Below are 72089 nucleotides of genomic sequence, written 5' to 3'. Positions count from 1 at the left end.
GGGGGATATGATAGAGGTCTTTAAGATCATGAGAGGTCTAAAACGGGTAGATGTGAATTGGTTATTTACTCTTTCGAATAATAAAAAGACTAGGGGGCACTCCATAGGGTTAGCATGTGGCACATTTAAAACTAATCGGAGAAAGTTCTTTTTCACTCAATGCACAATTAAGCTCTGGAATTTGTTGCCAGAGGATGTGGTTAGTGCAGTTAGTGTAGCTGGGTTTAAAAAAGGATTGGATAAGTTCTTGGAGGAGAAGTCCATTACCTGCTGTTAATTAAGTTGTCTTAGAAAATAGCCACTGCTATTACTAGCAACAGTAACATGGAATAGACTTAGTTTTTGGGTACTTGCCAGGTTCTTATGGCCTAGATTGGCCTCTGTTGGAAACAGGATGCTGGGCTTGATGGACCCTTGGTCTAACCCAGTATGGCATGTTCTTATGTTCTTAAGTTGTTTATCAATTTAACAAAAAAGCCATGGTCATATTCATTGGGTGCATATAAATTACATATGTTAACTTCTTTCCCATTTATTCTTCCAATAATTATTATAAACCTATTCTATGGATCTTGTATTTCTTTTGCCACTTGAAGATTTACACTTTTATTAGTAAGAATAGCTACTCCTGCTTTTTTTCCCTTTTTGGTGCTGAGAAATGATAGGAACTCACTCCCTTTTCAATTTTTTACTTTCTAATTCCAAAAGACGGGTTTCTTGTAAGCAGGCAACTGAAAATTTGTTCTTTTCAGATTTTAGAGAACCTGTTTCCTTCTGATTCTGGTGTTGTCTCAGTAACAGCAACACAAACTCCCTCTACCACCAGGCGCACTGTAAAATGCAAAACATGAAAAAAGAACACACAGCACTTGTGTAGCCAACCTGCCATACCAAAGCAGCAGTAACTCAGAGGACTCAAACAGCAATAGCCCTTCCTATGAAAAGGCAGCAGTGCACCACCAATGCATGTCCTATTGAGAAAACACAACAAATAAGACTGATACAAACGCCTACATGCTAGTAAAATACCTCAGCTGGGTCACACACACACAGAACCGACCTTCATCAAATGCAGAATGAAACATAAATTACAAATGTAGAGACAAAAACTGGAATGGAAACCCCAAGAAGTCACTCTGCCTGCAGTGCGAAACTAGAAAACTAGAAATAGAAATACATTTCCTCCTACACTAAGCAAATACAAAGACAGAAGAAATTTGCATTCCCAAAATTGACATATTATGGCTCTTTCACCCCATCACTCCCCCTCCCTCCTCCTCCATGTTCCCATCATTCCTCGCTTCTCACAATTATTCCCTTTCAATCATACCCTCACATTCACATCCCTACCCAGCATGCCCGACCCTCCCCCCATATCTTCCCTGTGTTCCCTTTCTCCCCTGCTTGATTCTTTGTTCCCTTCCCCCCTCTCCTCCTCCCTGCCCAGCTACCCACAAACCCCTCTTTCCTACCCCTTCCTGCTCAGCAGCCCCCAAACCCCCTCTCTTTTCCACCTCTCCCTGCCCAGCATCAACCTCCTTTCCCCCACCCTGCCAAAAAAAAAAAAAAAGTGAGGAGAGCATCAACAGCCTCACTTCCAGGCCCAGTGGAGGAAGGTAAAGTTTGGTTTCCTTTCAGGCCCAGAAGAGCAAGAGTTGGCAATATCTCTCTCTTGTTGCGTTCAGTGGTCTGTGAGCTTAACCCCACGAACCTCCACCCTCATCTTCCAGGCTGGGCCTCGATCGCAGCATGCTATCCTCGTGACAGGATGCCGCACCCTTCCATGTGAGGCCCCGCTCGTCTTAGCGGCAAAATGGTGCCGTCTTGTTTCGCAGCTGGACACAACTGACTCCCTGCCACCGCGTCTCCCCCTAGGTGGGCATGGCCAACGTTAACGCATTTAAAGAGCCCACGGTGAGAAAAGCCCCATAGCATGGCCTGATGCCCTCACACAAGCTGGCACATAAAAGGCTCTCCAAAACTCCACTTCTTTGCCTCGTCAACAAGTCTCCCTATGTTCCAGTAGTGTGTGTTGCTCTAGCATTCTTCATCTTCAGTTGCAGTGGTTCCTTGTCCTCAGCTTCAGTTCTTCAGCTTCAGTTCTTCAGTACATTTCTGCCTTCTTGTTTTTCTCCATGCCTTCCTGCCCTGTTCATCCACCCCACCTTTCCTTTTGGACAAATGCCTGGTATTGACTTCAGCCTGACTCCTGGATGTTCTTGATTGCCACTTGCTACTGACCTCAGCCTGACTCCTGGATATTCTTGATTGCTGCCTGCCTCGGACCTCTGCCTGTCTCCAGACACACCTAACCTATGCCTACTCCAACCCAGCCACCTCAACGGACCTCCCCACCATCAGCAGAGGCCCCCACCTTAGACCTGCCGGCCCTGGCACCCAAAGGCTCAACCCAAGGGTAACACAGGCTGGTACAGGCGAAGCTCCAGTTGGGCCTCTGCCTCTTTCGGGTCCACCTGCCAATGGAGGGGACCTGCAGGGCTCCTCCCTGCAGGTTGCGTCAACCCCACCTTGGCCTATGATCTGGATGAAGAATGAAACAGCCTCCCACTGCACTGATGAGGAGAAAGAAGCCTCCGGCAGGCCCTACAACACACCTGTTGAGTACCACTGGACTATGGCAACATTTCCCAACCAATGTACTGTGGCTAAAGTCTTCATTTTTTCTTTTCCTCCTGGTCTGCAGGATGTTTTCCTGCCAGCAGAGGGGGTGGGAGAGCAGCAGATCATCATGTCTCCTCCCCAGGTGTTTACATTTTGCTTAAGGGCCTCTATCTTTTGACATGTGACTGTCAGAGTCCTCGAGTTCACTCACCCGAGTTTCTATATCTTCAGTCCAATTATCCTGATCTTTAACTGCTGATATTAATTGAGCAACATTCTCTAAAGTAGTCTGCAGTCTGATGTCCACACTAGCCGATATTTTCATAGCAAGCCCTTCCATAACTGATTAGATCATTTCTGCTGCATCAAAAGAAATTGGGGCTTCAGCCCACTCTGTTGTGGATAAGCTGTTTTAGTGGACCCTTGGGCCGGCCTGCGGGAGACTGGAGAGAGATGGACTATAGTCTCGGCTTGAGGGCAGGCCGGGAGGCCGATACCAGGCAGGCGATGGACGGTGAGCTTCAACCAGGAAGCTGGTACTCCCCCGGGAGGAGCCCGTAGGAGCCCGGCCGCTGGGACTTAGAGGATTCACCCTGGAAGCCTGAGCTCCCCCGGGAGGAGCCCGGCCGCTGGGACTTAGGAGATCACAGAAGCTGGAGCTGAAGCGGGACAGGTTACTGGAACCAAATTGGAACTGAAGCAGGACAGGTACGGGAACCAAGCTGGAACTGAGGCAGGACAAGTTACTGGAACCAGGCAAGCACTGAAGCAGGGCAGGTACTGGATCCAAGCTGGAACTGAAGCAGGACAGGTACTGGAACCAAGAAAAAGCAAAGACAGGACTTGGACACAAAAGCGTAGCAAGTCTTAGGCAGGAACGGAGCTGCTAACGCAATAGCAAGCTCCGGGGCTCGTAGCAACTGGGAACCGCAAGGAACCCCCGTTGCAAGGCAAAGACTTGGGCTCCGCGGCGGCCTTACATAGGCCGCAGCGTCTGACGTCGGGGTAAGGTGGAGCCTTCAGTGGCGGGAAAAGGCCTTCATAAGCGCGCCTGCGCGCCTAAGGAGACGGCGTCCAGGAAGGGTTTCTCGGCGGCATCCCCCCCCCTTGGGGACGCCGCAAAACAGGCCGCAGGCTCTCGGAGACGGAACGGGACCAAGGAGGTAAGGGCCAGGTAGTGACCGTCACTACCGGGACCATAACACACTCATCATCTCCTGACACATGGTTTTCCCATGAGGCAGGTTTCTCAACTGAGGATTTCTTCCCTGATCTCTTTGGTTTAGCCGATTGCTCTGCCCTCGTAGCTGGCAGGGATCTTTTTCCAGTGTCTTCAGCCATCCCGAAGCAGAAATGAACACTTAAAAGATAAAAGAACCGAGGCCCATGGGAGCTACATGAACACGCGTCTGCTCAACTTATTTCATAATCGGAAATCCGTTTACAAGTTAACTTTCTCATGACCTAAATCACATACTTCTGGTGAGTCAAATTCAAAGAGCCAGGGATACTGACAGAGGTTCAGGCAGGGATGGATTTAGGACTTTGCCGCCTCTAGGCACTTTTTGGTGGTCTCGCTCCTGCTCCTCCTATAAGGGTCTGTTACAGGTTAGCAGTGGGCTATTCTCTGCTGAATGAGATTCAGCAGAGCTGAAAGGCAGCAAATCTTAGCCAAACGATTGCCGCCCTAGGCGCAGACATAATGTGTTCCTGTTTACAAATCCAGGGCTGGGTTCAGTAGCAGGCCCCCTCATAAGCCAATCATTTTCCCTTACCCTCACCTTGGTTCATCTCACCTCCTATTCTCTACTCATTTTTCTTTTCTTCTGCTTTTGTGGTGGAAGTTTTTATTCTCCTTCCTATGTAGTCTCCTGAGATTAATTTGTTCTGCATCCTTTGCAAGTAGAAGTGCATCATCAGAGAAGAAGCATGAATGTAGTGAAGACTTGTACAGTGTTTGGCCCTGAAGTGTTTTTGGTGGTGTCATTGCCAATGATTCTTGTTTTGTCTGGATAACTTCGCTGCAATTTTATGAGTGGGATGTCTGTTTGAGAACTCTCTTGAAATGTGGATGGTGTGCACATAGGCCAAGGAAATATTTATGTATTTATTCATTTATTCCATTTTCTAGTTCACTTTTCCATAAAATGCCCAAGGTGGGGTACAACTGTTGGAAAACAACAGTAATACTTAAAGTGAAAAAAAAAATAATTCAGCGTTCCAAGAATGTGTAGAAATTAGGGTTATGATTATTGTATCATATACAATAAAGAAACTTGAATTGAGAGATTAGGATTACCACCTCACCCCAGGTCAGCTGAACAGGCTGATCTAGTCCCGGTTTCTTCCTCTAAGGCATGCATGGGAGCTGCAGTTCTGATTTTCTTAGGGAAATCAGTAGCAAAATCAGAACTACAAATCCATGCAGGCACTGCAGAACAGCAAAATCACAATAATATAGGGCCTCATTTTCCACCCGGATCGCACGTGATAAGGGACGTTTCGCACGCGAAATGTCCCTTATCGCGTGTGATACCAAAATGGGGGCGGAGTCGGCCCCGGAAGAGGAGGAGTCGGGGCGTCACCGGAGCCGACTGCGAAGACGCCGCGGACGACGAAAAGGTAAGGCCCTTTTCGCGTCCGAGTTCGTGCCCAATAGCTACACCTTCTATGGTGGCGCTATTGGATGCGAAACTGGCAGTGATCGCAACGCGACGGTGCAATAGTTGCCGGCTAGCGCAGGCCCGCCCCCCGTTTTGGCCCCCCGCCCCTCATTCCCTAAAGTATCGCAGGCCTGCGATACTTTAGAAAATGAGGCCCATAGTAATTGACAGCAGATAAGGTCCATCAAGTCTGCCTAGCAAGTTGCATATGGAAGTAACTGCCACTCTGTGCACCTACCCCGCCCCCCCCCCCCCCCACCAATGCCATCTGTAAAGGGTAGTAAAGTTAATACAATTTCTTCATTCCTATCCTCTGTCCTATAAGTATTCGCAGTGTTTATCCCATGCCCTTTTGAATTCCATCACTGTTCTCGTCTTCACCACCTCTTCCGGGAGGGTGTTCCAGGCATCCACCACTCTCTCTGTGAAGAAATATTTTCTAATCTTGGTTCTCAGTTGACCCTCCCTGTTTGTTTGATCTGGAATAAGGTTAGCAACCCTAGTAAAGATGCAGGGTAGTTAGATATGCATTTAAGCCCTATCTGAATATTTTTAAATGTTCCTTTGTGTTTACAGGTGTAGTGGGCAAGATGGAGTATGATTCCCAGTTCTAAGGTCAGAAAGATGTTGGATTGGACTGTGGAGCTGTGTGCGGTCAAAATGGCCAGAGGACAGAGGCAGGCTGGGCTCTGGCTGGGTTTTCCATGCACTTTTATTAATGTACAATGAAAATGAAACTGATCTGCACACCTTCTCAGCTTATAAACAAAGAAGTGTTAGAGAACTCACAGTCTCTCGGTCTGGGCCTTCTCTGGGGCCTCCTGTTCCTTCCTGACCGCAGCTAGGTATAAACCTTCCCAGCAGGCTCCACCCAGCCTTTGGTTTCCTGTTGTCTGAGGCTTATGGTGGACTGTATCCGGTCCTTTAAGGTATTCTGGGGTTTTCTTGTGTATACTCCTTCAAATGGACACTAAAACCCTAAAGGAAAAAAAAATCATAATACTGGAAAAAGTAGCTAGGGAAAGAGATAATAAAATAGAGGACTTGGGAAAATTGATCCAGGTGCAACAATATGAGATTTGTGGGCATAACAGAAATCAAAGCTGACTATGAGCTTCTGAGTCTGTTGGAAAATTGGCTATTAAAGGAGCTGGGACTGACAGACACGATAGGGAAAATAGCCTTCAAGAGAGCGCATAGAATTGGTGCCAAAAATCTTGCACAAAACAGACCCAGAATGGTAATAACAGTCACTCAACTATGCACATAAACATGTAATTGTGCAAGCGTATCAGAAGAAAAGGGAACTAAAACATCAGGGGAACACTGTTAATTTTTCAAGAATTTTCCAGTGGTATTACGAGCAAAGGCAGGGAATTAACCCAGTTTGCACAGAATTGGTGAAACAGAAGGTGAAATCTGCACTGATCAGGGCCAGCGCGTCCTATTAGGTGAAGTAGGCGGGCGCCTATGGCGCCAATCATTAGGGGGTGCCGAAGACTGGAGCAGCCACATGGGGCCATGAGCGTCAGTAAAAAGAGATAGAGATTCCGCGGGCCGTGAGCAGCGACCAACCTGCTCACGGCCCAGAGAAGCACACACTTTGGGAATGAGGTAGGAGTAGGGGCCGAGACTCGGGGGGAGGGAGGCTGCACAACCGGGGGGGGGGGGGGGGGGGGTGGCGGGCGCAAGGCAGATGGCTCACCTAAGGTGCCTGATCCCTTTGCACCAGTCCTGGCACTGATGTATCCACACTAAAACTAAAAGTGTCGTACAGCACAAGAATATCAGTCTTACAAATGAATGAGTCTTTCCTGCGGCCAAACCTGAAATTTCCAGGTGAAGGAGGGTGAAGTGACTGGCCTATACAAAATGGGCAATTCAGTGAGTTGAATACCAAAATGTTGTTGCTGTGTTTTTCAGTTCTGTTACAGATATATATATATATATATATATATATATATATATTTTTTTTTTTTTTTTTTTTTTTTTTTTATCAAGGAGTAATAAGAGATCTTGCACCAGGAATAGATTAAGAAATAGATACAGGAATGTGACAACTACTAATTAAACTTTGGGTGCAGAACTTGTTAATGTTTCCACTTTATATTTACTTTTAACTCTGATGGAACTGAATAATATTATGCTCATGAGTTATAGCTGAGAAGTCCTAAATCATTGATGCAGAAAGATCCTTTGAGGGTGGCACCCACATGCTTTAACTTAAGATGAAGGTACGTGAGGGTTTTGTAACCTAATGAGTTTTATGGTTTGGCGGGTTGTAGATGGGAAAAGTGGCTAATAAAGAATGTAGGGAGTGGATGGGGTGAAATATGGAAGTGGACAAACCAATGGAGAACTTCTGTAATGCATGCAATAAGATACGATTTATCACACTGAGACTGTTGCTTGATCTGGGACACAGTAGACTTCCCAAGTATAGGTGAACAATTTCTTATTTATTCATTTCAATTTGATTATCTACTTTATAAAAAGCCACCCAAAACAGTTACATTAAAAGTCAAATACAAAACAAACCCCTGATCCAACCATAACCACCCCCCCAACTCCCTAATCAAACCTAGTGAACCCATGGTTAATTAGCTTGCAAATATTGCGAAATAGGAAACCAACTTGAATATATCGTATTGTTTATTTATTTAAAATCACTTCTATTCCACCACTTCCGAAATTCTGTTCAGCGCGGATTACAATAGAACGACCATAAATTAACATAACATAACATAATTAAAACACAAACAGTAAAACAAGGATTAAAACTTTGCATATACATTAAAACTTTCCATCCTTACATGAACAGTCAAGACTAGCATACATAAGGAGAAATACAAAACTGAGTCAATCTGCCTCACCCAAAAAGCTTCTTTGAAAAACACTGCCTTCAAAGCCTTTCTGAACCTCTTTAAATCCAGTTGCTGTCAGAGCTGAACCGGAACCTTGTTCCATTCAATAGCAGCAACAGAGGAAAAATCTCTAGCTATAGTTTGCACCCATCTATACTTTTTTACCGAAGGAATAGCCAACAAGTAAGCATTCTCCGATCTCAAAGATTGCCCAGGAATATACAAATCAATGGTGCCTCTTAAAACACAAGAGAAAGCATTCCTCAAAAGTCTGAATACAATAGTCACCAACCTGAATTTTACTCTCCATTTAACAGGAACCCAATGTAATTCCCTCAAAACTGGGCTTACATGGGCTCTTTTAGGTAACCCAGTTAGGACTCTAGCAGTTGCATTCTGTGCCAACTGCAGTGCATGCATCAATCTATCTGGGAGCCCAGTATACAACATCCCACAATAGTAAAAAATGTGGCATTTCAGTTGAAACTAGCAGATCCTGAAGGTAGATATATCATAATGGTTTGAAGTTATTTAGTTAACAGGTAACCAGCACATCTTTGTATGCCACCGATCAATATACACTAATTTTTTTTACGTCTGTGACATCTCAAATACTAACTATAGCTCAAGGTCCTACTATGATGTAACTTATATAGCGGATTCACAACTAAATAGAAACCTGAATAGTTTGCAAAAGCCTGTGAGTGAGTGTAAGGGAATAAATGCCCTGTGTAATAGCATGACATTACTGGATGTTTAGAGAGTATTAAATACTACAAGAAGCAGCTCAGTTTAAGGAATGTTTAGTAGATCAATGGAAACTATAAACATACACTAATGAACAACCCATGGACAAGTTGGCATTGTATTGGAAAACTGGAAAAATCCAGGAGAAAGAGTAAGTTATATAATAGCAAAGAAAAAGAAAGTGGATAAAGAAATTATTGAGCTGCAAAAATGTCTTAAAATATATGACAGACATGACATATCTGGGAATGGAGGGGAACAGAGAAAAGTGTATTCAAACACCACATCCCTTAAATAATTTTGCTACACTAAAGAACAAGTAACACCATACAATCAATAAAGCACACATTTTCTTTCTTTATGGAAACAAATCAAATAGAAATAACTTTACTTCTTCCCTTAAGCACAAAGCAAGGAAATATCTTAATTTGGCTGAGATAATCTGTTGGGATTTCAGAGAACTTAGCACAATGACAAAGGATAATTTGGAGAGTAGGGAGCAGTTTATGCATAAACTGGAAATGGCCTGTAGACTCTTAATGCTCCCTCATTACACAACTGTGGGATTAAAGAATGCTGGCCAGATGGGTTGGATGCAGTTTTTAATGTTTAAACTTGTTTATTAGTAAGATATCTTATATAGCTGTAATAGGATCATTTGGGTTTTAGTTAAATTAGGGGCCCTACTGGGTGAGGGTGAGAGAGAGAGAGAGAGAGAGAGAGAGAGAGAGAGAGAATCTACAAGGCCCTCATAGTAGTGAAGTATTTATACCTCTATAGGAGGGCCACCTGACAGGTTGAGGTGAGGTGTTAGTGGTGGTTTAGGGTTTAGTGGCCAATTTCGCATGTAGAGTGAGAAGTACGAACAGCACAGGACTCCTTACGATTCCTTCTATTGCTACTGGCAAACTTACTTCTGACAGGGAAAGGGCTGTTTCATTAGCTGGCCCAGGTTTATGGAACTCATTACCCACTGAATTAAGGCTCCAGAGAGATTTAAAAGAGTTTAAGAAAGCACTAAAAACATGGATGTATGTACAAGCATTTCAAGTAGAAGCCAGTTAGTATTTTTCTGTGTTATCATTATTTTATGCTAAAGACTTTTACTTTTATATTTAGTATTATAGTTTTTGTTATGTATTTTTATTTTTTAAGTATTTATATGATAGTTTGTTTTTTTTATGATTGGTTTAAATTTTATTGTATTTTATGTTTTATTTTGAAGCATTGTATTTTATGATTTATTTTAACTAAGAAATATTGTAAAACGGTGTGAAGGTATACACCAACATCGGTATAGAAAATTAAGTAAATAAAATAAAATAAATAAATAAGCACAGTATACCTTGGTAAAGATTTGACGTCATTTGGAGTGAGAAAAGTCTCACAAAGATGAAATTTCTAGGGTGAGAGAACATAGTAGAAATTTCATCTGTGTGAAATTTTCCTCTCTCCAAATGACATCAAATATTCACCAAGGTATACTGTGCTGTTCATATGTCTCACTCTAGATGCGAAACTGGCCCCTAGACCCTAAACCACTACTAACACCTCACCTCTACCTGTCAGGTGGCCCTCCTATAGAGATCTAAATACTTAACTACTATGAGAGCCTTGTAGATAGTCAGTCTCTCTCTCCCTCTCACGCTCGCTCCCCCTCCTTAGTGCAGAATGTGAAAAATAAGGATTCTTGCAATGTGCGCTAACCGTGTGGAGCAGTAACTTACAAATTTCCATAAACACACCCCTTTTTGATAACGCATGTGTTATTTACTTTTATTGATGAATGATGGGGTAAGTGACTTACAGCAGATTAAAAATAAATACATAGTAACAATCCAGCACTAAACAACAAAAGGTAAAGTACACTTGGTTTCTGAACTTTTCGGATGATCAAATCCAAGAAATCGCCATGTAGCCTGCCACCCCTCTTCTTAACCTTGTTCCATGTTATTTCAGTAGAATTTCAGTCTTCCTTACACAGTAGACGTAGCTTAACTACAATCATAGGTAAACTAAAATCTGTAAGAATTGTTCACTACGTGCCCTAAATGGAAGCATTTGTATGTATAAATCCCAAATTTCAAGGAAGGCCTTCATGCACTTAATGACTTGCTAGTTCCCATTTGATCCATCTGTATAACACTATGAAACATATTTCTCTACTGTTAGTAGGAATGGAGGGGGAGCAGAGATCCAACAAGTAAGAATCATTATTTTTGCAATTAAGAAAGCCTTTCTAAACAGACAGTTTCACATTTTTCCCTTTAATATTCATCAAAGACACATCAAACAACATTGCATCCACTGTCGACTTTATACGCTGATCTTTGATCACTCTCAGGTAACTTATGACCTTTAACCAGAAATTTTGCAAATGACAGCAGGACCAAAATGAATAGCCTAATATGCCTGTATTGCACGTTACACACTTATCTGACTGTGTCAGTTTGGCTCAATAGGTCCTGTTCTAAAATTGCAACTCTTTATAAAGACTTTCACCAGAACAGATGTGTGAGATATTAAGATCACTCTTTGAAGAGAAGGCAACCAGGGGATCTATGTCAGATAATCTAAAAAATTAAATAATCACATTCATACCTAAACTAGGAAGAGATCATGTAGATCTACTTCATTACTAAACCAGGACATTAAGATTTATACTAAGGTTCTGGTAAATAGGTGCACAATTCCTTTTTTTATATTCTTTGGGCAAGAGGGGACAGCATCAAGCAGCAAACAGATTCTAAAAGGAATGGAGAATAAAAGAGAGAACATTTTAATGCCTCTCTGTATAGGTCTATTGGGGGTAGATTTTAAAAGCAGCGCGTGCGGCGCACACACACGTACACCCAATTTTATAACTTGCGCGCGCCGGCGTGCGCAACTTATAAAATCACAGGTCGGCGCGCACAAGGGGGTGCACAATTGTGCAGCTTGCACACGCCGAGCTGCGCTGCCTTTCTCCATTCCCTCCCCCCTAGCCTGACCTTCCCACCCCTTCCCCTAACCTTTCCCCCCCAGCCCTACTCTAACCCCCCCTGACCTTTATTTTTACCTTTTGCGCCTGCCTCTGGGCAGGTGCAAGTTGTGCGCGCCGGCCAACTGCTGGCGTGCGATCCCCGGCACAGTGGCAAATATAGGAGCCTGACCCCCGCCCCACCCCGCCCCCTTTCCTCCCCTTTAGTAAAGCCCCGAGACTTACACGCGTCCCAGGGCTTTACACGTGTCGCCGGGCCTTTTGAAAATAGGCCCGGCGCGCGTAACCTTTTGAAAATCCAGCCCTTTGAGTACTGTGTGCAGTGGTCACCCCCATCTCAAAAGAGATATAGCGGCATTAGCAAAGGTTACAGAGAACAACGTAAATGGTGAGGGGAATGGGACGGCTCCCTTATGATGAAAGACTAAGCAGGGTAGGGTCTTCAGCCTGGAGGTTTATAAAATCATGAGCGAGTTGGAAAAGATAAATAGGAAACAGTTATTTACCCTTTCAATGAATACTAGCGGTAGAGAACACTCCTTACATAAGAACATAAGAATTGCCATACTGGATCGGACAGAGAGTCCATTAAGCCCAGCATCCTGGTTGCAACAGTGGCCAATCCAGATCAAAAGTACCTGGCAGGGTCCAAAACAGTAAATAGCTCCCATGCTGCTATAGCGCAGTGATAAGTAGTGGCTATTTCTTAAGTCTACTTTATTTATTTATTTGTTACGAGTATTTATGATTCGCCTGTGAGTACAAACTTGCTAGGCGAAGTACAAACAACAATAAAACATCTTCATACAGCATTAAATGACATCCTGTATAACAAAATAAGACTTTGACTAAAACTGAGTAGGAATCATGAAGCTCCAATGGATCAGATAAGTGCCATTAGGTCTCCTGAAAATGAAGAGCCTTCAAACCTTTACGGGACTGAATGATACCCCCCTCGGCCCCCCTCCCGCAGAGTATCTGGCAGGGGCAGGCACTCCACAAATTTGGGCCAATATGAAAGAATCCCTGCATCCTAGCTTCCATTACATGAACACGTTTCGCAGATGGTACAGCCAATAAAGATTTGTCTAGAGAGCCCAATGAACGGGAAGGCACATAACGATGCAGCAAATAGTCAGGTAAGAGGGCTCATCCTTGTTTTTAAAGCTTTAAATATTAAAACCAAAACTTTAAAACGTACACACAGATGGACCAGCAACCTGTTAGGATTCTGAGGTATCAGATGGTGTGTGAACCCTGGGCCGAAGTGAGAAGTGTTACCCACCCATGGGGAGGAGCCCCGTGAGCCTCACTGTCGGGAGGCGAGGTCTCAGCTAAGGAAGGCACAGAATGGATAGAGTCTTTGTTAAAGAGATGGAAGCACTACCCGTGGAGCAGGGGGTGCCAGAGAGAGATGGTCACACAGACCCTGAGACACAGGGTCGATGGGATAGGTAGTGCCCTGAGGGAATACCTCCGTAGCGCTGGTAGTAGTCTGTGAACGGGTACAACGCAGAGGTCTCTTGTGGAGATGGTAGTGGCCCGCAAAGCGGGGTACACCGGAGGCCTTGATAGAGAAGGTAGTGGCCCGCGGGGTACACCAATGATGTCCTCGGTAGAGATGGTTAAAGCCCGCTGTTGGCCCAGCTTTACATTAAAGTAGTTAGCAATAGCTAGGTTTAAAAAAAAGGTTTGGACAAGTTCCTGGAAGAGAAGTCAATAAACTGTTATTAACCAATTATTAAATAATTCTTAGTTATGCCAGAATCATTTTTTGCTAAACATATACAAAACTGAGGCAGTTTGCTTTGCAAAAAACGCTGACTACTAATCAGATTATTAGCTGTCTTTCCACTCTGGATACTTCCAATCCATTTAAGGATTCTTTTCAGAATCTGGGTTATTTGTTTAATTGTTGTCTCTCTCTCAAGCCCCAGATCCAACAGATTCTCCGTTCTGGCTAGTACAAATTACGACTGCGTCATCATCTGAACTTGATCTTGAGCCCCACTGATTTTCGTACTATTCTTCAAGCCTTTGCTTTGCTCAGTATAGATTATTGCAATTCCCTCTTTGCTAGGATACCTTGCTCTCGTTTAAGGCATTACAGGTCTTACAAAATCCTGCAGCCCACCTTATTTTAGGAGGCCTGCAGTTGGAGCTTGTGACCCTCCGCCCCCATTCCCCCTTTTCTGGGAATTGCATTGGTTGTGTCACGCCTGTCGGTCGCAGATGGCCAGTTCTTTAGCCTTTCCTCGTAGGGGAGCCGTTCCATCCCCTTTATCATTTTTGTCCCCTTTCTCTGTACCTTTTCCAATGCAACTATATCTTTTTTGTGATGTGGCAGCCAGAACTGCATATAATACTTTAAGGCGTGGCCTCACCATGGAGTGAAACAGAGGCATTATGACATTCGCAATTTTAGTTTCCATTCTTTTCCTAATAATTCCTAATATTCTGTTTGAGTTTTGGGCCATCGCCACACACTGAACTGAGGATTTTAAGGTATTGTCCACTATGATGCCTTGGTCCTTTTCCTGGGCAGTAACTCTTAATATGGAATCTAATATTGTGTAACTATAGTGTGGATTACTTTTCCCCATGTGCATCACTTTATACTTGTCCACATTAAATTTCATCTGCCATTTAAATGCCTAGTCTTCCAGTCTCTCAAGGTCCTCCTGCAATTTATCACAAACCGCTTGTGATTTAACAGCTCAGAATAATTTTAAGTCGTCTGCAAATTTATGACTTCACTCACTGTTTCCCTTTCCAGAACATTTATTAAGTATATTAAAAAGCACTGGCCCCAGTACAAATCCCTGAATCACTCCACTGTTTACCCTTCTCCATTGAGAAAACTGACCATTTAGTCCTATTCTGTTTCTTACCTCTAACCAGTTTGTAGTCCACAATAGCACATTGCCTTCTATCCCGTGTCTTTTTAATTTTTTTAGGAGTATCTCATGGGGAACATTGTTAAACGCCTTCTGAAAATCTAAATAAACCACATCCACTGTCTCACCATTATCCAAATGTTTATTAACCCCTTCAAAAAAAATGTAGCAGATTGGTGAGGTAAGATTTCCTTTGTGTAAATTCATACTGGCTGTGTTCCATTAAACCATGCTTTCTATATGTGATTTTGTCCTTCAGAATAGTTCCCACAATTTTTCCTGGCACTGAAGTCAGACTCACTGTTCTAGTTTTCCGGATCACCCCTGGAGCCCTTTTTAAAAATTGTGGTTACATTAGCCACCATCCAATCTTCAGGCATGGTAGATGATCCCGATAGGTTACAAATTTCTAGTAACAGATCTGCAATTTCATTTTTTAATTCTTTCAGCATTCTGGGGTGTATACCATCTGTTCCGGGTGATTTGCTACTTTTTAGTTTGCCAGTCTGCCTTATAAATCTTTCATCTTCATAATGATTTATGTCAATTCTTTTGAATCATCACCATTGAATTCAGTTTCCTTGCAACTCATAGGTAGCACATTTTAAAGAAATCAGGGAAAGTATTTTTTTTTCACTCAGCTGAGAGCACAATTAAACTGTGGAATTTGTTACTAGAGGATGTGGTCACAGCAACTAGTATAGTTGGGCTTAAAAAAGGTTTGAACAAGTTCCTGGAGGAAAAGTCCATAAACAGTTATTAACTAGGTGCCTCTGGGAAACCAAGTATTTGTTGCTGGGAGTGAGAAATGTGAAATTGGATCTACTTTGTTGGGATGAGCCACTGCTGAAGTCAGGATGTTGGGCTCCATGGACCCTGAAATGACTCAGCATGGCACTTCTTACACATCAGGAAATCAAGTATTAATGCATGCAAACTGATCTTGGCATCAAAGAAATATGAAGCTGTAAAGCACAAGAGTCTCTTGACGTTAGTTTGGATTAAGAAGAGGCCTTTGACAGGGTCTCTTGGCCATTTTTGGCCTATGTACTTTATAGATGTAGCATTAAAGGGCAATATTTACACTAACCCCACTGGCCATCAGAATCTCTCGGAAGCTTTTGAATTACAAAAGGGACCAGGAAAGGCTGTCTGCTTTCACCACTCCTGTCTCTCCTTGCTTTGGAGCCTCTTATATATGGAATGGAAACAGGAGGAGTGGGGATAATTCCAACTGTGGCTCCATTGTTTCTGCCCAAGGATTTTTTTTTTTCCATCTCCTCCAGATCTGATTATTTTAACTCCAATTTAAAGGAGGACAAGATGGCTGAGCTGGGCAAGGGCATGAATGCGGGGGGGAAGTGGCTAGCAGCATGCAGAAGAAGCTCACCTGGGCACAGGAGAAGGTGCTGCAAAAAAAAAACCTGGGGGAATCAGATGAAACAAAACAACAGTTTGAGGAGTGTGGTGCAGAATTGTAACAAACAGCCGACTGGGATGAAGGTATCCCTTGGGCGAGGGTAATGCTGAAGATTTATAACCCAAGTCAGAGAAGCCTACTAGATGTTTCTTCTATCAAGCATGCCTGTCTGGTTGACACAAGGGAAAGAGCTTTTTCGGTGGCAGGACCCATTGTTTTGGAACTCCCTCCCAATAGAAATATGACAAATGGATTGTGCAAAGACTTTTACAGCACTCTTGAAAAATTCTTATTTAGGCAGGCATACCTTTTACAATTTCTGTCTCGTATTGAGCTGTATTATTAGCTTGTTTTATTGTTTATTGAAGATGTACATTATGTTTTATATATATATATATATGTTCTATGAATGTTCTTATGTTCACGCCTAGTGCCTTGGTACAAGTGGTATACAAATAAAATCAGGAAGAAAAAATAACAGGTATTATAGGGAGAATCTCTCTCTGAAAACTGGTTTTTTTAAATGGACGATATTCTTTTAATCTTATCTGAGGCTCCGAAATACTGCCTTGTGGTTTTGGAGGCAATCACTGCCTATGATTGAACCTGGGGAAGTCAGCAGCATTGGACATTACTGGCCTATTAAAAGAGACATACGATAACTTTGTTAAAATGGGCCAGGCAATCTGCTCAAGTATCTAGGATTAAAAGCCCTTTAAGACCATTCGCTTACAGCAGTGTTTCCAACCTTTCCAAGTCCAAAGCACACCTACGTTAACAAAAACGTGTGGCACAACAACCTCCACAGAGCAGGCAGTGCAGGCATGGAGAGGGCGGACACGATCAAAAGGAAAGGTGGGGAAGCACTGAAAGCTCTACCAGCTTCTCTCTTCCAGATTTTAAAACAAAGGGCAGGGGGTAGACACACATGACCTGTCACAGTGTTCCAGCTCCCTCTATATATACAAGTGAAGGGGTAGGAAGTCATTGGTGCGATGCGGGCAGCTGGTGCATTTAAGTTCCCTTGGCTGCCACGTGTGGCTGCCAGAGCTCTTCTCCACTGCTGCTGCTGCTGCTCCCAGCACTCAAAGTAAGTGACGTCCAGTGCTCAGTGCACGCTCTCCCTATCTCACTCAGCCTGGGGATAAGTCAGAGGCTCAGGACCAGGAAGATGAGAATGGGTTGTGTGCGATGTGCGAGCTGCACAAGACAGGACCCAGCTGCTGTACCCTGCAGGCTGCCATTACCGCGGTGCAGGGCCTCATGCTGTAGTTAGGTAGAAGAGGCATGGCATGGTTACACAGGTTCTCAGAAAGGAGTTCCCACACATTTAAGAACCACCGCTGGGGTCTCTTGTTGCTGCAAGGTGTTAAGAGCAAAGCACAGGTGCTGGTCTGGATCTGAGCATCAGGCAGGGGTAACTTTTCCGTGGCACACCTGATCAGGTCTGATAGCAATGCAGTAAAACAGAAAACTATGAGGAAGCTAGATAGTAGGATGCACTTTCCACTGACACTGCAAGGAAGAATTGCACTAATTAAGATGATTATAGCCCCTAAGATATTAAATATTTTACAAATGATTCTGCGTTTCTTTCTAAAGAAGAATATCACAGTAATATACACGTTCTGCACTAACCTTTTGTGGAACGGTAAAAGGGCAAGATTATCAATCCAAAATTAAATCTTGCCCAAGGAGGAAGGGGGTAAGAATTTTCCTAACTGTAAGATTTATAACGTGGCCTGCCAGTTGAGATCTTTGGAGGACTGGCTTTTGGACATAGGGAACTATATCGATCTACCAAAGGAAATGTCTGTGCCACTAAATTTAAAATATATCCTACATACTGAAAGAGACAAATTGCCATTTATGCTGGCTAGAGTGGCCAACTTTTCCATGGAACATAACTGGACACCCCACTAAATCTAAAACTTTGGGACAGGAGGATGAGGGTGGGGGAGGGAGGTTATAGACTACTGGCAGTAGTCGTTCTACTCATATAAGTTTCAAGCATTAATCTCAATATACTTTGTTTTATAAAATGTTATTTCAACCATCCTCATAAAGACATAAACCACAGCATCTCTCATGCAGTTTTGCTCTCTATCACAACTAAAACCTAATACATATACTTACCTACCTTCATCGTCCCCCGTAAACACACAACCTCCTCTCATGCACACACAAACTCCCAAACACAGAACCTCCTCTCTCATACATACACCCTCCTAAACACACAATTTCCTCTTTCATACACACATGCACACTCTCGAAACACACAGCTTTCTAATATACACACACTCCCAAACACACAATTTCCTCTCTAATACATAGACAAACTCCCAAACACCACTTCCTCACACACACCTTCCCAAACCCACAACCTCCTCTCTCATACACAGGTGGTCTCTTTCCCTTTCCTTAAAACCTTCCCAGCCTTTCATCTCTGTCTCCCTTGTGCCACCTGTCTCTCAATATGCCCTCTCCCTCCTCTGGGCACCCCTGTCTTCTGCTGCCCTCCTATCTCTAGTTCCCTCCCTTGCAATGCTCTTGGCTTTCTCTCCCTCCTTACTCCCTCTCCTCCTCAGTGACTCCCTCTATCTCCTATCCTTCTGTGTCCCCCCTCTACTTTATGCCTCTTCTGTCTCTTCTTTTCCTTCTCCCCTCTATCTCTCCCTCATGTCCCCGCTCTGCCTCTCCCCTTCCCTGTGACCTTCTTTCGCTCCATGCCTCCTCTATGTTTCTCCCCTCCCTTGGTCCCCATGTATCTTCTTTTCCCTCCTCTTTTCTCTGTGTCCCCTCTGTCTCTCCCATTTCCCCATCCTATGCCTCTGTCAGTCTCTTTCCCCACTTCCCCTCCTCTGTGCCTGTATCGCTCGGCTGGCTCATTGCAGCCCCCTCTCTTGGGTCTGAACTGAGGGCTGTGCTGTGCCCCGCCTCCACTTCCCATGTCATCCAATCACAGCCTAGGAAAGGAGGCATGGGGGCAGAGACCCAGCGCAGCTCTCAGCTCTGTCCTTCCCTGTAAGCAGGAAGCTATGGGAGAGAGGAGGAGCCTCCTGCAAAATCCAGATTTTCAGCTTCCAGTCAGAACTTCTGCCCTGGATGGACGTTGCACAGCACATCGGAAAACCTGGCTGTCCAATCCAAAACTGGGCAACCTTAATGCTGGCTAACTAGGACAGGCCTGCCAAGCCTCCCGCATAGAGTGGGAGACTCCCATTTTTCATGGGTCATCTCCAGGCACAGAGGCAGAGCCCAGCACCTGCCCACATGTCCTGCTCTCTTCTTCCCGTGCATCCCTTTCTAGCCCATGGAGCAGCCTGTGGTTTGCTGCTCTGCTGCACAAGGCAAGCACCGTGCTGCTGGCAGCCTCGGCCAAACCTGAACAGCTGTTTGGGGTTGTTTTGTTTTTTTTATTTCTAGTTCCTGTTGCCCTGCATACGTGGACACCACTGCCTGCAGCCTTCCGGGCCCTTGGCTGTACCGGGGGTTGCAATGGGAGAGGAAGGCAAGAGTTCGAAAGAGCGCTGCGGTTCAGGCCGCAACGTGAGTTCCTTCGAGTTAGGGAGAGGTGGGAAGTGAAGGGGAAGGACTCCAGATAAGAGAGGGGGGGGATTGTTATTTTGAATAGAAGTGACTATGAAGCGGAGGTATTACGTCAGTTGAATGACTTATTCTATTTTCCTCTTTCTGAAGATCCTACAGATGGTTTGAAATCTTCCATTAAATCTTTAGTTCAGGATGCTTTAGAATGGAAGTTTATTACAACACGTGAAGCCACTTTTTTGACAGTAGACTTTCACATGGTCCCAGTATTTTATACCTCCCCAAAATCCCCAAAACTTTGAACAATCCGCCTGGCCGACCGATTGTGTCGGGAATCGGGTCAGTTCTTGAACCCTTGTCTAAGTTTGTGGACATTTTTCTCAAACCTTTTGTTCCCTTGAGCAAGTCTTATGTACGAGATTCCACACATTTGATTACAATATTAAATGATCTGACTATACCACCGGGCCCTTGTTACTTGGTGACATTGGATATAGTATCTCTTTATTCAAACATACCTCAGGATGAAGCACTAAGGGTAATTGAAGATACACTTAACTTATGCACTGGTCCCCATCAGGTCCCGACTTCATTTCTAATGGACAGGCCGATACAGTAAAGCGCGGCCGCGGTTACCCTGCTTCTAACCCGCTTTGTACCCATAATTTGGCCGCGTACGTCCAACCCGCGATTCACTATCCCTTTTAACCCATCCTTACCGCTTCTTGAAATCAACGGGTAACCCTTTCCGCCCGCGGCATGTATATGAGATGTAAACGATCGGATTAGCTATTCCCTCCCATACAGTAACGTGCGCCCCAATTATCGCTTTTTTAACCTGCAGTTTTGCCGCGTGTTTAACCTGCTAATTTACCGCCTACCCTTACCCCTGCGTTAGTGTGGAGCGTCAGGCAAGGCCCAGCAGAGAGAGACAAAATTTCACGGGCAAACTTTCCTGTGAGGCTTCAGCAGCCCGGGGCGGATCGGGCGCTCCCCTTGCGAGGCGGCTTCCAGCAGCCCCCGTCGGTGAAGGTGCATGAGCGCATGCAAATGATTGCTTCACTGCCTGACCCCCTCACCCCCCGGGACAAGACCTTTAGAGGAGCCAGGATCGGGCAAACTTTCCCGCAGCCCCGCTCACCTGCCCTGGCTGCGTCCATGGGTGCCGGTCTCCAGAGCAGCCCCAGTCCTCTCTCCCCTCCTCCCGGGGGCAGCCGGCGGCGAGAGCGGCTTCAGCAGCCCGGGGCGGATCGGGCTCTCCCCATGCGAGGCAGCTTCCAGCAGCCCTTGGCAGCGAAGGTGCATGAACGCACGCCGTGACCTGAGCGCCCGGCTCGACATCCGAGGTCACGACGTGCGCTCATGCACCTTCGCCGGCGGGGGCTGCTGGAAGCCGCCTCGCATGGGGAGCGCCCAATCCGCCCCGAGCTGCTGAAATGACATTTGAAATGACAGGTACCAGCGCACCCAGGATACTGTATAGGCACTGTATAGCGCTCTATACAGTAAAATGGATTGCGCTTCATGGATGCTTGATGGACGCGCTTTGGACGCGGCTTGCATTTGCATGCCATTTAAATACTGTATCGAGTGGTATGTGATCCGGACTCTGCGTGCGGCAAACGAGGGTGCGCCCGGCCCTACCGCACTCCTTCTTCTGTGTCCTTACTGTATCGGCCTGGGAGTTAACAAGACTGGCTTTGACACAAAATTATTTTCGTTTTGACACAAAGTATTATCAGCAGGTAAAAGGAACGGCTATGGGTCATAGTGGCTATGGGTGCCACTATGACCTATAGCCTGGTGTGCCTGTATGTGACAAATTTTGAAGAACCTTTTGTTTATCCTTCTGAATGGTCTTCATTTTTACATTTGTGGCTTAGATTATATTGACGATGTTTTTCTAATTTGGCTTGGTACGGACTTACAATTTTTTTTGTTTCTTGACTGGTTAAATAATTGCAATAGCAATTTACAATTTAACTTTAACATTCATTTATCTCAGATTTCTTTTTTGGACATTTTGATTTCTTTTGATAACACAAGTTTTTTTACCACAATTTTCTGGAAAGAGACTGACCGAAACACTCTGTTAACTTTTGACAGTTGTCAACCGAGGGTCCTTAAAAATAATATACCCACCGGTCAGTTCCTAAGACTGTGACGGCTGTGCTCCTCGAAGTTTGAATTTATATCTAAAGCTAAGGAGATGACAGTCCAGTTCAGTGAGAGGGGGTACCCGAATAAGATACTGAGAAAACCTTTTAAACGAGCACTGCCTGTCAATAGGGATTTATTATTTTTACCACAAGATCGGCCACGGTGAATTGCATATTACCTTTTTCTACTCTTAGTAAGTCCGTGACCAATATTATCTGTAAACATTGGAGCTCACTTTCCCTTTACAATGTTTTTCAAAGTCCATTACGGTTCACATACCGTAGAGGAAATAACCTGCGAGACATGCTAACACATTCAGATTTTTGTACAACAAACACGCACCCATTAACTAGTGGTCAGCACAAGCCCTGTGGACATTGTTCAGTGTGTCCCGTTACAGGTACTATATCCTCCTTTAAACATCCGACATCAAAGAAAACGTAAGCATTGTATGGGTTTTCAGACTGTAACTCCACAGGGGTTGTTTATATAATTCGATGCCCGTGTTTAAAATTTTATGTGGGTAAGACGACTAGAATGATAAAAACCAGGATTATAGAGCACCGATCCAACTTTAGGAACCTCCGTGACAACGCTCCATTGGTTGAGCATTGGAATGGATTCAGTTCTCGCATATACTCTCTGATTTATATTTCTTTGTACCTGAGGTAGTAACCCCCCCTATTCGTGGGGGAAACTATTTGGAATATTTAATTCGCAAAGAACAAAGGTGGATATATACTCTAGATACTGTTACACCCAATGGTTTGAACAAAGAATTAGAATGGAGCTTTTTCACTTAATTCTGATTGGTCCCAGCCTGCCTGTATTCTGATTGGTTCTCTGTTCCTGTAACGCTGATTGGTTCAGCTTTTCGTGCCTTTTTTTTGTTTTGTTTAAAACACAGTACACCTTACCTGTACGCGCTCCCTGTAAAATATTATCGATTACTACGGTATGTAATTTCAGATTTTTAACTTTGTGGTTAATCATTGTATGTCGGATCGTTTGCCCCTCTCTACATAGTCCATCCTTTGGTATGTTTATTTTTACAGACACAGCCTTGGTGAAACACGGGGTCCGTGTTGGGGGACCCTTTGAAAGAACGATTTGCTGAAACAGTGGAGTTGCCGTTATCGAATTAATAAAAATTTCTTTTCGAAGATCATATGGACTATGAAATATTTACTGCACTTGTCTTGATTGTGCTATAATTGTTGAGTGCAGTATTTGCTCTTGTGCTCTTTGGGTCAGCATAATGACATCTTGCCATACTGCCAAATAAATTCAAGTTGGAAACAATTCAACTGATGTGGACATTAGAGATGTGAATCGGAACTGATATCGGATCCGATTCTGGTTCCGATTCACATCTCTAGTGGACATTGCCTCTAAAGCAGCGTTTCCCAGCCCTCTCCTGGTGTTTCAGAATATTCTTAATGAATATGCATGGGATAATTAGCATACATTGGACTCAGTATATACAAATTTCTCATGCATATTCATTGTGGCAATCCTGAAAACCTGACCAGATAGGTGTGCCTCCAGAAAAGGGCTGGGAAACACTGCTCTGGAGCCCTTTTTGAAAAGAAATTATCATTGTAAACCCTGATATTTGAAGTGTTTGCAGTTTTGAAACATTTTATTGGTATTTGGGAAATTTAAAAAAATATTTATGTGCTTTAATTATTGGATTTATTCTATTCATCAGCTGCTTTGAAATATTTATTCTTTTTATTAGAATTTTACTATTATGATTGGTGTTTTATATTTCTGATTTTATTGTTTGATGTTTTATGAGGAATGGTAACGTTTCTGCTCTTTCATTATTGCAATGTATACAGAATTTGGCTTATTGTGATTTCCAGTTCAATTTTTGTCTGCACATTTCTATGTATACTTGATGGTCTCTTTTTATTCAGTATTTGGTGAGGGCCTATCTGTGTTCTGCATGTGTGACCAAGGTGAAGGATTCTGCTAGTGTGTAGTTTCTGTGTAAGGATCTATAGTGGCCTGGCTTCTTCTGTTTTCCTAATAGAGGTGTAGTGTTGTTTTAGGACCTGGTGTTGTCTTTTCAAAGATAAGGTTGTTACTGATTGAGTGCTGGGAATTAGTGTTGTTTTGGAACGGGAGGTTTACCATATTTAAGGACCTTCATTTTTATTTTATTTTTTTTCCTGCGAATTTCAATGTATAACAAAAAAATCTGTGGACAAATTATCTTTTCATTGCTTTTTCTCCTGTTTCTTTCATGACCTGCACAGCTCATAGGGAACACTGCTAGTGGGGGAAACTCAGTTCTTAGGGCTGAAGTTGGTTCTTTTTAAAATATTTATCAGCAACATAGTAGAAAGACTTAAAGGAAAAATATGCTTATCTGAGATAGCTAAAAAAAAATTCTGTACAAGTAGCTGGAAGGGGAAGAAAAATAATGACAGGTTATTTGAACAAATTAGTAGAATAGTCAAGCGTCTGGCATTTGCGCTTCTGTGTAAAAATAAAAAAAAAGAAGAAGTGTAAAATCAAGCATTTGATTCCAGGTCCTCCCTATTACAGTTTCACAAAAGACTTTTAAAGGCATTCAAGCAAGGAGCCTGCGTTTTTATTTGTGAGAAATCCTTGCACAGAATATCCAATTAAGTCTAGGTCGTATTTGGCAGTACCAAATACGAAAAAGTATTCATGTGCCTCTCATCTGACTTCATTGCTTGTGGGTTGAGTTGAGGCACAGGGCTGTGCTGTTGGTCGTAGAGTAATGGTCAACTTAATGTTGTTCCCTAAGCAGATAAGGAAATATGATGAACGGGGTAGAGTTAATCCTTTGACTGATTTTATCTTAAACGAGAGGGTCAAAGTGGCTCTGAAGGCAGGGCTCGCATCACCGTACTCTCCCCTTATGCTTATTTTTGACAACCATTTCTTTCCATCCGGGCTCAACTCACTTGGATTTTTGCCAGGTGGATTAAATGGTGGCCTTAGGATAACAGGGAAGCTGTGCAAAGATGAGAAAGTATTGAACTTTGAGGCAATGAGGAAAGAACACAAGGGGAAGGATATTTTATTTAAAGGTAAAGTATTAAAACATCAGCTTTGGGCAAGCTTAAAATGTTCAAAATACAATTACTGCTGAGTTCAAATTCCAGAGCAATAATGTCCAGTGCATACGGAGGATGCTGAAGGAAAACAAATACAGGTTACAATGGAAACCGACTTTGGTGTAATTGTTTGGGACAAGCAGCAAAAGGACATCTGGTCCAGAGTCACAAGTAATCTGATTTGTCTTATAGCAATGAAAAACCAACATAAAGTAATGCATTGACGGTATTTACCTGCGCACGGGCATAAACACGTTTCCTGGTGCTCTGGACTCGTGCCAGAGGGGATGTGGGGCCACCAGGATCCCTTCTGTGTATCCGGCAGGCCTGCTCCAAATTACTGGCCTTCTCGGACATGCTACGCGGAGCAAGATTCAACTAGCCCTTGGGATCCCACTGTACAAGGTCGATGGATTTATTTGTGTAGTGTAATTAGATCGCCTCTAAAATGCAAGTTTTGCACTGTAACTAGCCTGAGTTTGGAAATCTTGCAGCGGCTATGCCCACCCCCCACCCCAATATTATTAGCTCAGCGGCCATTCAAGAGTAGGATGCGGTAAGTCCGGCCATTAATACGTTCCAGTCTTCTGCATAATAAGAATAAGAAGCTGTGGATGTTAGAAAATGCTTCACCAGAGTCAAAGAATGCGATGTTTTGCAAAACAGAATTTTAAGTGAAAGAGATTACCGTCCTGGAACTAATGCTGTAAATGTGTCATTATAGGTAACGTTCCTATGATGTAATGTGGCATGTAGGATTGCTGTGTGGAAAACCCTTTAATAAAGGGTAAGTTTTACAACATTATCAATTTAGGGGGGCACAGAAAACATTAGCCTCTTATCAATTAGGAAGGATAAAAACTGGCAGTTACCAAGCAGGAAAGGGACCCAGGAGTAATCATCTCAGATGACTTATTTATTACTAGTTTTATTTATTATTTCAGTTTAATTAGCTGCTTTAGGAAAAGTTGCTCAGAACGTTACTGTGTGAATAAACATAAAGCAGAGTAATTAATCACAAACAAGCAGGAACCAACAATAGTTGCAGTACACATAACACAGAATACATTGTTCTCCCTGTATTTGTATTGCTATCTTTATACTACATAGGTCCAATAGAGGTCAGACAAAGCTAGAATAATCTAATCATACTTTAAAATCAGAACTCATATTTCTAACCCATTCCTCCGAACCCACCCCATCCCTGCCCGACCAAACTTAACAACACACAAAGCGCAACACAGCATGCATTCCTGCCTTCTGCTACAATCCATATAAACACACTCTAAAGGCAATAAAATCCTAATTAAAAGCCAATATAAGAAGGATACTTTAACCTGCTTCCCCAAAGCACAACCAGTTCTAAACATCTCTAGTGGGACACCCCAGTCAGTTCCACAACTCTGGGGCAATGCAGGAAGCCGCAGCTCGAGTGCTAGCTCCTACCGGTACCAATTTCATGTCAGCAAGAGAAGGGCTTCAGTAGAAGACTTTAAATGCCTCATAGGAAAATACTGGTGCACTCGCTCTTTCAAGTACTGTGGGGGCCACATCATTTAAAACTTTTTAAAAAGCAGTAATCACACCTTAAATTTGCTTCGGAGCGAGTGGAGAGCATGTAGAGCTGGAGCTACATAGCCTGGGGAATGCAATCCCAGGAGCAAGCAGGCAGTAGTATTCTGTAGCCCTTGTAATTTCATCAACTGCGTTTTTTGGTTGCTAATGATATGCTCAGGTGCACAAGGAGAGGGATCACCGGTAGGAAAAAAAAAGGGAGGAGATGTTGCCTTTGTGAAGACGACTAGTGAGACCCCGCCTTGAGTACTGTGTGTCCCAGGTCTGGAACCCACACCTGTCTGAGGTCATCGAGAGGATGGAAGCAGTTCAGGGAAAGGCCACTGAGGCAGCACAAGGCCTGCACAAAAAGGCTTAAATAACTCAAAATGCACTGTCTGGAGCAAGGAAAGAAAGGGATAGGATAGAAAAGAAGGTATGAAATTTCCAGAGCCCGACGAGTACCTTGCCTGTGCTGTGGGTGCTTCAGGCCAGCCTACTGCAAGGGACCGGCAGCAAGCACTCGGGCGCCTCACGTGCTGCTGCTCTTCCTGCACCCTGCTGGCTCTCATCAGCATGAGTACTCATCGCCAACAGGCTCGGGGGGCGCAGCGGGAAGAGAATTGCTTAAGAGAAGCCCTCCTGCGCCTCGCCTGACACTCTCCCTTCCCGTCCCATCACACCCCCCCCCCCCAAGCCCCCCAGACTATTTGCAGCGCAAGAGAAAAAGGGAGAAAGAGCAAAGGGAGAGGGGGAGTGAGGAAGAGAGAGAGAAAAAAAAGGAGCGCGAGCAAAGGAAGGGGACGAAAGCAGAACAAGAGAAAAAAAATGAGGGAGGTGAGAGAATGCAAAGGGAGGGGGAGAGCGGGCAGAAAGAGCACAGGGTAGATGAGCGTGAGGGGGAGCGAGGGAGAATGAAGGGAGTGTGTGAGAAGAGAGTGAGCAAAGAGGGGCAAGAGAGACAGGAAATGGGAGGAAAGAGGCAGAAAACAAAGGTAGAGGGCAGTACAGCTGGGAGAGAATCAGCAAAAGGGGAAGGAAGGGAGTGAGGCACAGTGAGGAAACGAGAGAAAAAGAGCAGAGAAAGGAAGAGTAACACAGGCATACCTGAGAAAGCTGAAAAAAAAGCTACTCGGTAGGAATGTGTCATTTTTTAAATGAAAGAAAAAATGGAATTTTATTCATTTTTCATTCTGTTATGGGACACCCTCCCCCCCCAAAAATGTATGCTGTCTGATTACACAAAAAAATACTCCCTCCCGGCCCCGGACGTTTTTAATCCCCCACCCATTCTGAACACTCCCCAGTCTCCCCGAGACCTCCCCCAGGCCCTGCGCGACCGGGTGTGCATACGGTGCATTTGCATGGAGCGGCACACCTAGGGAGGTGGCAGGCTGCCAGCAGAGCCTAACCAGCCAGCAGCCAAAAAAGGAGAGAGCACCGGTGACGGAAGAAGAGGCCTGTCTTCTGTGTTCTGAGCATACGTGTGAGCGCGCCTGCGCTAGCTTCCGCTCCCTCCCCCTCCCCAAACAGGAAGATCAGTGGGCCGTATGGCCCCAAGATAGCAGGATGCTTGCAGTGCCATGGTGGAGCTCATCCTGCCATGGCCCGAAGACAGCACAGATGGCCTGCGGGACCATGGTGGAGCTCATCCTGCCATGGCCCGATGATAACAGGAGATCATGTGTGTCTGTGAGCTTGTATGTATTGTGAATGAATGAGAGCCTGTGTGTGTCTGAGAGCCTGTTTGTGTGGGCATGTATGTGTGTCTGTGTGAGAGCTTCTGAGTGTGTGTCTATGTAAGAACCTTTGTGCCTATAAATGTGTCTGTGTGAGAGCTTGTGTGTTTGTGTATGTTTTGTGCCTGGGACAGCCTGTGTGTCACATATAGGCTCTCACAGGCACACACACACATATAACGTATCTGTGAGCGTGAGAGAGAGGCAACCTGCGTAGAGAGAGAGTGTGTGTGAGAGAATGAAAGTGTTATTGTGCATGTGTGTGAGAGAGAATATAAAATTTGTGTGGCCATACCTCCCCCAAACCACGACAATCTCAGGGTGACTGGAAATCAGATCCCAGGTATGGAGAACAGATTTTTAAATCGTTATTGGTTTTAATTATTGAGTGTAATTTGATGATTCTGCTCTTTGAAATATTTATTTTTTTGGGGGGGGGAGAGGGAATAGAACATTTTTAATTGGATTTTTTATTCATCAGATTTTTTAAAATGTTTTGGTATTTGGGAAATTTTCGACATTCTGTTCATTAACTGAAATATTCTTGTTATGAATATGACTTTACAATTATGATTAATGATTTATATTTCTTGATTTTATTATTTAATGTTTTATGAAGAATGGTAATGTTTCTATTTTTCCATTGTTGCTCTGCATGTAGAGAATGGCTTGTTGTGGGTTCCAGTTCAGTTCTTCTCAGCACATTTCTGTTTATACTTTCTGATCTCTTTATTCTGTATTTGGTCAGGGTCTCTCTGTGTTCTGCATATGAGACTGAGGTGAGGTATTTTGCTAGCGTGTAATTTCTGTGTAGAGATCTATAGCAGCCTGGTTTCTTAATAAGAGCTTTTATTGGTGTTCTAGGGCCTGGTGTAATATGTGTAGTGTTTCCTTTCATAGATAAGGTTGTTAGAGTTGTTTTGGTATGGTAGGTTTATTATATTGTAATGATAATTCTGTTTGTTCAGGGCTTTCTGAGGGCCAAGCTCACATCCAATAAGCATTACAAAAAGTCTAATTCCATAAGAGCTCCAAGTGTCTTTTTTGCAGAGTTTTCTGGTTGGCACCACAGGAGAAAATGCAAATATAATATGCATGTTGTGATATTTTTGCCTCAGAAAACTGTACTCTTGAATGTTCTTTTTCATATACAATTTGTTATAAATGCATATTTTAATTGTGTGTGTCTGTAAAGGGTGTGGGTGTGTGCGTATGAGGGGATGCAAGGCTGTAAGGTTTCCTTAGGGTATCTAATACACTTCCTGATCCATGGGTTCTGGATGGAGGGGCTTATTAGTTCTAAAAAATATAGATTACAGGACGGAGCTGGGCTTTATTTGATAGGCCCGGGACAGGTACTGAATGAATCGGGGGGGGGGGGGGGGGGGGGGGGGCAGCAGCACAGTAATTTTTCGCACAGGATAGCAAAAAAAGCTAGCACCGGCCCTGAACTTCCCCATTTTACCCGTATTGATAGGGATCCAAAGAGGGACAGAAGTGATCCCCGGTTGCTTCTGCCATGCTGGTGCAGTATTTCAAAACAGCGCTAGCTGGCCTGAGGCCAGCGCCATTGAGAAAGCATGACCATACTTCAAATCCAGCCCGGCCTCAGCTCAAACAGTGCCTTTTTTTTTTTTTTTTTTAACTATTATTTATATAACTTTTGAAAGATTTACAAGGTAAATCATCCCTGCCCCTATTTGGACACCTATCATTGCGGATTCGCTGGGATGGGCTGGAGGCACTTTTTTTTGTAAATGGGGTGGAGCAGGTTGTTGTTTTAATGTGTGCAGCTAATAGCAGGCACTAAAATCTTTCAGCGTGGGCTATTGGCCAACAGCGAGGGCTAAAACTGGGAAAAAAAACAAACCCCACACTCCCTCTTCTCCACTCCCAGCAATATAAAACACAAAAAAGTAGTTCACACCCCTTCTAAAGGGGAAGAGAAGGGAGGGAGAAATTGTGGTGAGGAGGAAGAGAAGAGGAAATATGTAGGAGTGAAGGAACGGGGCAATGCTTAGAATTTGGTAACACATTTCATAATGCTCCAGATCGACAGGTAGGTGCCAATGCCACTTACGGGCAGGTAGGCGCGCCACCAGCAAGGCAGGACTCTCCCGTTTCCTTTACTTTACCTTTCAGGGTCACCCAGCTGCACCAAAGGCACATTGGTGCCCTCCTAGTGATTTGTGGCATTTCCATGCACCAGAAAATACTGACTGAATTTCCTCACCCCCCCATCACCCCCCATCTCAGGGTGAACAAGTTCGGCAAACATTGATTCGTGGGAGGGGGTGGGGGCTAATACAGCCGGACCTGCAGTTTCCTGCTGCGATACAAACACTCGGATTTCTGGAGGGTCTTGGTAAAGCACAAGAGCAGTGAGCTTTCTACAGAAGAAGCTCCTGAAACAGGGGGCTCATGTGATGAGGCTGTCTCAGAAACAGGCCAATGTAATATCGTGCGCCGAGCCACGCACACAGGTTAACGATCGCTTGCACGTGCACAGGGGCGGATTGGCCTTTCGGGGGCCTCGGGCATTCCCCAGGAGGCCGGTCCACCCAATCGCGGGGTTGGTGTGGGTCGCAGAGGCCCCCCATGCCTGCGGAGTTGTTGCGACCAACACCAGGTCCCCAGCACTTCTCGCACAGTAGGAACCTCTTGCTCACTATTTATTTATATTTAGGATATCAGAAAGCTCTTTCACTTTTTTATACTACGGGCACGCGTGACTTTTTTTTTGGCTGAAAATCATCATGCGGGTGGCGTTGACGAGAGCACAGATATGGCTGGTGAGCGTGGCCCGTTCTGCTGCATCGCTGGTGGGCACTGTGGCACCGCCAGAGTCGGCGAGAAACCTGAAGGCCAGAAAGCGTGGTTTCAGTGGCACTTGGGTCCCCTTCTGCTGTCTGCGCGTTGTTCGCGCAGTTCCGTATCCTCTCACGGCTCTCTTGGATCCTCTCCCCCCCCCCCACCTTCATCCGCCTCTCCTTCCTGGCTTTACCTTTCATCAGGAGGTGGCGAGGTGGCTGAAGGTGGGGGAGAGGATCCATGAGAGCCTCGAGAGGACAGGGAACTGCGCCTCATGTCTCTGCCAACTCAACCTGTGCCACGGGCCCCCGCAAAAGAAAAAATAAATAGAGTACTGGGGTCTTCAGGCCCACGATTCCCATGGCAAGAGGCATAATCAACCCACAGCAACAGGCAGCCCACAGAGACACCTTTATCCCAGGGCTTTGCCTAGATGCTCTAACCACCAATAAATAAGCATAAAGTTTTTTGATTATTCACAGGAGCTGCTGCAACTTTTAAACTCTGGAGGAGGGAGAAGAGAGAGTGTGTGAATGACTAGGAATTTGTATGAGCAGTCAGTCTAGGTAAGTTTTGTATGTGTGACTGATCATGTGTGTCAGTGTGTAGGTGTGATCGAGTGTGTATCAGCATGTGAGTGTATGTGTGACTGATCGTGTGTGTGTCAGCGTGTGAGAATATGTGGGACTGTGTGGCTTAGAGAATGCATGTATATGAAAGCAAAAAGAGAGTCTATGCAACCCCCAACAATCTCAAGGTGTTTGTAATCAAAAGTTCCCAGGGGAGAGTAGGGGATTTTTTTTTATCCTTATTAGTTTTAATTATTGGATATTTGATGTGTCTGCTGTTTTGAAATATTTTATTCTAGTTTGGGAAATTTTTAAAAAATGTTTGAGTTTTTAATTATTGGATATTTTATTTAATTTTATTGAAATATGTATTCTTTTTATTAGTATGGTTTTACTATTATGATTGATTCATATTTTTTTATTTTATTGTTTGATGTTGTATGAGGAATGTTGGCCAATTTGTTTTTCCACTGTTGCTCTGCATACAGAATATGGCTTGTTGCGATTTCCAGTTCAGTTTAGGTCTGTACATTTCTATTTATACTTTATCGTTTCTTTATTCTGTGTTTGGTGAGGGTCTGTCTGTGGTCTGCACATTTGACAGATATGAGGTATTTTGCTAGCATGTAGTTTCTGTGTAGATTGTTATAGATCCCTATGTTCTGTTTTCCTAATAGAAGGTGTATTGGTGTTTTAGGGCCAGGTAGGTGCATGTGCATAGGTAGGGTTGTTACTGTTTGAGTGCTGGCAGTTAGTGCTATTTTGGTAAGGGAGATAGACTATATTGTAACTGCAATTCCTTTTACTCAAGGCTTTCCGAGGGCCAAGTCCACACCCAACATGCATAATAATATACCTACTACCGTATGGGCTCCAAATGTCTTTTTTTTTGCAGGGTTTTCTGGTTGGCACCACTTCTGTGCATGTAAATATACATATACATGTTGCTGTTAATGATATTTTTCCTTCATAAGACTGTACTTTAATGTCTTTTTCATGTAGAATCTGCTAAACAACCTATAATTGTGTGTGGGGAGGGTGCAAGGCTATAAGGTTCACCTAGTGTGCCTTTTACTCATATACCGGCCCTGGCTCTACTGGCTTCATGTGGGAAAGCAGGATTCCATCTCAAACTGCAAGGCTTTAGGTCAATGGATGTCCCCAGTCTTAGCTGCAGCAGTGATGTGTGCAGTCTCAGCCATGGCCACATTTTCATTTTTTAACCCCAGAAGAAGCCAGCAGCATGAATTACTTCTAGTCCTCCCTCCCCTAAAGTAGGTAGGCAGAGCCGAGCCTGGAGAATCATAATTGTAAAAGCAGCAGACTTTGTAGCCCTTCGTCAATGGGAATGCACTGCTGAGGGGACCAGAGCAATGGAGGCAAACTACAGTCACAGAAAGGGAAGGGTGAGCCAGGAGGAAATGCCTTGCATTGTTAGTGAGATTTCTGACTGAGATGGCTCGGTTGAGCTCTAAGTTGGCTGTGGAACTATTGAGTCTCCTGGCGAGACAAGGTGCAGAGAAGAGATGGGAAAGGGACGGGGGATGCAGGCTGGGAAAGGGCTGGTAATGCAGGAGACATTCTCTAAGTGAGCTCATAAACAGCAGCACAACAGCAGAATGTGTGTATATGTCTGTGAGAGGAGTGTGTGTGTGTGCGTGTATATCTGAGCCACTGGTCAGCAGTGTAACTGCCTCATTGCTTGGCTACTGTTCAAGAGCAGGTTGGTTGGCAACACCAAGCCACAAATCCAGGATATATATATATATATATTAGTGGTCCCTTGACTTACGAACTCAATTGGCTCCAGAGGGCTGGTTGTAACTCAAGTTGGTTGTAAGTCAAGACTATTTTTTTCCAGAGGAAATAATGGAAATACCCATAATGCGTTCCAAACCTCCCAAAAGCACCCCTTACCTAACCATTTCTATAATAAAAAATGGTTGTATAATGTCTGTAATTACCAGAAACACCAATAATTTCCTAGTGTACTCACCAAAATGTTATAAAATGTGCCTAGTGTTGCGGTTTCCACCGCTTCCCCTCTATCCGCTTTGCCCTGCGCTTACCTCCAGTGGTGGAAACGCCGCTCCTGCGGCTCTGCCGGTCTCTTGGGGCGTCCGCCATTGCCGGCCCATCTTCCTGCCACCACGCACGCGCGTGAGGACGCGCACTATGGGTGCACAGCCGCCGGAAGTCTGGCCCCGCCTGGATGAACGATGCCACGCCCCAAGCCTGACTTAACCGGCGTTCAGATACCGTCTCATTGCCTTGCAACGAGGTTCACTACTGGTTAGTAGTTCTGAGTTGCGCTACGATTGTTCCATGTTCCTGACTTGACTTCTGCTTGTTCCTGATTCCGCTTCTGCCTGCCGCCTGCCTTTGACTTCAGCCTGTCCCCGACTCCGCTTCTGCTTGACGCCAGCCTCCGACTTCAGCCTGTGCCTGACCCCGCTTCTGCCTGCCGCCAGCCTTTGACCTGGATCCGTCCACGTTCCTGTTCACCGCCTGTTCCAGTTCACAGCACGCTACCGACTCCGTTCCTGCTCACGGTCTGTTCCAGTTCACAGCACGCTACCGACTCCGTTCCTGCTAACAGTCTGTTCCAGTTCTCAGCACGCTACCGACTCCGTTCCTGCTAACAGTCTGTTCCAGTTTTCAGCACGCTACCGACTCCGTTCCTGTTCACCGCCTGTTCCAGTTCACAGCACGCTACAGACTCTGTTCCTGCTCACAGCCTGCTCCAGTTCACAGCACGCTACCGACTCCGTTCCTGCTCACGGTCTGTTCCAGTTCACAGCACGCTACCGACTCCGTTCCTGCTCACGGTCTGTTCCAGTTCTCAGCACGCTACCGACTCCGTTCCTGCTCACGGTCTGTTCCAGTTCTCAGCACGCTACCGACTCCGTTCCTGCTCACGGTCTGTTCCAGTTCTCAGCACGCTACCGACTCCGTTCCTGCTCACAGCCTGCTCCAGTTCTCAGCACGCTACCGACTCCGTTCCTGCTCACGGTCTGTTCCAGTTCACAGCACGCTACCGACTCCGTTCCTGCTCACGGTCTGTTCCAGTTCTCAGCACGCTACCGACTCCGTTCCTGCTCACGGTCTGTTCCAGTTCTCAGCACGCTACCGACTCCGTTCCTGCTCACGGTCTGTTCCAGCTCTCAGCACGCTACCGACTCCGTTCCTGCTCACAGCCTGCTCCAGTACACGTCCGACCCAGCCAGTCTACAGACTATAGTGTTCCTATTGGACTATCTTATCATACTCTCTGCCCAGGCCTTCTCCACCTATAGAGACTCAGACTGTCCTCCTAAGTCCCAAGGTTCCAGGACTCTACGGGCTCCTCCTGGGGGGTTCCTGGTTCCCGGGTGAATACCTCGGCCTGTGGCTCCGCCTCCCGACCTACCCTATCCTTGGGGTAGATCGGCCCAAGGGTTCACTTCCGGACTGCAGCTTCCCAGACTGCCACACCTAGCCTACCAGAAACAATAATTTCACCTCCTCCATCAATTCCTTTACGATATCTGTATATGGACTCTCTATAACATCAAGTTATGTTGAGAGAACATTGCACAAATCTCATCTTTGGGTGAGTTTCCTCACTCCGAAGGTCATCAAATCTTAACAAGAGAGCACTGTTCTGTTCGTACGTCTCACTTTGAATGCCAAAGTGGCCCCTAACCCCTACACTAATACCTAAACCTCACCTCGAGTTACTAGATGGGCCTCCCATAGAAATATAAATACCTATCCTAGTGTGAGGGCATTACAGCTAGTCTCTCTCTCTCTCTCTCTCTCTCTCTCTCTCTCTCTCTCTCTCTCTCAAATGGAAATGTTTTGGTTGTAACTTGAAATCAGAATTTTGTTCGTAACTCAAGACCGGGAAAGTTGGTCGTAACTCGAGCCGGTCGTAACTCAAGGGCCCACTGTATATATATTAAACCGCATGGGTGAGGGACCAACCAGTTGATTGGATGGAAGGGGGACTGCAGTTCAGTTTGTTCATCCCTGGTTTAGGGTGTGCTCTACTTCATAGTTATTTAGGGAAAAATGTTAAATTTGCAATAGAGCTATTCTGGTTACAGGTCACATGCATTGCTGAAACATGTGCTGCACAGAAAACTCACAAGGGTGTCAGACATATAATCCATGGGCCTATTTTGAAAAAAATCCCCTGGGCCAATAATTTCCTACAATCCACCCCTGCAAGCGTGTAGCTAATAGCGCTCATCACATGTAAATCATGTAGGTGAGGCTATTAGCTATTCCCCCTCCCCCCATGCAAAAAATCACCATGCGCCTGATGTGCACATTTTAACTAGGAAAACTTAACGCCAGTCCCAGGGCTGGCTTTAAGTCTTTACACGCTCCAAGCCGTCTGAAAAACGCCCCATAAAGCCACAAAAAAAAGCCCAAAATACTGCATGAAAAAAAAACAACTTGCCGGTAATTAGGTTAGGAAAACGGACGTTCCATGCCGTGGCTGTCCTAGGGATGCACAATTTATCCTTAGTGCATCCTTTTTAGCGCAGTGGCTTATTTGCCTATAGCATCGAGCACCCAGGAGAGGTGATTGTGCGTGCGTTCAAAAAACACGCGTCCGGTTTGGATGCACGTTTTTTGCACACACTTTATTGCATTGGCCTGAATGCAAAGAAATGAAATTTCCCAGCAAGGGCCTGCCAGTCGGAGTGGTAGAGAGGGTGATGCTAAAGGGAAGAGGAAGTCAAGTAGGGCAGGGGTTCTCAAACCCGTCCTCGGGACTCGCCTAGCTAGTCGGGTCTTCAGGGTCTCCAGAATGAACATGCATGGGATAGATGTGCATACAAAGCAGGCTGTGCGTGCAGATCGCTCTCACGCGGATTCACTGTGGGGATCCTGGAAACCTGATGGGTTAGTTGTGTCCCGAGAACGGGGTTGAGAACCCCTGAAGCAGGGGTATGTGGAGATGCTGTTGGTAGGGGGTGACTGGGCAGACGAGAGATAATTATCTACGCATATGTAGGTGTACATATAGATCTATGTATTTAACAGATATGTATCTATGCATACATCTGTACTTCTGCGCGATATATTGTCCCCTTTTTGGAGGTGGGGGAAGAGAGGGGCTGCTTATAATGTCTGTTGCAAGGGAGAAAGAAAAAAAAATATCCCTGTTTAATATCTCAGCCAGAATTCTGTGACTCAGAGTTATTCATAGATCTCTCCAACCAGCTGTAGCGTCAGCTAGAGGGACGAGCATATTATTATATCAATTAGCATTTTAATTAAAGTTTCAGCAGTGCTCAACCCACAATAGGCAACGGACAAATATGGCGTTTTGTGGCGCGCACGGTGCCTGGCAATTGTCAGAACCAACTGCAGCTCTCAAGTCACCCACTGGATACATGCTGGCGAAATATGGGCAGGTGAACACCTGCCTCCATGGAGTAATCTGTCCTTCCTCCTCTCAGCGGCGAGGAGGAAGGACCCCTCCAGGGCTTCCTGAGAAGGGGTTTTGGGTGGGTGACCACTTTATGGCTCTGTCACCTCCCTCCTGTGTTACTGAGGAAGGTGATGTGATCAAAGATGCAAGTTATCAAAAAAAAACCCAGGTTTGAGAGTAGGGTTACCAACAGATTCCATGTCATCTGAATGGGCTGATCCAGTCCTGGTTTTGCCTCACTTTACCTATGAACATGGAGTCCTGCATTTTGTAAAAGAAATTAGAAGTCCCATAGATGCAATAGGGTGAACCCACACTTGGCTTAGGATGGCCTTTATGACACGGAGCCAGCTGATAATCCTGCATGGGAGACCCTAATGTCATGAAGGAGAAGAGTGCGGGAATGGGTGAAATGTTGTCATCGAGATCAGAATGGGCAACATGTGGGCCAGGACGTTTTAGAGGACTCTGTGATTTGCCGATGACTTAGATGTGAGAGAACTATAAATTTTTGTTTTCTCTTTATTACCTGCTGCTTAGTGTTGGGCTTTCCCAGTTCTGGCAGCTGTCTCAGGCACTGTTAAAATTCATTTGCCAATCCTGGGGCTTTTCTCTCTTATACGCCTTCCTTCTCCCTGCCTGCCTGGCCATTGCAGTTACAATCCTCAGTCCATGTAGCACAGATCTCAGCTTCCTTTGGATCTCAGCTTGGCTGAACTCTGTTGCGTTCGGCGGTTCACAGACCACCGCTCTCACCTCTGCAGCCAGGTCGGCCACTTTTCATCCCAGCACAGCAGGACGCCACTGACTCTTCCCCCAGCGGAAGGCCGCTGGGCACCATGTGGCAGGATGCTGCCAGCTCCAGCTACCTATGCCTCCCCGTAACTGCGCGTGCACCTGACCTCGGGCCATTTAAGGGACCAGGGCGGGAAAGTCCCGCAGCCCCTACTGATGACCTCACCAGCATTGCCCTATTTAAGGGTAGTTTCCCTGATGTATCCTCCCCAGCAACAGGTCCAACTGTGATTGTAGTGCATGTTGTTTCCTGCCTTCATCTGCCCAGACTGTTCTTGCCTACGTCTGCCTAACCTGTTCCTGCCTATGTCTGCCCAGCCTGTTCCTACCCTTGTCTACCATGCCTGCTCCTGCCTTGCCTGCCCAGCCTCCCTCAGCCCTATCCATCCCTCTCCCTTGGATGGATACCTGGTTTTGACCCTTGCCTGAATTCTCGATACACCTGATTGCTGCCTGCCATTGAGCTTGCCTGGACCCTTGAGATGCCTGACAGCCGCCTACCTATGAACCCCAGCCTGGCCACAGACCACATCCCTAGACATCAGCAGAGATCATTGCCTAAGTCTTACCAGCCCCAGCACCCAAAGGTTCAACCTGATGGGAACGTGGGCTGGTAAAGGTGAAGCTCCAGACCAATCTCTGTTTCGCCTGGGTCTGCCTGCTGGCTCTTCCCTGCAGGTAGAGCCAATCTCACCCCAACCCAAGGGTCCATAGATATAACACATTCTGTACCAGGGGCGGATTGGTCTATTGGGGGATTGAACATCGGCCGGTGGCACTGGTCACGTGGTTACCTCAGCTCCTGCTAAGGGATTGCCGCTGAACACGATGCGGACGAGGCGGATATTGGTGGGGCTGCGACGGAACCCAACCCATCATAGCCTGAGGGAAGTGTCGGCACGGTCCAAAGGAGGTATCGGCGAGGCCATGTGGCCTGAGGGAGGTATTGGTGGGGACACAACAGAGCCAAACCCATTGTGGCCTCAGGGAAGTGGTGGCGTGGTCCAAGAGAGGTGATGGCAAGGCCGTGCAGCCTAAGGGAGGTGGCAGCGGGGCCATGACAAAGCCCAACCCGTCAGATGAACTGAACCAAATCACGGTGAACCTAGAAGATGTGGTAGGCCTGATTGACAAACTGAAGAGTAGTAAATCACCTGGACCGGATGGTATACACCCCAGGTTTCTGAAGGAACTAAAAAATGAAATTTCAGATCTACTAGTTAAAATTTGTAACCTATCATTAAAATAATCCATTGTACCTGAAGACTGGGGGGTGGGTAATGTAACCCCAATATTTAAAAAGGGCTCCAGGGACAATTCTGGAAACTACAGACCAGTGAGCCTGACTTCAGTGCCAGGAAAAACAGTGGGAAGTGTTCTAAAGATCAAAATCACAGAACATAAAGAAAGACATGGTTTAATGGAACAAAGTCAGCATGGCTTTACCCAAGGCAAGTCTTGCCTCACAAATCTGCTTCACTTTTTTGAAGGAATTGATAAATATGTAAATATAGGTGAACCAGTAGATATGATGTATTTGGATTTTCAGAAGGCATTTGACAAAGTTCCTCATGAGAGGCTTCTAAGAAAAATAAAAAGTCATGGGATAGGTAGCAATGTCCTTTCATGGATTACAAACTGGCTAAAAGACAGGAAACAGAGAGTAGGATTAAATGGGCAATTTTCTCAGTGGAAGGGAGTGGGCAATGTAGTGCCTCAGGGATCTGTATTGGGACCCTTACTTTTAATATATTTATAAATGATCTGGAAAGGAATACGATGAATGAGGTAATCAAATTTACAGATGATACAAAATTATTCATAGTTAAATCACAAGCAGATTGTGATAAATTACAGGAGGACCTTGTGAGACTGGAAAATTGGGCATCCAAATGGCAGATGAAATTTAATGTGGATAAGTGCAAGGTGATGCATATAGGGAAGAATAACCCATGCTATAGTTACACAATGTTAGGTTCCATATTAGGTGCTACTACCCAAGAAAGAGATCTAGGCGTCATAGTGGATAATACTTTGAAATTGGTTCAGTGTGCTGCGGCAGTCAAAAAAGCAAACATAATGTTGGGAATTATTAAGAACATAAGAACATAAGAAAATGCCATACTGGGTCAGACCAAGGGTCCATCAAGCCCAGCATCCTGTTTCCAACAGTGGCCAATCCAGGCCATAAGAACCTGGCAAGTACCCAAAAACTAAGTCTATTCCATGTAACCATTGCTAATGGCAGTGGCTATTCTCTAAGTGAACTTAATAGCAGGTAATGGACTTCTCCTCCAAGAACTTATCCAATCCTTTTTTAAACACAGCTATACTAACTGCACGAACCACATTCTCTGGCAACAAATTCCAGAGTTTAATTGTGCGTTGAGTAAAAAAGAACTTTCTCCGATTAGTTTTAAATGTGCCCCATGCTAACTTCATGGAGTGTCCCCTAGTCTTTCTACTATCCGAAAGAGTAAATAACCGATTCACATCTACCCGTTCTAGACCTCTCATGATTTTAAACACCTCTATCATATCCCCCCTCAGTCGTCTCTTCTCCAAGCTGAAAAGTCCTAACCTCTTTAGTCTTTCCTCATAGGGGAGTTGTTCCATTCCCCTTATCATTTTGGTAGCCCTTCTCTGTACCTTCTCCATCGCAATTATATCTTTTTTGAGATGCGGCGACCAGAATTGTACACAGTATTCAAGGTGCGGTCTCACCATGGAGCGATACAGAGGCATTATGACATTTTCCGTTTTATTCATCATTCCTTTTCTAATAATTCCCAACATTCTGTTTGCTTTTTTGACTGCCGCAGCACACTGAACCGACGATTTCAATGTGTTATCCACTATGACACCTAGATCTCTTTCTTGGAATGGTGGGAATGGTGGGAATGGTGGGAATGGTGAATAAAACAGAGAATGTCATAATGCCTCTGTATCAATATGTGGTGAGACCACACCTTGAATACTGTGTACAATTCTGGTTGCCGCATCTCAAGAAAGATTTATTTGTGATGGAGAAGGTACAGAGAAGGGCAACCAAAATGATAAAGGGGATGGAACAGCTCCCCTATGAGGAAAGACTAAAGAGGTTACGACTTTTCAGCTTGGAGAAGAGATGGCTGAGGGGGGATATGATAGAGGTGTTTAAAATCATGAGAGGTCTAGAATGGGTAAATGTGAATCGATTATTTACTCTTTCGGATAATAGAAGGACTAGGGGGCATTCCATGAAGTTAGCAATTAGCACATTTAAAACTAATCGGAGAAAGTTCTTTTTCACTCAATGCACAATTAAACTCTGGAATTTCTTGCCAGAGGATGTGGTTAGTGCAGTTAATGTAGCTGGGTTTAAAAAAGGATTGGATAAGTTCTTGGAGGAGAAGTCCATTACCTGCTATTAATCAAGTTTACTTAGCCTCTGCTATTACTGGCATCAGTAGCATGGGATCTTCTTAGTTTTTGGGTACTTGCCAGGTTCTTATGGTCTGGATTGGCCACTGTTGGAGACAGGATGCTGGGCTTGATGGACCCTTGGACTGACCCAGTATGTAATGTTCTTATGTTCTTATGAAGTGTCAGCACGGTCCGAGGGAGGTTTCGGTGCGGCCCGAGGGAGGTATCGGCCTGAAGAAAGGCCTACAGGCTCAGCAACAAGAAGCATCTGGCGGTCGCAGGGCCGCTTCCTCCCACTTCCCCCTCTGGCAGTAAATGAGCAGCGTGGGCTCGGCCAAGGCTCAGAAGAAAGGAGGATGCCTGAGAGGTGTGTATGTGTGTTTGTATGAGAGAGAGAACCTGCAAGTGTGTATAAAAGGGAATCTGAATATGTACATGAAAGAGAGAGAGCCTGCAAGTGTGTGTAAGAAAGAGCCTGAATATGTGCATGAGAGTGAGAGCCTGCATTTATGTAAGAGAGAGCCTGACTACTTGTTTGTATGAGAGCACCTGCATGTGTGCATGAGAGACAGAATCTACATGTGTGTGTGTGAGAGCCTGCATGTGCATGACAAAGAGAGTGCCTATGTGTGTGAAGGAGAGAGAGAGAGGATGAACATTGTGTGGCCTTCTTCACCCTAATCCAGAACAATCTCTTGGAAATCAAAAGATGCCAGGTATTTATTTATATAATGGTATGGAGAGCAGGAGATTTTTAAATTACTTTATTATTTATTATTTTAAAAATTTGGGGTGTTATTTTATGTGTCTGCTGTTTTAAAATATTTTATTGGTGTTTGGGAAATATTAGAACAAATTTATGTGACTTTTTTAATCATTAGGGGCCCGATATTGAAAGATGGCCATTTAAGTAACTTGGCCGGATATAACTTATCCGGCTAAATTACACGGTATATTCAGCAGCTGGTAAGCCTATGTGGCTAAGACAGAATATTGCTATTTAGTTGCATAAGTTATGCGGCTAAGTCGCTCCATCCACTGCCCGCCCACAACTTATGCAGCTAACCTTTTAGCCATATAAGGGACTTATGTGGCTAAGCAGCAGCCACTAAATGTAAATACACATGTATACAAGAACATAAGAACATAAGAAAATGCCATACTGGGTCAGACCAAGGGTCCATCAAGCCCAGCATCCTGTTTCCAACAGTGGCCAATCCAGGCCATAAGAACCTGGCAAGTACCCAAAAACTAAGTCTATTCCATGTAACCATTGCTAATGGCAGTGGCTATTCTCTAAGTCAGGGGTCAGGAACCTTTTTGGCTGAGAGAGCCATAAACGCCACATATTTTAAAATGTAATTCCATGAGAGCCATACAATATGTTTAAAACTAAATACAAGTAAATGTGTGCATTTTATGTAAGATCACACTTTTAAAGTACAATAAGTCTCTGAAAATATTACACCAGGCCTTAAGACACCAATACATCTCCTATTAGGAAAACGGACCAAGTCAGGCTGCTATAGAGTCCTACACAGAAACTACACGCCAGCAGAAAGCCTCACCTGAATCACGTGCTGTCCCTCACCTAACATAGAATAAAGAGACCAAAACGCATAACAAGAAGCATGCAGACAAAAACTGAATTGGAAACTGCAACAAGCCAGAGTCTCTGTATGCAGTGTAACAAAGGAAAAAAGAAACATCACACATCCTTATAAAACAAATCAAGAAATATAAAATCATCAGCAGTAAAACTGTACTAACAAAAAGAACATATTTCGAAACAGCTGATGAGTGGAATATCCAATAATTAAAAACTCATATAAAACATTTCCAGATACCAACAAAATATTTCAAAATAGCAGACACAAAGATCCAGTAATGAAAAATAATAAGGATACAAAAATTTTTTTGCTCTGCATACCTGGGAACATTTGATATCCAGGTGTCCTGAGATTGTTCTGAATTAGCAGGAGGTGGGGTGGTTTGCTTGGAACTTTCTCCTCTCTCAGTCACATACCAGCGCTCTCTCTCACACTGGCTCTCAATGACACACCTATACACACATGCTCTCAGTCACTCACATATACAAATGTTTTTTCTCTCTCACTTATATAGGCTCTTAATTACACATTTACACACATGCTGTCTATCTTTTCACGCTTACACACACACAGGCTTTCAATCACATAAATACATGCTGTCTTTTTCTCTCACACACAGACTCTCATTCACATGCTTACAAACATGTCCTCTCTTTCTCTCATTTACACACAGGCTCTCAATCACATACTCACATGCTCCCTCACCTAAATCAGCTCTCAATCACACACATACACACATGGTCTCTCTCTCTCTCATTTAAACACAGGCTCTCAATCACATACTCACATGCTCCCTCACCTAAATCAGCTCTCAATCACACAGACACACATGGTCTCTCTCCCTCATTTAAACACAGGCTCTCAATCACATACTCACATGCTCCATCACCTAAACCAGCTGTCAATCAGACACAGACACACATGATCTCTCTCTTACTTATACACACAGGCTCTTAATCATACATACACATGATCTCTCTCACACACAAAGGATCTCAATCATACACACATACTCTTTCAAACAAACAGGTTTTCAATTACAAACTTACACATACAGGTTCCCAATGGTAAACTTACATTCATGCTCTCTCTCTCACAGGCAGGATCTCAATCACAGACATACTCTCTTTCACATATACAGGTTCTCAATCATCCACATACATGCAATCTCTCACTCACACACACAGGATCTCAAACACACATGCTTGCTCGCTCATTCATTCACTCTCTCTCTCCCCCTTCCCCCCCCCCCCCCCCCGGGAACTCGCGGCAGCAGCAGCCACCTCCCAACGCTAACCTCCTTCATTTTCAGCCCTCGCGGAGGCGAAGGTGGAGTCCCATCGGCCGCGGTTGAAGATTTTCATTTTCCTCCGAGCCGCGCTGCAGTCTTCTTCCCGTCGGACACTAGCGTGCCTGCGCGGGTCTTCCCGCGCAGGCACCCGATGCTCTCCACTTCCTCTTCCGGGCCGCGGGAAGAAGAGAGCATCGGCGTGCCTGCGCGGGAAGACCCGCGCAGGCACCCGATGACTCCAGCGCTGACACCCGGCTGACACCCGATGACTCCCGCGCAGGCACCCGGATGACTCCAGTCGGCGTGCTCTCTTCTCCTCCCCCCCGCGGCCCGGAAGAGGAAGTGGTGAGCATCGGGTGCCTGCGCGGAAGAAGAGACCACGCTAGTGTGGTCTCTTCTTCCCGCGCAGGCACCCGATGCTCTCCACTTCCTCTTCCGGGCCGCGGGGGGGAGAAGAGAGCACGCCGGTGCCGCTGACTCCAGCTGTCCTGCCGCGTTCCGCCCGGGCTGACAGCATTTTAAGCCCGGGCGGCGGAGGACCGGGGAGCAGCTGGGTCAGCGGGGAACCGCGAAGTATGGCGACACTTGTCTGCGAGCCAGATGCAGCCCTCAAAAGAGCCATATCTGGCTCGCGAGCCATGGGTTCCCGACCCCTGCTCTAAGTGAACTTAATAGCAGGTAATGGACTTCTCCTCCAAGAACTTATCCAATCCTTTTTTAAACACAGCTATACTAACTGCACGAACCACATTCTCTGGCAACAAATTCCAGAGTTTAATTGAGCCAGTGAGCATGTGTGTGAACAAGAGCGCGAGTGTATGACATAGTGAACATGTCTGTGAGAGAGAGAATGTAAGCCAGTGAGCATGTACAAGAGGCAGCTTGTGATCTAGGGAGCATGTGTGTAAGAGAGAATATAAGGGAATTTGTATGAGAATGAACATTATGTTAGACAGAGAAGAAAGTTTGTGCATATCTCCTACCCTTTACTAATCCATGACAATCTCAGGGTGACTGGAATCTAAAGTTCGCAGATACGGAGAGCAGGGGATTAATTTTAGCTTTAATTTTAATTATTGGGGGGTGTTTGCTGTGTCTGCTATTTAGAAATATTTTATCGATGTTTGGGAAATTTAAAAAAACAATGTTATATGTTTGTAATCATTGGATGTTCTTTTCATCAGTTGTTTTGAAATATTTATTCTTTTTAGGAGTTTGGTTTTACTATTATGATTGATGCTTTATATTTCTTGATGTTATTGTATATTGTTTAGTGAAGAATGATATTTGTTTTTCCATTCCATACAGAGTCTGGCTTGTTGCGGTTTCAAGTTCAATTTTTGTCTGCATGTTTCTATTTATACTTTATTATCTCTCTTTTTTGTATTTGGTGAGGTTCTGCCTGTGTTCTGTATGTGTGACTAAGGTGAGGTATTCTGCTAAGCAGACTTGCAGGGTGACCCAACTGATTTGCATGGATGAAATAGGGGTCTACAGCTTTGTTTACTCACTGCTGGTCTAGAGTATGCTCTTTTTCTTAGTTATTTAGGAAAGTTGTGAAATTTATTTTGGAGATATCTGGGCTTAATTCTGCCGGGTTTCAGAGCATGTTGAAGCATGTGCTGCAGAGAAAGTGCACAAGGGAGTAAGATACCCTGTGGGCTGATTTTGAAAAAGCCCCAGGGCTGATATTTTCCTGTACTCTGCCCCTGCTTTGTACAGACTTGTAGATGTTCCTACAAAGCGATGAGAGGATCAGTGAACACCAGGAGTTCTTTATTCTGCACAAAACATCATAAAAAGCCCGACTCAGGCCGAGTTTCGCTCTTTGAGCTGCTTCAGGGGCTGACAGAACAAAACAAATATAATCACATATACAAACATATAAATGTGAATACAAACATACACCAAACATAGAAAATGAAATCATATACAATATATAAAATCAAAACCACAGATATAATTATTAACGCTAGACAATACTTAATGACAAAAGTGTTATAACATGGTCTAATTAGTTAACTGAGATATCTAAAAAAAACCTCCTAATATAAAACTACCCTTGTTTAAAAAACCGCTTCCAGCCATCCCACATACATACTCAGCCACCATTTTCCCCGCGCACATTCGCAATCTAGGTGTCCTTATTGATAATCATCTTACGTTTAAACCATTCATTAAATCTATCATAAAGGAATGCTATTTTAAGCTACAAACGATAAAAAAAACTCAGACCCCTGCTACACTTCTCTGACTTCCGTACAGTACTCCAGTCTATTATTTTGTCTAAAATAGACTACTGTAATGCTCTCCTTCTTGGCATCCCTGCAACACACATCAAGCCGTTACAACTATTACAAAACGCCGCCGCTCGTATACTGTCAAATTCTAAAAAAAGAGACCATATTACTCCCACACTTATCGAACTACATTGGCTCCCAATACACTCAAGAATACTTTATAAAGTACTCTCCCTCATCCACAAAAGTCTGTTAAACTCAAACCTCAATTGGATCAACCCCCCCCCCCCTCCTCCCCCGTACCTCCAACAGACCCACCCGCCCAGCCCTCCAAGGAACCCTACGTCCCCAATCCATCAAATCATTCAAACTCTCCTCCACTATTAGCAGAGCTTTTTCTCTCGCCGGCCCCACCATATGGAACTCCTTGCCTCATGACATACGCATGGAGACCTACACTCCCAAATTCAAGAAAAAACTGAAAACCTGGCTTTTCCAGCAAGCCTACCCCATATCACCACCCACTACATAAAACTCCTCTGTAAACTACTCTCCGATCTATGACTTAGAATGCTTTACGACCACTGATTCTTGTACATTGTTACTTATGTTTATAGTTTTTTTTTGTATCTATTTATTGAGTTTGCGTTGCCTTTCAATATTATCTACTCTCCCTGTTAATTGTATTTTTATCAGTTATATGTAAGGGCTCCGCCCAAAAGTTCTTGTTTTTTGTGAACCGATGCGATGTGCGAACGGCTATCGGTATAAAAGAGACTTTAAATAAATAAATAAATAACTGTATAACTCCATATGTGCCTATATCTAAACCGATATGATATGTACTGTTTGCACATGAATGTCGGAATATAAAAGTTCAAAATAAATAAATAAATAAATCTATATTCATCTATTGATCCATGTATGATCAAACAACTTTGAAATGCCTATTATGTGTAATGCTGGTGGTTTGTCTCCATGCAGCAGTTCAGCCTCTCAAGAAATGCTTAAACATATACCTTCAAGACAAACAGTGAGAAATATTGTAACCACTTACTGAAACAAAGTAATGCAATGAATCACATGGGTGTCTACCTAGAGTTGCAGTGCTCTAAAATGACTAATAATTACGGTACTAAGATGCAGACAGGACCTTAACGTAAAACAAAGGTTTCTAAAACTCAGAGATGAAGCCATAAAGAAAGGACAATTAAAACTTCAGAAAACCTGACTTGGAGATAATAAAAGCGCTGTCATGCTGAATTTAACACATTTATATGTTTGTATATGTGATTATATTTGTTTTGCTCTGTCAGCCCCTGAAGCAGCTCAAAGAGCGAAACTCGGCCTGAGTCGGGCTTTTTATGATGTTTCGTGCAGAATAAAGAACTCCTGGTATTCACTGATCCTCTTGTCTTGGTTGCTACTGCAATATTGGATCGGTTTCAGGTTTGCTTTTTTGGACCTACAAAGCGATGGCCGGGGTGCATCAGCCCCACCCACATGGGCAGTGGATGATGTCTCTGCAGGATCCCCAGCCCTGGCCAGCCCCAGGATCAAGAGATGGGTCTAGAATTAACCCAGGGTTTCCCCTGCAGCAGCACCTACCTGGCAACTCTCCTGATTTCACCTGAGACTCCAGGAATTTGCATCAGTTGCCAGGTCTCCAGGGAAACACTAGAAAGGTCTGGGCCTTTTTGTTTCCTGCTCCAGTCGCTTCTCTTAAGGAAGCCTCCAGCAAGAAGAGAGGAGGGGTTGGAGAAGGGAGCAGAGCAATTGTTTTCTGTTTTGCAGTTTCTGCTTCAAACTCCCCCCTCCCCTTCCTCAGGAAGTCTGAAGGAAATGGGAGGAGAGGGACGGAAGAAGGGAGCAGAGGTGTCTCACCCCCTCCCCTTCCTCAGGAAGTCTGAAGGAAATGGGAGGGGAGGGATGGGAAAAGGGAGCAGAGGTGTCTCACCCCCTCCCCTTCCTCAGGAAATCTGAAGGAAATGGGAGGGGAGGGACAGGAAAAGGGAGCAGAGGTGTCTGTTCCAGTCTCACCCCCTCCCCTTCCTCAGGAAATCTGAAGGAAATGGGAGGGGAGGGGAACATAAGAACATAAGAACATAAGAAAATGCCATACTGGGTCAGACCAAGGGTCCATCAAGCCCAGCATCCGGGAGAAGGGAGCAGAGGTGTCTGTTCCAATCTCACCCCCTCCCCTCCCTCAGGAAATCTGAAGGAAATGGGAGGGGAGGGACAGGAAAAGGGAGCAGAGGTGTCTGTTCCAGTCTCACCCCCTCCCCTTCCTCAGGAAATCTGAAGGAAATGGGAGGGGAGGGACAGGAAAAGGGAGCAGAGGTGTCTGTTCCAGTCTCACCCCCTCCCCTTCCTCAGGAAATCTGAAGGAAATGGGAGGGGAGCGGAGGGACGGGAGAAGGGAGCAGAGGTGTCTGTTCCAACCTCAGTCCCCCTCCCCTTCCTCAGGAAGCCTGCAGAGAGCGGGAGCTGGAGCAGCTCAGCCTGAAGCTGTGATTACAGGACTTGGGATTCATTTGAGGGTAGAGTCAGGGAGTTTATAGGGAGGTAGCTGGGGAAGGGTGAGAGAGACAGTGTGACTTTTGCAAGGCGAGGAGGTGTAAGGAAGAGAGAAAGCTGATATGAATTCCACCCCTCCTCTTCTTAGCATGGCCACCAACCTAAAAAGTGCCAGGTATGGCACACTGCCACTGAGCTATTAGGCTGGCTCCCCGAACTATGAAAATGTCTGTAAAAAAAAAAAAAGAAAAACAAGAAAAAAACCTGAAATATACAAAAAGACCATAAAAGGTCTTACAATATATTTTGACAATGTGTAAAAGTAAATGCCACATTTTAGACTGAAGCAAATAAACGGCTGTGGCCCTGATGGTCTGGCCAAGTCATTTCTCTGGCACTGCTAATTACACTGCACATGCAACACACCTGCATCTATTTAACATGGCTAGTTTGAATGATTACACCAAATGGAAATAAATAACATTGGCGCATACCCTTCTGCCCATCTGGACATTTCCCTGTACTGATATGTATCTGAACTAAATTTAGATATGGAGATTTGTGCCACATGGCTGCTTGGCCTCACAAGCCAGCTCAGGAAAGCTTACACAGACTACCAACCAAGGAATCGGTGCTGCTCCTAGGGATGGCAACTTTAAAACGAGCGCACATGTGCCCTAGGCAGACATTTTAGCTCAGCCGCTCAAGTGTACGCATACTATTTTAAATCTACCTAGTGCATGTATGTGTGCTCCTAATTTTAAACGGGTTACACCAGCAAACGTTATTCGCGTATCTTCCTTAGGAATTTGAGTGCTTTAACGTGCAGAGCTATGCAGATTTTAAAACGTGTGCATTGTTTCATTTGGCACTTTGCGGGATGCTCCTGCAAGCCGTCGCACACCCCCCCCCCCCCCCCCCTCCCCCCCCCCCCCAACACAGTTGGTCATCTGAGCCTTCCTCCTGCGGCGCACGCCACTGACTTCCATCTGCGCGGCAGAACTCTGCCTCAGCCGCTGCCATCCGCGTGCATCCTTAGGCGCACGTGCGGCCAGCATTGCCAGATTTAAAGGGCCTGCAGTGGGAACCGGCCGCATCACCCCCCTGATGAGGTCACTTCCAGAGGAGCCCTATTTAAGAGCTTTCCTGCTGCCTCCTCTTTGCCTCAACAATGGGTCACCTGCATCCTGTGTACAGTGTGAGTTGCTGCTTCCTGACTTCTGTGTTCCTGATTCTGGGGCCGATGCAATACTGTGCGCTCAGCCGAGCGCACTGTCTAACCCGCAGTCGAACGTGGGTAGAATAGGCGCTAATCCACCCCCTAATGCAATAAGGGGATTAGCGCTATTCAACGCGCGTCCGACCAGAGTGAATCTAATAGCGCTCATCACATGCAAATGCATGTGAATGAGGCTATTAGGCATTCACTCCCGATGCAAAAAAAAAAAAAAAACCAAATGTGTGACTCGGACACACATTTAACTGTCATCTATTAACGCCTGCCTGGAGCAGGTGTTAATAGCTGTGCGCATGAAAAAAAAAGTACAGAAAAGCAGAAAAAACTGCTTTTCTGTACTGCCTCCTACTTCTTAATATTGTTGTGATATTAAGTAGGATGAAAAATAAAAGAAACAAAAGTATAAAAAAAAAATTTGACAGTCAGATCCGTAACAAAAACCAACGCTGAGTTTATCGACTTTGGTTTTCTACCGGCAGGCAGCCGAGTCACGAAAACCGACGCTGATAATCCCAGGGTCAATTTTCATGACTGCCGTCTGCCGGCAAGGAAAACCGACGCCGATAAACTCGGCGTCGGTTTTCGTGACCGGCATACGGCAGTCACGAAAAACCGATTGGGTTTGTGTTAGCAAGGAGGCGCTAGGATCGAGCTAGGGTCGCCAGACCTAGCGCCTCCTTGCTAACGCAACCCCCTAATTTAAATATTGCATGGCGCCCACTTGAGGGGGTGCCTGGGGTGCGTTAAGAGTGGGCGCTGACTGTTCAGCGCCTGCTTTCTACGTGATTTTATTGCATCTGCCTCCTCTGTGTCTACCTTGTCTCTCCAGCCCAGCCTCGCCTCACCTTTTCCAGCCTATCCAGCCTCGTCTTGTCCTGCCCTTGCCTCCCCTGCCTGCCCTACTATGTCAGTCCTTCACCTCGTCTCCTGAGTCTGCCCGCGAAGTGACTTCTGGATCCGACCCTAGCCAGGACTTTGACCATCCTTGATCGCTGCCTGCACTGACCCCTGCCTGGACACTGACCCTTCTAGCCTGCCACCTGCCTCTGACCCTGGACCTGCGCTTACACCACTTCATAGGGACTTTTAGTCTAAGACCCGTCAGCCCCTGGAACCCAAAAGCTCAACCCAAAGGGAAAGGGCTTGGTATAGGTGAAGCTCCTGTCCTATCTCTTCCCTGCGTAGCTCCACCAGCTGTTGGTAAGGGCCTGTGGGGTCTCCCCCCATAAGCTGAGCCAATCTCCCCACAACAGCAACAAGGGTCCACGAATCTTACACGTGCGAAGGATATAGCCAGTTTGACCAATTAGTCCACCAGTTTGCCCAGTCTAGCTCTAGGTCATCCAGACACCTCTGATGCTTCAGCCCGCACCCCCTCCATTTTACCCAGGCCCCTCACCCAATTGATTTAGGCCTAAAACAGATTTTCTTCAGATTTTACACCTCATCAAGAGCAGAAGTAGATAAATTCGGGTAACAGCCCAACACGAGCTGGGGGGGGGGGGGAGGGGGGCGAGGGATTTAAAATTTGTACTTATGTGCGTAAATGTTCACCCCCGCCCCGGAACACCCCTGACGTAACCTAACCCTGCCCCACTTTTCCACGCTCTGAGCTGCTCACGCAGGCGCCTATATGCAATGTAATTGGGCCATTTTGAAATGCCGGCTGCTCACGCTCTGCCCAGATACTCGCATGTGTGGGCCTTTTAACGCGAGCAGCTCCTTTAAAATTCACCCAAAATGTCCATAATCGAACTGAAACCCTGACCCACCTCCTTCAAGCAAAAGGATCATTGTGAGTGGATGGTTCTGACTTCAATGGACTCAAACCCAGGTTACCATGAAACACCCAGCAAATGCCCACAGTGACAGAGTGAGGAGGTGGACAGCGCAGCTCCAAAAATGGCGCATTATTTAGGGTGCAGATTTTGGGCTTGGCTGATATTTACATTTCTTTGGGCTCGATTCCTTGCCTTTTGCTGAAAGAGTCAAGGTGGATTACAGTGAACGAATATATAATACAAGAAATCTAAATTAAAATTCAACAGTCCTAATACATACATTAAAAATAATTCAAATAATATTAAAAAATGAAAAACTGTTTAAAATAAATCCAAACTGAGCCACCCATGAGTCCCATCTTAACTTGGAGGAAGAAAAACCTTTAGAAAAAAAATCTGGCATATTTGCCTAAATCTTGGTCAAAAATCCATCGGAATTTGCCGGGCTTGCCTTAACGGGGATTTTTTTTTTTTTGACAAGTCTATTAAGATTCCCCCCACTCATTAAGCAGGAGATGACCTGGAAGATGTCTTGGGATCTAAGCAGCCCTTCCATCCAACCTCTAATAATTGATGGATATCAGAACCTATGGCATGGGGGGCCCTTCCTTGCAATGCTATGAGCCAGTGGTAGCACCATAAGCAGCTTCTTTCATCTTCCTCCACCCTTGAGTGCAATCCTCCTTGCTCTCTCCACCCCCCTCCCCCAGCACAGTTCCCTCCTACCAGCCGGAGGAGAGCAGAGCTTTTTAGCTGTGACTACTTCCTCCTCAGCTAGCTTTACTTTGAAGTCTGAACTGTGCAGGGTCCAGGGCTGGTGCACCCCAATAGGCGAACTAGGCAGTCGCCTAGGGTGCCAGCCATTAGGGGGCGGCAAAGATCAGCCATGTGGGGCCACGAGTGAAGCTCATCCCACACACGGCTGAGAGGAGTAGAGACTCGGCAGGCTGCAAGCAGCAGAGACTCCGTGGTCACATGCAGCGCCCATCCTGCTCGCAGCCTGGAGAGGCAGAGTGAAGATGGGACATGAGCGGAGCCTCTGTTTGTGTGTGTGTGTGTGTGTGTGAGTGAGAGGGATTGTGTGTGTACAAGAGACCAATGGTGTTAGTGAGAGAGAGGGGAGAGAGCCTGTGTAAGGATGCGTGTGTGAATGAGTCAAGGAACCCAAATGTGTGTAAGAGAGGGGGGGTCTGTCTGATTGAATGAGGTCAAGGCCAGAGTCGGGGGCCTGGACTTGGGGGGAAGGGGGGTGGGTGCAAGGCAGAAGATTCGCCTAGGGTGTCTAATACCCTTAACACTGGCCCTGGCAGGGTCCTGTAACCTCTTGGGACCCACTGGTCTCGCAAGGTTCAAACTTCATAGGGAAGCCAGCAGAGCAAGAGGCAACACAGGTAATAATGCTGCTCTCTTCCTGCCAGTAGTAAGGAGTCATGCTGGGGGTCTGTAGAGGGGAGAAAGAGATTATTATGATGGCTCTGGTGGGGAGGAGGGGAAAAGGAGAGATTTATGCTAGGGGTGGCTGAGGGGAAAAAAAACAATTTTCCTTTGGGGGTGGGGAACCACTTTCGGGTTCCGCACAGGGTGCTGTTTTCCCTAAGGCAAGCCCTGACAGCTTTTCAGACTTGGTCTACCTCTGGCCTGGATTGTAGCTCGTCACCTGAGGGCTGTCCATCGCAGGTCTGCTCACAGACTAGACATTTTCCTTCCTGCACCGGCCCAAAGGGTTCATATGTCCACCTCCAAGCAGTCCAAAAGGGCTGCCTCCCTCACAGGGGGCCTCTGTGTGATCTCAAAAATTCAGGTACAATGGCATCTTGGGATAGTTCTAATGTTGACCCACTAAGCAGTTCCACTGCATGCAAAGAATCTGATACACTAATTCTTATTCATTTCCCATTTATACCACCTCAATTTATGTCAGAGCCATGCAAATGTCAGAATCAATTAAATAAAACCCTGGCCACCTGGCAGAGCAGGCTCTTCCATTAGGTGAGCTAGGTGGTTGCCTAGAGCGCCAACATTTAGAGGGTGGTAAAATCCGAGAAACCTCTGGGTGCCGTCCACCAAGTTTTAAGGAAGACTTCCCGTCTGCCTTGCCACTCACCAACAGGGGCAGATAAGCCGAAGTACTACTGTCTCTCTCCTGCCAGATCCCTCTCCTCTTTTTATTAGATGGGAGCTATCAAAACTTGTTCCCATCCACTGCCGTCTCAGTCTCTCCCTGCCCTCCCTCCTCACTCCTGAGTCGGGTGCCAGACAGCTAGTATTTATTTATTTATTTATTTTTAGTTTTTTTATATACCGATCTTCTTGCATTAGATACAAATCAAACCGGTTTACATGGAACAAAAAACTGCCTGTAAGGCGATACATGGAACCAAGAACATACAGTATGATAAACTGGTCAACTAATTTATAAATTTAACTAACCCATGAAAACAGTTTGAATTACATAGTAATGTAATATATGATAACACATATATATATATAGATATATATATACATACGTAAACGGACATACATATATATATATATACACACACATAAAATAAAAATATATACCCATATACTCATGCATGACACATATTAAACATATTTCTAGTTATGGAGTGATTAAAGGAGAAAAAGACTGAAAGATGTCTGAAGGTCTTTTAAAGGGACCATAGCGAGAATTGAGATATGAGATAAAATTTAAACATCTTGGAGAATAGAAAGCATGTGATAAGCTAAAAATCTAATACAGGAAATGCAAGGTTAAATAACCAAGTTTTTAATTTTTTCTTGAAAGATATTGGGCAAGTATTGATGACCACCGCTGGGGGGGAAGAGAAAGGCAAGCTAAAGGTTTTCCGAAACCTTCCACCGGCCCTGTCACCTCGGTTTAGGAGAGAGAGGCCGGCATTAAACTTGAACCGGCTCATCCTGCCCTAAGTGAGGTTTATGTTTTGTAAAGCAGCACAGTCCAGGAAGAGCCCATGGTTTGCTTGAAAGGGCAAGCAGCGTGCCTAGGGAATCGACGCACTTTTCCCGTTTACAGATACCCGCTGTGAGATCTTTCACGGAAAAGGAGAATGTGCTCATTATAACAGGCACGAGCAGAGTCATTGTTAGCCATGCGTGGGGAATTGTCTCCCATTCTTGTTTAGTAGTACAAGATACTGTGTGAATCTGCAGTACTGTTAAGTGACCACTGCATGGCATTTGGCATAATCGTGGATCAATGGGAAGTGGTTTCCGGGATATTTTACTGCCTCAGAGTTAAAGTGGTTTTGGTGGTGTTTTCCCTTTAACTGTAAGAGAAACCACGATTGGCGGGGGAATTGTCCCGGGAAAGTATAAATTCTGGGTAAAATTGCCGAGAGTTGCCCTTTCTAGCTTGGAGCTGAGGGGAGAGGGACCTCCAGGATGTAAGGTGCCTGGAATAGTCGGCCTGCTGGCCGGTGGGCCTGGAGACGCCTCTGGTGTGGAGTGGACCCTGTAGGGGCACTTCCCCCCTCAAGGGAAGAGACCCGAGGCCATGAAGTGGAGAAGGCAGTTCCTCCCCCTGGAGGAAATGGCCAGGAGCTAGGAGAATGGGGTATTCCAAAGATAGCACAGTGGAGACCGTAGAGGAGACGGGGGTGTGTGTGTGGGGGGAGACCTGCACGCTTCTGGAAGGGTGAGTCAAGAGGACCAAGGAGAAATGCATGCGATCCATGGAGGTGCGAGTAAATGTATGGGGGTACGGAGAGAGAGAGACATCCAGGGATTTGGGACGGGAACCCCATAATCCCACATAGGAATTGGGTGTTTCAAAGGAGGAGGAATCTGGGAGAGAAGCATCTGAGTGTAGAGGTTGTGAGTGGCCTCAGGAAGTAAGTGGGGATTTGAGCTCCACGTCCCAACCCCAAAAACAAAGGTTAGAAAGAGGAATTGGTAATACAGAGGGAGGGATACAAAGACCTAACTTCTGTTCAAGTGTGAACTGGATGGGAAGATGGTATTCTAAAACCCTGGGGATACTGAATAAGGGTTTGGGGTTTGTTTTTTTTAAGTTTTTACTCTAATTGTGCATCCCATGAACCCTGAGTATTCAGTACTGAATGTTTTTACCCTCTACTACAATATACATCGTTGCTGGTGAGAAGATCCAGAAAAAATAAAATTAGGAGTCTGGTTAAGGAGATGCATGGTGTGGCGTCGTTGTTTGATTCCTTATTTATGGCCAGCAATGATGGAGAACTAGGTGGACCAGGTTCATGGAGGGGAGGGATAGGCAATGCCCTCCCTGACCAGTCGGGGGAAAAAGAAATATTCTGCCTCCTCCACCCCCGGCTTCCACCAGGATCCACGTCACCATCTGCATGGCCCTCAATGTTGATCCCACAAAATAAATTAGAGAGACTGGCCTTCACCATCTTTGACATTCTATGAGCCTTGTAATTGGGGAACAGTCCCATTTTCGTGGGTAAATCCCCAGTCCTTGATTTTGCTTCCAGAGCCCCTCACCAACCCACCCCACTCCATCCCAGGGCTTACCTGTCCAGCTTCATGTCCTATGGGACAGACAGTCCTGGTTCAACCCCCATTGCTTTGCTTTTCTTGGTGAACTTCAGACACCAAGAGGGGTTGAATTAGCACAAGTCTGAAACTCCTGAGCAATACGGCCAATCATAAGGCTTCAACCCTGGTTTTGACTTTCTGAGCCACAGCTGACTCATCTGCCTTGGTTCAAATCTGAATTATCTTGACTAAGGGAAATTGAACCTAGAAGTACATAGAGGCTGTAGGGGGATATCAGGACTGGATGCATCTGTCCTTTATGGCATGAGACCTTCGGATCATCGTTTCCCCTCACCGTAGATCACGATGACCCTTTGCTTGCGACGCTTTCTCATAAAAGTGTCCTGGCTTTTCCTTCCGCAATTATGGTGAACCCCTCCGTGCAGGAGTCTAGCTGCTGCCTGTGATATGCTGCCACTCTGGCAGTGCCTCAAACCTTTGTGGGCCATGCAAAAATCACATGCAGTGCACACAAATTATTATTTTATTTTTTTCAAGTTTTCCCTTTCAAACAGAAGTGTGGTGGGTTGCATCACAGACTGAGACAGACAAAAGGGGGCAGGGAGGAACAGACAGACAAAGAGAGGTAGGATAAAGGATTCAATAAAAACTGTGAGAGATGAGAAGGGATGGAGACCAAGTTGGAGAAGAGAGACAGATTAGAACGTGGTTAGAGATATAAAGAATGGGAACGAGAGAGCGCAAAGAAGAGAAATGGAATGTGACATTTCTAAAAACAGGTCAGTCCGAGACAGGCAATGGTGGCAGACGCAGTCACATGTGACATGAAGCAAATTACCAAATGACCGAAATCTGTGTCAGACTCAGACCCAGCAACAGCAGCAGATAGACAGCCTGCAACCTCTCAGTTCTGTTCAGTTATTGATGGGAAATAAAAGCACAACGTTTCTCCTATTGATCCATTCCGTGTTGAGTTCTACAGAACTGCCCGAAGCAGAGACAGAGCAAGCGAGAGGGGCGAAAAAAACAAATGTGTCAATAGGGGGAGGGAAGGAGGCATTAGCCTTCTGTCATTCTATAAAAAAAACTACCCTCAGAACCAGGAAGCAATGACCGCTAAGCATCCTTGCCACCAACAATAAAGGTCACATATGAATGCACACAAACAATCGCTTAAGCTGTAAGGGAATAGAGCTGGGGAGGAAAGCAGCTTTGATTCATGAAGCTCCAAGTCTCTGGCATTTCCAGCACCTGAGTATCCAGCAAAATCAGAAGATTTCTAGCAAATTTCCCAAGAAATATCCAACCTAGAGCTGAAGGCTCCAAGAAGGAATGATGAGGGGCAAGGCTTCCAGAAGCTATGCAGTTTCAGATGCTCCTGGTTACCCGTTCTGGAGAGCCTGAGATGATTAAGGAACAGTTTATTTGTATTTCCTAGTTCAGCAGAAAAAGCTGTGAGTTTCTCCTTCCGATTGTGCAATCATTGAAAGAAAATTAAGAAATCAATGTGTGTTCATAAAAACTGATGCATGATGACATCATCTATGCCCATCTAGTCTGCACATTTTCTCCATCTACAGAAGTACACAGACCTTTGCTTGATCTTCAGCTTTATCCTCATTTCCTCACTGTAAAAGATCCTCAGTGCTTGACCTAGACTTTCATGAATTCCAAAATCATTTTAGTCCACACCACCTCCAGGGTTAGGCTGTTCTGTACAACAGTGTCACCAAAGTGTCCCTTACTGAAGAGTCAGACATCGGAGTCCTTACAGAGTGCGCCTGGTGATGTCAAAGCAGGAGTGTACAGTTTCCATGACACTCCCCAGTGGCAGGTGTTACTCAAGAAGTGTGCTTAGTAAAAATCATGAGCCCTCTTTGGTTCACGGTCTTCTCTCCTATTCTGTCCTAGGAAAATGCTGAGGGTAAAGAAAGGAGCACTTGGGCACTGAGGAGTGAAAGTACCTTAAGGTTCAAGAAGATCTTAAGACTGAGAAGACCCAGAGGTACAAAGTAGTGAATGAGGTGTTGGCGTCTTGGTCTCACTAAGAGTTACCCAGCATGTCTAAGAATCAGATTTCCTTTTTTGGGAGTCAGGGGGAGGACTGCCCCTCGAGAAGAAAGTCTACAGAGTTGCAAATCAACAGAGTAATTGGCAGGGACTCATCTCAAGAGTATTTCCAGAGTTTATCTGTTGGACTTCTGAGTCTGCATCAAGAGATTCAGGTACCAAGAAGGGAAACAAAACCAGGGAAGGTCGGTTTCCAAAGGGTACCACTGTTATTGAGCAATTTGGTGGAAGAGATCCCTAGGGCGTGCAGATTGGACATTTGCTGTATATCCGAACTGTTGCCAGTTTGTGTTTTCTTTATGAATTACACCAGAGCTAAATGCCAAATAATTCACCTGCATCAAAGAACTCAGCGAAAGGATTGGAGGGGTTTTTTTTTACCAGCCACAAACTGCTGGGTTGTGTGTTTCTTTTCTCTGAACTTTGAACAAAGACCACAGAAGCCAAAGAGCTCCGAAAAACTTTTCCCCACTGCCTCCCCTTCCCCTCCCCCATCAGGAAGAACCTAAGAGAGCATGGGAGGTTTGCTTGCCCCACTCAGGGCTGTTTTATCCATAAGGCAAATGGGGCACTTACCCCTTAGAGGGGCTCAGTTTGATCCAAAAAAAAAAAACAAACTAAAAAAAAGAATAAAATGGTAAAAAATAAATAAAAAGAAGGTAAAATAAGATAGCTAACTAACACGCCATATAATTCTTCTTTAGGCCTTAACAAGGATCGGCTGAGTCCATGGTTCATAAATTTTATATGGTGAGGAGTGGGAAGGGGCCCATCCTGGTGAGCTTTGCCCAGGGCTGTTTTAAGCAGAGGCTTAAAACAGCCCTGGCACCACTGACTCCAAATGTGTCCCGAAGGTCTACCAGCCAGTGACACAGGGGTTACACAAGCATCCACTTCTGGCAGCAGATGAGAAACTAAACTGCTAGGCAAACTATGTTGTAGGGAAGTCCAGGGGTGAGGTGCCTACGCAAATTCATGTTCAATAAAGTTAAAATTGATGAGAGGCTCAGGCAACCCTTCCCCGAAGCTCCTCAAGGACGGCATGATCTCCCGTTATTACCTATTACTCAAGTATCTTCCAGCTTGGCAACCTCTCTGTCAGAGGGAGCTGAACATCCTGCCTCATCACACACACCCTCCCTTCCTTTACCCTCCCCCTAGAATCAGTTCTACTTCCCACTACCATCTCTCACTCTTCTCTCCACCATCCCAGATATCCCAAGTTTGAAGTGTTGATATCAGGGAACTTGCAGGGGGAAGGGAGAGGAGGGAAGTGACAAACGTACAGTGAGCAGGCCCTGTCCCATAAGGTAAAGGTAAAAAAAATAACCAACATAAGAATATAATTGGCGCCATGGTGAGTCAGACCAAAGATCCATCAAGCCCCGCATCCTGTCTCCGACAGTGGTTAATGCAGGTCACAAGGATCCAGTCGGATCCCAAAGAGTATAGCTATTTCCTGTTACTCTCAAAATCTGCTGCATGTTAGAGATAAGAGATAGAAGTTAAACGGTAGGGCAATGCCACTTGTCAATTATTACACCTATTTGAAACAATAAAATAATTTGTAGATCAATCTATAGTCATTTAATACTTTAAAGTCTTCGATTCCTTTCAACATTCTTTCTCTCTCTCTTGCTTTATTTTATCTCCCCCCTTTCCTTGCTTCCCCAATCCCCCTCCGTGGTTTCCTTCTCCGTGCTTGACTCTCAAGGCCTCTGCAAGGGTTTTAGGCCTCCTAGGTGAACTTTCAGCTTTGTGCTCCCTCTCCCAGGATTTTGATAATTAAATTCAAAAATCATGATGACCTCCACCACCAGTCCTCCCAGGACAATCCTGTAAAAACACACGATCGTCTATCATACATTTAAATATAAAATTAAGTTTCAGAAATATTTTTTCAGAAATCATGTCACAGTGTCTGTTGAATGTGTCATCTGTGATTTTTGGAAGTAGACTGCAAAAAAAATGAATACATAAATGTATAAATTAAAAGAACATGATACTAATCTCTAATTATACTGTACATGCACTTCATGAAATATGATAAAGCACTGTCAAAAATGCAGATGGAAAGCTTGTCAAACCAAAGGCAAAAAAGTTGCAATCATAGGTACTCCTTATTGGACTAATTTTTTTAATGCACTAAAAAAACGTGGATTTAGTTCATTTCTATATAGCAAATTATGTAAAAATATCACTACATGACTTAACTGACTATTTATAAGGCCATCTTCTAACCAGTGGTATAGCCATGGTGGGCCTGTGTGGGCTGTGGCCCATCCACTTTGGGCTCAGGCTCACCCAATCAAGGCTACCTGACACCAAACAGGGCCTGAAGAATGGCCACTGCGGGCTCCTTCATCGTGGTAGCTGAAGAAGGAGAGCGCCCACCAAAGCAAGGGCATCACGGGAGCCCATGGCAGCAAAGAAGAAGGCCCCGCTGATGTAAGATCATGACGAGAGCCCATCCCCACTGGTGTGAAAGAGAGGGCCCGCCAGAGCAAGGCTGTTACGGAAGCCCATCTTCATGGCAGCGAAAGAGAGGGCCCACCAGAATAAGGCCACCATGGAGTTCATCATCACAGCAGCAGAAGAAGGGGTTTGGTGGTGAGACTCAATACGTTGCATGTGAGAATGGGAGCTTGAGTGTGTGTATATGTGTGTGTGTGAGAATGGGAGCCTGATGTTTGTACGTGAAAATGAGAGCTTGTGTGTATGTGTGTGTATGAGAATGGGAGCCTGGGTGTTTGTATGTGAGAATGGGAGCCCATGTATGTGTTTAAGAATGGGAGTCTGGGTGTTGTGTGTGTGTGTGTATATGTGTGTGTGTGAAAGAGAATGGGACCCAGGGTAATATATGTGGGTAAGAATGGGAGCTTGTGTGCGTGTGAGAATAGTAGCCTGGGTGAGTATATGTGTATGTAAGAATGGGAGCCTGGGTGTTTATGTGTGTGAGAATTGGAGCTTATGTGCATGTGAGAATGGGAGCCTGGATGTGTGTGTGTAAGAATGGGAACCTGGGTTGTTTGTGTATGTAAGAATGGGAACCTGGGTTTTTTGTGTGTGTAAGAATGGGAGTCTGGCTGTTGTGTGTGTGAGCATGGGAGCCTGGGTGTGTGAGTGAGATAGTGAGCTTGTATGTGTAGTAAAGCATGAGAGAATGAGTGCTTGTGTGTATAAGGGAGTCTGTGAGAGAATTAATGTGCCTGTGTGTGCCTGTGAGAGAGGAAGGGAATAAGATATGTGAGAGAAGAAACAGAAAGAGAAAAGGGATCCTGGAGAAAGAATTAGGAAAAAGACTAGCAAGGGGGAAATGGAAAAAAGAGACCGGGACCAACTGATTAGAAAAATAAAAAGATCAGACAACAAAGGTTAAAAAAAAATTATTTTGAATTTTTAGCAATTGGAATATGCCATCTTTGGGTATGTGCATTTCTTATATTTTTGTATTTTGCTCTTTAGAGATTTCTACTGTTCAGAGTCTAGAATGTTCTATCTGTATGTGACTGAGGTGCAGTATTGCTGCTAGCATGTAGTTTCTCTGTAGGGATTTGTAGCAGTCTGGCTTGTTCTCACCCCTGTAGGTGATGTATTAATGTTCTAGGGCCTGGGGTGGTATTTGCATTGCTGCTTTTTCATAAGGTTGTTGTTATTTGAGTCCTGAGAGTCAGTGCTGTGATTGTTTGGTATGGCAAGGTTCTAGGTGCCTTTTTCTTTTTTGCAGGGGTTTGTGTTACTTCACAAAATGTTTAGCAGTGGAGGGAGTCTTTTTTTTTTTTTTTTTTCTGAGGTGACTCCAGAATTACATGATTGATTGGATCTGATGTTTGTGTTCTTTGCTTATACATGTTATTCTTGGGTATTTATAAACTACAATAAGTATAAAATAATACAGATTAATAAGGACTTTTTAATGTTGGTAAGTGCTTGCAATAATTGAGTTAAAACATTCTAAAAAGTTTCATTCATGATGCATAAGGGCTGTGGTAGACTACTTAGGAATCAATTGTAAGGTGCATGCCTAGGCATTATTTATCAGTAAGAGAACAACTAGTAGGGTTCAGACCTGCATGCCTAAAACCCACCCATGTTAACTTTGGGCCCACCCAAAAAAATCAGTTCTGGCTATGCCACTGCTTCTAACTTGTAACATAAGCCCCGACAACGAAGCCCTCTTTCAAGATGATCTGCGTCAAGGCCACTCTCATGTACCTCAACACATCCCAGCAAACTCCCATGTAGCTCCTGTGGAAATGAACTAATTCCATGTTTTTTAAGGACCTCTGATTACAACTTATTTATCTTTGGTATCACAAGCTTGCCATTGGCATTGCTTATGACAGTCCTTTATCATATTTCATGAAGTGAATGTACAGTATAATTAGGGATTAGTATAATTTTAGCTTGATTTTTTTCCTAAATAATATTTTTTGGCTAGTGGTTATTGTAATGAAAAGAAATCCATTGCTGCATTGGCTTAAAGTTAAACTCTGAAATGGCAGACTGGGCTGAACTAAGATGTTTCCCTTACTATTCACCATACAAAAAAATTCAAATTCTGTTGTCACTCTAGTAAGAGTGACACAAATTTCTTCCATTACCAGACACTTTGTGAAATAACACAAAACCCTGCAAAATGTCACTCAGAACTTACAATGCAAACCTCTCATATCAAAACAGCACCAACAACCAGAACTCAAACAGCAACAACCCTACCTATGAAAAAGCAACACTGTAAATATTACATCAGACTCTAGAATTGGGCTTCCCAAGCTTTTAACCTATGTGACCCCATTTAATCACTTGAAAATTCATATGACCCCAGAGGACAAGCAAAGCAAATTAGTAGATGTACTCTAACATCCAACAATCACTCAACTCTCACCCTCTCAGCACTCCAGCTTATTCCCATTCTCAACCTCCACTCTCTCCAGTTGATCCTTTCCCTCAGCTTCCTCTTCGTTCCTCAATCTTTACCCCTTCAGAGGATGTCTTCTCTTAACCTTCTCCCCTCCAGCAGATCTTCTGCCTCTCCAGCTGATCCCCACTTACATCTCCTAGTTTCTTTCATCTCCCAGCCCATCTCCATTCTCTCACTCCCCAGCTCATTCTCTCTCATCCCCAAGCCCTTTGTTTTAACTGCCAACTGACCCTCTGTCATCCCCTCCTCAATCTCACCGCCTCCTCTCCCTCCCATCTCCCAGCCTTACCTCATCCACTCCAATCTTTCTCTCACATCTCCCTCAACAGATCCCCTTTCATCCCCAATCTCCTCTTTTACATCCTTCAGTTGATCTTCCGTCATCCTCCCTCTCTCTAACCCTCAAACCCCTCCTGCATCTGATTCCACCTTTCAAACAGTCACTTCTCCAAATATTCCCTTGGCCAGGGTCAGCAGCAACGTTTTTTTGGACCCCAGGCCATAAGGTAGATGGCAACTGTTGCAAGAGCGGGCAGGCTGAAGACAGCGGCAACATTTTTCTCTTGGGTAAGTTCAGTGGCGAGTGAGGAGAGAGAAGAGCAGCGGCCATTTCCAATTGTTGGTTGCATACTCGGCCATCCTCTGACCTCATGGCTGCTCCCAAGTCCGACAGTGATCTGCAAGCAGTAGCAGCATTAGTAATGAAAGTCAGGGTGAGGACCATGATCCTGGGCAGGCTCACAGGCCCTGACCCCCCTCCTCATGCAGGCTTCCTGGTACCACAGAAACTCATGTGAGGGCAGGGCCTACCAGTATGTGCTGGCTTATAGGCCTCACGCTGGTTTCCATTACTAATGCTGCTGCTGCTGCTGCTAGCGCATGAAGAGCGCTGCCATTTGAGGCTCTTGTGACCCCCAGCTGAAGATTTTGTGACCCTGATTGCCCTGTTCTAAAGCATCAATACTAATATTACTACTACCATTAAACATTTATTTGGCACTACAAGGTGTACACAGCACTGTACAGATGAACATACCACATAGTCTCTATCCAAGGATCTTACAACCTAGTCAAGGTAGACAAAAAAGACAAACAAGAATTTATTTGGGCAGAACGAGGGAAAATGTTTAAAGTCACAAAAATGGGTTAATAGGTGCAGTTTAACTGACCATTTGATTTCATTACCAGCCACTCTGTGAAAGTATTAAAAAAAAAACAAAAAAAAAAAAACTGCCAAAAGGTAGGGGAGCTGAGCCTGGGCAGGCAGGAGAGGTTGCAGCCAGTGTAACAGGCCTAAGCCGTGAGGAGCGCCGCTGGCCACCAGTGTGCAGGGCCGACGGAAACATTAGGCGGGGTAGGCAGGGCGCCGAAGGTGGGGGGGGGGGGGGCGGCAGAGCAGCCGGTAAGGAGGGACGGGATGAGAAATGCCGCGGGTGAGGCAGGGAGAGCTGGAGGGGGTTTTCCATTTTGGGGTATGTATTTCTTTGAGGAGCTAGGGTCATTTGTCATGTGAGATTTCAGAGAGAGAAAGAGAGAGAGAGGGATCACGTCATGACATCGCCGCCTAGGGTGGCTGGACACCTTTCCACTGGCACTGGATTTGTAACTTGAACACTGATTGATTGTCTTATCTTGTCCAGTAGCTTCCCTTTCTGTGAAGAAATGCTATCCACCCCTCCTCCTTGCATGACTCCTTGTTCCAGAGAAATGCTTTCTCCTTATGTGGGCCAGAATCCCACCTGCTCTCCCCACTGCTGGACTAAAAAAAAAAAAAAAAAAATCATGATTTTGGATCAAATCTTCTCCCCCCCCCCCCCATCATCTATTATCCAGGTATTTGCAGTCAAGTTGGAGACTTTTGGTTCAGGATCCAAGATCTCATTACAACCTTCTCATTTTCTTTTCATTTTAATCAGACTTGCACTGCGAATTGATCAAGACTTACCTAACAGAAAAGCCCCGGGCAGTGCTGCCAGCTGGCTCTTTGTTTGTTTTTTTTTCTTGCTAGGATGATCCAGTCTTGGTTTCACCCCCAATGTATCTGTGGACTTGTAGGACAGTTTGTGAAGCTCTGCTTTAAATAGGATCACCACCAGGTTTTCCGCATCCTAAATGCCTGGCTACATGTTTTGTTCTTTCGGGGGGGGGGGTTTTGTTTTTTTTTAGAACATTGCGTTTGATTCATCCCAGTTTACGATACAGAAAAGTTTTAGGCCCCCCCCCCAAAAAAAATTTGACTTTTGCATCTAAAACTATTTAAATTCCATATTAGAAAAAAAAAAAAAAAGATTCTGGGGCCTTGCATATCTTGGAAAAACTGAATAAATACCCTTTATGCTGATTAAAGTCAGCCACTGCTCTGAATCATGTAGTACTTTATCGGCTGTACTGCAACATGCATGATCGTCATTAGTCCTATCTGAATATGCGGTCCCTCTGCTGACATTGAAGGATGTGCGCTGGGGATGTTAACCTGAACTCAGAAGAAGAGGCTAAAAGCACCGTGCCTGCACTTCCACTACAATGCTGCTTCCTTGTCATGCGCTCAAAAGTATTTTAACAGCCCAACTAAAAAGAAAACAAGGATATATAAATACAGATGTGATGTATTTTATTTATTTAACAGGCTTAGAGTCTGCAAATGCCAGTCACATGTTTAATTTGTGCTAAAATAATTGTTATATTCACAAGAAGTAACAAAGAATGCTATATGGGATTAGGGACGTATATGATGTATTTTTAAATCAGGTGAAAACAAAGAAATGAGAAAGGTCTCATGCATGCTTCGATAGAGGTCAGCAGCGGAAAACCTCATGTACAATTCACATGAGGTGTGTGTATGGAACAATTTTTTTTATTTCATTTTGTTTTTCATTGTTTTAATTTATTTTGCATTTGTTTCATTTCATTTCTTTTTTTTTTTTTTCATTTCTTTAAAAGCACAACAAATGGAAAAACATGAAAAGAAAAATCGATCAGGTCTCACCTCCCTCTACATCAGCAAAGAGGTCCATTTCATTTCACTTCATTTAGTGTTCCTAACATCCCGCTTGTTAATCGTGTTATCCAAGCGATGGTACAATTCAAAATACACACATAGAAACCAGCATGAAATTGAATTAAAATACTAAATGAAATAACATTGAGCACGAATGAGTGAAATAATAATGTAAAACCTAGCTCAGCTAGTTAGCTGGATAAACTTATCCAGGGAACTTAAGCCCATATGTTCAGCAACGTGGCTGTGCTGCTGAATATATCCAACTAGCTTAAAGTTAGCCAAATAAGTTTACTTGGCTAACTTTAGGATCGATCTACGGGCCAACCAGTATTAGCTGGATGACTTATCCAACCCCCTCAACGCCTCCTAGTTACGGCACCTGAAACCCCCCCCCCTAATTTATCTGGTTAAATTCTAGATGGATACCATTAATCGGCTAGAATTTACCCAGAAAAAAGCCCTAACCTTCATTTAGCCGGATAACGTCTGAATTACTTGTCAAAAGGCTTTTGAAAATGCTCCTCAACCTTTAAAGAAGGCCTCTCTAGCTTGATGGTGTCCCCGCCATTCTCCCTCCCCCCCCCCCCCCGTGTTCCTTCTCTCCACTCCTCACCCCGTTCACGATTCTTCAATAGGCAGAAGCAGTCGCTGTCCCTCCTGCCCTGCTGCCGCTATTGTTTCAAAACGATGCCAGAAGGCCTGAAGCCCTTGCCATTTTGAAAAGTAGTACGGTGAAAAGGGAACAAATAGGAATTACTCCTGCCCATTAAAGACCTGTATGAAGGGGTAAGAGACGGTCTGGGGTGGGGAGCCATGGAAGCCTGCAAGGGTCCAATTGGGGGAGGGGAAGGGCCTTGGTCATTTTTTTATTAAATGGCAGCAGAAATTAAATGAAAAACAAACATTTAATTTTTTTTTGTTGTTGTTTACATTTCCTATTTTGTGTCAATTGACAGCACATCCCAAGTTCACATGAAGGAATTAGTATTTTAGGAGACTAAGGAGTAGATTTCTAAAGAAGCACGCACGCGTCCGTGTGCGTGCGCTACCCGGCGCGCGCACATGGACGCACCCCGCGCGCATGCGTGCCAGATTTTGTAATCTGCGCGCGTATGTGCGGGCGGCGCACGCAAAGGGGGTAGACTTAAGCAAATTTCACACGGCGACGCATCCCGGCCTTCCCCAGTTCCCTCCTAGTCCGCTCCAATTGAGGAGTGGACTGAGAGGGAACTTCCCTATCCCCTACCCTAACCTCCCTTCCCCTTTCCCTCTGCTCTTCAACCCCTAAATCCTTTCTCCTACCTTTTTTAAATCTTATTTCATTGCTTACTGCTCCATTGGGGCAGTAGCAACTTGTGCGCACCAGCAGTCCCTTCCCCGGGTCAGCGGCAAATGGGTGCTGTACCGGCTGCCTCCAGCCCCGCCCCCCGGACCGCCCCTTTATCTGGGCCCGGCACTTCAGTGCGTAACGGGGGTTACGCGCGGCGCACGCAAGGCCCAGCAACATGCATAACCGCCGTTTTTTTATGCGCACAGGGGAATTAAAATTCAGCCCTAAATGTCCACTTAGTAAGAGCACTAGTGAATGGATGGGCAATGTTATGGTACTCTTCTGAATCAGTAGCACAAGAGGGGATAATCATTATTAGCTATATATATATACACACACACAACACAAAGGACACATTACATCATTTCTCAAGTCCCTCACAACTCAAAACTCGTCTTCATTCTTTTTCACACCAACCGAGAGAAGAATTTCTTTCCGTATATCAGGACTATAGGGGTGCGACCTAAATATATGGGCGCCCTGGCAGGACACAGGAAGCATGGCCACCTCATCCATTCCTTGCTGGAAAGGAAGCGGGGTGAGAATGATATATTTAACCTTTAACTTGTGTGATCAAGAAAGTACCATATGCAGTAGCGCTAGCTATAAGCTGCCAGTGTGAAAGAGTGATTTCCAGTGAAGCAGTGCAGAATTTATTTATTTGTTTATTTATTTATTTATTTAGCATTTTTATATACCGAAATTCATGTAGCAGAGTTACAAATCAATTCGGTTTACATTTTAACATTAACATGCATGTAAGAATGCTATTACATAGAACAAGGAGTATGTAACTTGGAATTCCAGGACTGTATGTGTCTTTCAATATCCCAAGAGCCCTAGAGATCCAGAGTCCCATGGATGCCTGCTGTATGTCTGAGCAGATGAAAGCTGTGTACACCTAAGCATCTGCATGCATGTAAAAAGTATGTGACGTGTACATATGAGTACAAGAGGTATATAACTGGCCATGTGAAAAATGGAGGGAAAAGTTACAATTTTCAGTAAAACTAGGCTCGGACTAGATTAAGAGAGGTGGTGTGCATGTAGGTTCTAGAGTAAGGTTAAGTAAATTTAGGGTCTCTGATGAGGCTTTGTTGTAAATCTTATTCCCTGTCATTTGAATAAAACAGAATAATAAAAAAAAGAAAGACATTTTAGAGGTAAACATCATAATCTCTGGTGAGAAAAGGCACACTGGATCTTTAAAAGTGATGTTCAATAGGAAATGTTTAGCCAGTGTTTAAAAACAGGAGAAGGTTGTTGAAAAATGAATATTGGCATTATAAGAGTAAACGAAGCTGGTTTGTTGCCGCTAGCTTTTCTATTTTCCTCCAAATGTATACCAGTCCTGAGCAGGAGTAAATGGCTGAGGGTTCCCAGAAGGCGCAATTTCATTTGGGCGATGTGGTTGCTTGTGAGCACATCTGGGACTACGATGGCTCCTCTGCTTATCTTTTTTCAGGCCATGATGAATATCTACATTTTTTTTTATGTATGCCCACTGAATATCTGCCTTTATCTTTTTTTTCTATTGTCCAAAAAAATTTTGGGTGACTCAAGCTCATGGAATATATTCCACAAGCTGGAGTGAATTTCAGAATCAGCTCACAGCTTAAGGTCTGTGATGTTCGTGGGAAGATTTCAGAAGCCTCTTCCAGGAACAGCAGACGACATCTTTGCTTTGCTGGCACATACAAACAGTTCACTTATTTTTGAAAGAGTAAAATATTTTCTTTGAGCTGGATTTCAACAAAAGTCTCCTCGTTGTCGGGACATTTTGTGTTCTGTTCAGCCTACATTTGCGAGTATGTGAGAGCCTGAAGCATGTATAAGAGAGAATGGAGAAGGGATGGCATGTTGGCAAAAATATCTATAACTAAAAATAAAAATTATATATATATATATATATATATATATATATATATATATGGAGGTAATTTTCAAAGCTAAAATTGGGTTTGATGCACTTAAGTGACTGTTATAAAACTGACCCGGGCTTTGTGAGCCTAAAAGTACGCACGCCACCTGTTTCATGCGCACTGAGGAGAGGGGGTGGACTTGCCGCTTAATACACAGACTTTTTCATTTAAACGTGGACAAGCCCATGTTACCCCTCACAAGCTGTGCCCTGCCTGAACCAGGCGTACATCCGTGCCAGATACTGTGTGTGCCTACTCGGCTAACTACCCGAGGATTTTCAAAGCAAAATTATGCAATGATGTTGGCTTCGAAAATAGTCCTGCAATGGCCCTTTGGGATTGATTATGAAAATGCCCTATAGCCTTAAATCCTTTCCAGCTAGAAGAGGAAGAGGTGGTGCAGGGAGGGGTGCACCGTTCAGGAACAGCTCCTCCACCCAGCTTGCTGGAAGGGCCAGCCCCCTGCTGTTTATAAAAGCAGCCTGGAGGAGTTCACAGGGTGGCATCTGAGTTAGAGGTCAGAGGAGTAAGGGTGTTTTTCCGGAGTTAAAGTTTTGCTGCCCTGCTCTTTGTGCTAGGCCTCATAAGCCCAGGACACCGCCTGGAGTAGGACGGCGATCAACACCTTCTGGTGCAGGTCCTAGTGGTTTGTTTAAGGATTTTTGGACTTAACATTTTTGAGGTTTTCTTCCTGTGAGAGAGCTCTGACACCCCTGGCTGGAGGATATCGGAGAGTCGGATAGCTGGGTTAGATCAGGAGGCAAGGGGGATTCTGTTGCTCACCATCCCCATAAAACATGGGCTGGATCAGGGGTGACTCATTGCAGGAGGACCCCAGATTTTCCCATTTTTTTGTGAAGATTTTTTTTTTTGTTTTTAGCTTGAGTTACTGGGGAGGAGGTTTGTGGCCACCCTTCCCACTCTGAAGAGGGGGCATCGGAGAGGGCTGCTGTGTTCCCTGCTAACTGGATCTTCTCTAAGAAAGACCTTGTTTTGTGAACTGAAGAGGAGAACTGTGAGCAAGACCTCTTGTTACATTCTGAGGAGATCCAATCGGAGACTTCACCCTGGGGAGAAGAGGTACAGTTTGGGATACTGAGCAAGGACTGAGGCCTTATATTTTTTCCTGCAGTATTTTGGAAGGTGGGGGGTTTTTTTCCCACTCATCTAGGATATCCCTGCCCACCTGGGAAGCTTTAGTTTTGCCAAGCCCTGGAGGGGAGGCGTTTCCCTGGCCCCTTACTGAGAGATACTTGCACAGATAAAGCAATGCTCGGAGACCTGTCATTTCCAACTGTTTGTACCAAGAACTGATGTTCAGTGTGCTAGTTTGCCATCTAAGGATTCCTGCAGTAAAGTTGTATTTTGGACACTCTACCTGAGCCTCCAGAGTATTTTGTTGCCACTCACATCCCTTAACGGTGAAAGTGAACTGATATTTCCCCAGGACAGTGATGCCTTGGAGGACTGATTCCCTCTTCCCTTCCCCCCCGCTGGAAAACAACCCTGACCCAGAGCCCTACTGAACTGGGTGAGAGTGGGAGAGAGACCTACACAGTGACTCTGGGACTCTCACGTACCTCCTCCTGTAAGGCAGCCACCAAGCAGAGGTTACACTTGGTATAAGCTTGCGTGTACAAAGTACACTCAGACTTTACTGCTCTGTGGGATGTTTTCATAAAATTACCTTCTAGAGGCATGTACGGTGGCAAAGTCAGCCAGATCCTGTTTTGTTTTTTTTTAACAACTTGAGCAGCAGCACCTTGAAGGTAATAAATTGCCAGCTGGATATGGTTCCAGGTTTAACAAGAAGTCGTTCCGCCCCAGCGCTAATGAATTCTGCTTTCTGTGAAGTGCTCTCCTCATGTCCCCCTCCCCATGCTGACATGCCCTGAAAATCTGGTGTGGATAGCACAGCAAAGACAAAAGTACACAGACACACATACACACACAAAAGAAACTCCCAGGATGACACAGAGGGCCAGAAGGAGCCCAGGGGTCCTCCAGAGGGCTGGATGGGATCAGGGTATGAGTCCAGGAGAGGAGCAGGTCGCAGCTGGAAAGTGAGAGCTCCAGCATGAGATTTGCCAGGTAGGCAAACAAGGCAGAGGAAGACGTCACGCCATGATGTTGGTGTGCTGTTTTAGGGAGAGTCTTGTAAAATGCTGAAGATTAAGCGGGGCCCTCAGAGCAGCCCCCATTAGCTGACTGCCATGCTGTGAAAGAGAAGGGTTTCAGTGTCTAGTTAAGCTCCTGTGGCTGCTAGGTTTTGTTTTCATACCTTTGTGCTATTTAAAGGGCCAGCGCTCGCCACCTGAGTCTAACAAAAGAGGGCAGAGTTCTGTAAATAAATGAGCCAAACTCC

Source organism: Rhinatrema bivittatum, chromosome 2 (genome assembly GCF_901001135.1).
Source record: "Rhinatrema bivittatum chromosome 2, aRhiBiv1.1, whole genome shotgun sequence".
NCBI lineage: Eukaryota > Metazoa > Chordata > Amphibia > Gymnophiona > Rhinatrematidae > Rhinatrema > Rhinatrema bivittatum.
This window is presented reverse-complemented; position numbering follows the sequence as displayed.